The sequence below is a fragment of the Meles meles genome, chromosome 21, assembly GCF_922984935.1.
Source record: "Meles meles chromosome 21, mMelMel3.1 paternal haplotype, whole genome shotgun sequence".
NCBI classification, from domain to species: Eukaryota; Metazoa; Chordata; class Mammalia; order Carnivora; family Mustelidae; genus Meles; species Meles meles.
Window position 1 is genome coordinate 290,882 of NC_060086.1, and position 70,553 is coordinate 361,434.

Sequence of the window (70,553 nt, forward strand, 5' to 3'; positions counted from 1 at the left end):
CGGGCCAGCCCCGAAAGCCGGGCCCGGGCCCGGGCCTGCTTGCTCAGCCTTCCGTTGCCAGGGGCCTGAGCCTGGGGGCCTCCCCATGGGGAACTCTGAGTCCCGCGCAACGAGTCCCCCGACCGTCCCGGCGACAACGGCACCTTTCGCGGCTTCGTCCTAGCCGCGGAGCGAGAGACCAGTCCGTTTCCCCACAGAGGCCAGCCCCCTCCAGGGGCGCACCGGCCGCCCGCCACGGCGGAGGCGGACGCCCGGCCACGGCGCCTCCATGCACTCTGCTCGGGGAAAACTCCCCGGCGCCGCGGCTGCCGGCCGCGCCCCATCGTCGCGGCTCGTTTTCCGGGTGGCCGCGACATGCCCCGAGTGAGAAAGGGCCCTGCTCCACGCGGAACTGGGCGCTGACCAGGGCTGCCCAACGCCGGCCACTTCTCATGAGCGTTCTGCCCAAATCGATCCCGATTTGGGCAGAACGCTCGTGAGAATTGGCCGGAAAAGGCCCGGCGAACACACTTCGGGCACCACGGGGCCGCAGGGCGGCCCCCCCCGGGGCCCTGTCCGGGATCGCGTGTCGTCGCGTTCCGGCACCGCCAGGAGGAGCTCCGGGAGGCGTGCCGCGGGGAGGCCGACGCCTCCCGCTCCTCAGCCTCCGGGGGTCCCCTCCCTGGCGCCGGCACCTGGGGCCGGGCCAGCCCCGAAAGCCGGGCCCGGGCCCGGGCCTGCTTGCTCAGCCTTCCGTTGCCAGGGGCCTGAGCCTGGGGGCCTCCACATGGGCAACCCTGAGTCCCGCGCCACGAGTCCCCCGACCGTCCCGGCGACAACGGCACCTTTCGCGGCTTCGTCCTAGCCGCGGAGCGAGAGACCAGTCCGTTTCCCCACAGAGGCCAGCCCCCTCCAGGGGAGCCCCGGCCGCCCGCCACGGCAGAGGCGGGCGCCCGGCCACGGCGCCTCCATCCACTCTGCTCGGGGAAAACTCCCCGGCGCCGCGGCTGCCGGCCGCGCCCCATCGTCGCGGCTCGTTTTCCGGGTGGCCGCGACATGCCCCGAGCGAGAAAGGGCCCTGCTCCACGCGGAACTGGGCGCTGACCAGGGCTGCCCAACGCCGGCCAATTCTCACGAGCGTTCTGCCCAAATCGATCCCGATTTGGGCAGAACGCTCGTGAGAATTGGCCGGAAAAGGCCCGGCGAACACACTTCGGGCACCACGGGGCCGCAGGGCGGCCCCCCACGGGTCCCTGTCCGGGATCGCGTGTCGTCGCGTTCCGGCACCGCCAGGAGGAGCTCCGGGAGGCGTGCCGCGGGGAGGCCGACGCCTCCCGCTCCTCAGCCTCCGGGGGTCCCCTCCCTGGCGCCGGCACCTGGGGCCGGGCCAGCCCCGAAACCCGGGCCCGGGCCCGGGCCTGCTTGCTCAGCCTTCCGTTGCCAGGGGCCTGAGCCTGGGGGCCTCCACATGGGGAACCCTGAGTCCCGCGCCACGAGTCCTCCGACCGTCCCGGCGACAACGGCACCTTTCGCGGCTTCGTCCTAGCCGCGGAGCGAGAGAACAGTCCTTTTCCCCACAGAGGCTAGCCCCCTCCAGGGGCGCCCCGGCCGCACGCCACGGCGGAGGCGGACGCCCGGCCACGGCGCCTCCATCCACTCTGCTCGGGGAAAACTCCCCGGCGCCGCGGCTGCCGGCCGCGCCCCATCGTCGCGGCTCGTTTTCCGGGTGGCCGCGACATGCCCCGAGCGAGAAAGGGCCCTGCTCCACGCCGAACTGGGCGCTGACCAGGGCTGCCCAACGCCGGCCAATTCTCACGAGCGTTCTGCCCAAATCGATCCCGATTTGGGCAGAACGCTCGTGAGAATTGGCCGGAAAAGGCCCGGCGAACACACTTCGGGCACCACAGGGCCGCAGGGCGGCCCCCCCCGGGGCCCTGTCCGGGATCGCGTGTCGTCGCGTTCCGGCACCGCCAGGAGGAGCTCCGGGAGGCGTGCCGCGGGGAGGCCGACGCCTCCCGCTCCTCAGCCTCCGGGGGTCCCCTCCCTGGCGCCGGCAGCTGGGGCCGGGCCAGCCCCGAAAGCCGGGCCCGGGTCCGGGCCTGCTTGCTCAGCCTTCTGTTGCCAGGGGCCTGAGCCTGGGGGCCTCCCCATGGGGATCCCTGAGTCCCGCGCCACGAGTCCCCCGACCGTCCCGGCGACAACGGCACCTTTCGCGGCTTCGTCTTAGCCGCGGAGCGAGAGACCAGTCCGTTTCCCCACAGAGGCCAGCCCCCTCCAGGGGCGCCCCGGCCGTCCGCCCCGGCGGAGGCGGACGCCCGGCCACGGCGCCTCCATCCACTCTGCTCGGGGAAAACTCCCCGGCGCCGCGGCTGCCGGCCGCGCCCCATCGTCGCGGCTCGTTTTCCGGGTGGCCGCGTCATGCCCCGAGCGAGAAAGGGCCCTGCTCCACGCGGAACTGGGCGCTGAATAGGGCTGCCCAACGCCGGCCAATTCTCACGAGCGTTCTGCCCAAATCGATCCCGATTTGGGCAGAACGCTCGTGAGAATTGGCCGGAAAAGGCCCGACGAACACACTTCGGGCACCACAGGGCCGCAGGGTGGCCCCCCCCGGGGCCCTGTCCGGGATCGCGTGTCGTCGCGTTCCGGCACCGCCAGGAGGAGCTCCGGGAGGCGTGCCGCGGGGAGGCCGACGCCTCCCGCTCCTCAGCCTCCGGGGGTCCCCTCCCTGGCGCCGGCAGCTGGGGCCGGGCCAGCCCCGAAAGCCGGGCCCGGGCCCGGGCCTGCTTGCTCAGCCTTCCGTTGCCAGGGGCCTGAGCCTGGGGGCCTCCACATGGGCAACCCTGAGTCCCGCGCCACGAGTCCCCCGACCGTCCCGGCGACAACGGCACCTTTCGCGGCTTCGTCCTAGCCGCGGAGCGAGAGACCAGTCCGTTTCCCCACAGAGGCCAGCCCCCTCCAGGGGCGCACCGGCCGCCCGCCACGGCGGAGGCGGGCGCCCGGCCACGGCGCCTCCATCCACTCTGCTCGGGGAAAACTCCCCGGCGCCGCGGCTGCCGGCCGCGCCCCATCGTCGCGGCTCGTTTTCCGGGTGGCCGCGACATGCCCCGAGCGAGAAAGGGCCCTGCTCCACGCGGAACTGGGCGCTGACCAGGGCTGCCCAACGCCGGCCAATTCTCACGAGCGTTCTGCCCAAATCGATCCCGATTTGGGCAGAACGCTCGTGAGAATTGGCCGGAAAAGGCCCGGCGAACACACTTCGGGCACCACGGGGCCGCAGGGCGGCCCCCCACGGGTCCCTGTCCGGGATCGCGTGTCGTCGCGTTCCGGCACCGCCAGGAGGAGCTCCGGGAGGCGTGCCGCGGGGAGGCCGACGCCTCCCGCTCCTCAGCCTCCGGGGGTCCCCTCCCTGGCGCCGGCACCTGGGGCCGGGCCAGCCCCGAAACCCGGGCCCGGGCCCGGGCCTGCTTGCTCAGCCTTCCGTTGCCAGGGGCCTGAGCCTGGGGGCCTCCACATGGGGAACCCTGAGTCCCGCGCCACGAGTCCTCCGACCGTCCCGGCGACAACGGCACCTTTCGCGGCTTCGTCCTAGCCGCGGAGCGAGAGAACAGTCCTTTTCCCCACAGAGGCTAGCCCCCTCCAGGGGCGCCCCGGCCGCACGCCACGGCGGAGGCGGACGCCCGGCCACGGCGCCTCCATCCACTCTGCTCGGGGAAAACTCCCCGGCGCCGCGGCTGCCGGCCGCGCCCCATCGTCGCGGCTCGTTTTCCGGGTGGCCGCGACATGCCCCGAGCGAGAAAGGGCCCTGCTCCACGCCGAACTGGGCGCTGACCAGGGCTGCCCAACGCCGGCCAATTCTCACGAGCGTTCTGCCCAAATCGATCCCGATTTGGGCAGAACGCTCGTGAGAATTGGCCGGAAAAGGCCCGGCGAACACACTTCGGGCACCACAGGGCCGCAGGGCGGCCCCCCCCGGGGCCCTGTCCGGGATCGCGTGTCGTCGCGTTCCGGCACCGCCAGGAGGAGCTCCGGGAGGCGTGCCGCGGGGAGGCCGACGCCTCCCGCTCCTCAGCCTCCGGGGGTCCCCTCCCTGGCGCCGGCAGCTGGGGCCGGGCCAGCCCCGAAAGCCGGGCCCGGGTCCGGGCCTGCTTGCTCAGCCTTCTGTTGCCAGGGGCCTGAGCCTGGGGGCCTCCCCATGGGGATCCCTGAGTCCCGCGCCACGAGTCCCCCGACCGTCCCGGCGACAACGGCACCTTTCGCGGCTTCGTCTTAGCCGCGGAGCGAGAGACCAGTCCGTTTCCCCACAGAGGCCAGCCCCCTCCAGGGGCGCCCCGGCCGTCCGCCCCGGCGGAGGCGGACGCCCAGCCACGGCGCCTCCATCCACTCTGCTCGGGGAAAACTCCCCGGCGCCGCGGCTGCCGGCCGCGCCCCATCGTCGCGGCTCGTTTTCCGGGTGGCCGCGTCATGCCCCGAGCGAGAAAGGGCCCTGCTCCACGCGGAACTGGGCGCTGAATAGGGCTGCCCAACGCCGGCCAATTCTCACGAGCGTTCTGCCCAAATCGATCCCGATTTGGGCAGAACGCTCGTGAGAATTGGCCGGAAAAGGCCCGACGAACACACTTCGGGCACCACAGGGCCGCAGGGTGGCCCCCCCCGGGGCCCTGTCCGGGATCGCGTGTCGTCGCGTTCCGGCACCGCCAGGAGGAGCTCCGGGAGGCGTGCCGCGGGGAGGCCGACGCCTCCCGCTCCTCAGCCTCCGGGGGTCCCCTCCCTGGCGCCGGCAGCTGGGGCCGGGCCAGCCCCGAAAGCCGGGCCCGGGCCCGGGCCTGCTTGCTCAGCCTTCCGTTGCCAGGGGCCTGAGCCTGGGGGCCTCCCCATGGGGAACCCTGAGTCCCGCGCCACGAGTCCCCCGACCGTCCCGGCGACAACGGCCCTTTCGCGGCTTCGTCCTAGCCGCGGAGCGAGAGACCAGTCCGTTTCCCCACAGAGGCCAGCCCCCTCCAGGGGCGCACCGGCCGCCCGCCACGGCGGAGGCGGACGCCCGGCCACGGCGCCTCCATGCACTCTGCTCGGGGAAAACTCCCCGGCGCCGCGGCTGCCGGCCGCGCCCCATCGTCGCGGCTCGTTTTCCGGGTGGCCGCGACATGCCCCGAGCGAGAAAGGGCCCTGCTCCACGCGGAACTGGGCGCTGACCAGGGCTGCCCAACGCCGGCCACTTCTCACGAGCGTTCTGCCCAAATCGATCCCGATTTGGGCAGAACGCTCGTGAGAATTGGCCGGAAAAGGCCCGGCGAACACACTTCGGGCACCACGGGGCCGCAGGGCGGCCCCCCCCGGGGCCCTGTCCGGGATCGCGTGTCGTCGCGTTCCGGCACCGCCAGGAGGAGCTCCGGGAGGCGTGCCGCGGGGAGGCCGACGCCTCCCGCTCCTCAGCCTCCGGGGGTCCCCTCCCTGGCGCCGGCACCTGGGGCCGGGCCAGCCCCGAAAGCCGGGCCCGGGCCCGGGCCTGCTTGCTCAGCCTTCCGTTGCCAGGGGCCTGAGCCTGGGGGCCTCCACATGGGCAACCCTGAGTCCCGCGCCACGAGTCCCCCGACCGTCCTGGCGACAACGGCACCTTTCGCGGCTTCGTCCTAGCCGTGGAGCGAGAGACCAGTCCGTTTCCCCACAGAGGCCAGCCCCCTCCAGGGGCGCCCCGGCCGCCCGCCACGGCGGAGGCGGACGCCCGGCCACGGCGCCTCCATCCACTCTGCTCGGGGAAAACTCCCCGGCGCCGCGGCTGCCGGCCGCGCCCCATCGTCCCGGCTCGTTTTCCGGGTGGCCGCGACATGCCCCGAGCGAGAAAGGGCCCTGCTCCACGCGGAACTGGGCGCTGACCAGGGCTGCCCAACGCCGGCCAATTCTCACGAGCGTTATGCCCAAATCGATCCCGATTTGGGCAGAACGCTCGTGAGAATTGGCCGGAAAACGCCCGGCGAACACACTTCGGGCACCACAGGGCCGCAGGGCGGCCCCCCCGGGGCCCTGTCCGGGATCGCGTGTCGTCGCGTTCCGGCACCGCCAGGAGGAGCTCCGGGAGGCATGCCGCGGGAAGGCCGACGCCTCCCGCTCCTCAGCCTCCGGGGGTCCCCTCCCTGGCGCCGGCAGCTGGGGCCGGGCCAGCCCCGAAAGCCGGGCCCGGGCCCGGGCCTGCTTGCTCAGCCTTCTGTTGCCAGGGGCCTGAGCCTGGGGGCCTCCCCATGGGGAACCCTGAGTCCCGCGCCACGAGTCCCCCGACCGTCCCGGCGACAACGGCACCTTTCGCGGCTTCGTCCTAGCCGCGGAGCGAGAGACCAGTCCGTTTCCCCACAGAGGCCAGCCCCCTCCAGGGGCGCCCCGGCCGCCTGCCACGGCGGAGGCGGACGCCCGTCCACGGCGCCTCCATCCACTCTGCTCGGGGAAAACTCCCCGGCGCCGCGGCTGCCGGCCGCGCCCCATCGTCGCGGCTCGTTTTCCGGGTGGCCGCGACATGCCCCGAGCGAGAAAGGGCCCTGCTCCACGCGGAACTGGGCGCTGACCAGGGCTGCCCAACGCCGGCCAATTCTCACGAGCGTTCTGCCCTAATCGATCCCGATTTGGGCAGAACGCTCGTGAGAATTGGCCGGAAAACGCCCGGCGAACACACTTCGGGCACCACAGGGCCGCAGGGCGGCCCCCCCCGGGGCCCTGTCCGGGATCGCGTGTCGTCGCGTTCCGGCACCGCCAGGAGGAGCTCCGGGAGGCGTGCCGCGGGGAGGCCGAAGCCTCCCGCTCCTCAGCCTCCGGGGGTCCCCTCCCTGGCGCCGGCAGCTGGGGCCGGGCCAGCCCCGAAAGCCGGGCCCGGGCCCGGGCCTGTTTGCTCAGCCTTCCGTTGCCAGGGGCCTGAGCCTGGGGGCCTCCCCATGGGGAACTCTGAGTCCCGCGCCACGAGTCCCCCGACCGTCCCGGCGACAACGGCACCTTTCGCGGCTTCGTCCTAGCCGCGGAGCGAGAGACCAGTCCGTTTCCCCACAGAGGCCAGCCCCCTCCAGGGGCGCACCGGCCGCCCGCCACGGCGGAGGCGGACGCCCGGCCACGGCGCCTCCATGCACTCTGCTCGGGGAAAACTCCCCGGCGCCGCGGCTGCCGGCCGCGCCCCATCGTCGCGGCTCGTTTTCCGGGTGGCCGCGACATGCCCCGAGCGAGAAAGGGCCCTGCTCCACGCGGAACTGGGCGCTGACCAGGGCTGCCCAACGCCGGCCACTTCTCACGAGCGTTCTGCCCAAATCGATCCCGATTTGGGCAGAACGCTCGTGAGAATTGGCCGGAAAAGGCCCGGCGAACACACTTCGGGCACCACGGGGCCGCAGGGCGGCCCCCCCCGGGGCCCTGTCCGGGATCGCGTGTCGTCGCGTTCCGGCACCGCCAGGAGGAGCTCCGGGAGGCGTGCCGCGGGGAGGCCGACGCCTCCCGCTCCTCAGCCTCCGGGGGTCCCCTCCCTGGCGCCGGCACCTGGGGCCGGGCCAGCCCCGAAAGCCGGGCCCGGGCCCGGGCCTGCTTGCTCAGCCTTCCGTTGCCAGGGGCCTGAGCCTGGGGGCCTCCACATGGGCAACCCTGAGTCCCGCGCCACGAGTCCCCCGACCGTCCCGGCGACAACGGCACCTTTCGCGGCTTCGTCCTAGCCGCGGAGCGAGAGACCAGTCCGTTTCCCCACAGAGGCCAGCCCCCTCCAGGGGCGCCCCGGCCGCCCGCCACGGCAGAGGCGGGCGCCCGGCCACGGCGCCTCCATCCACTCTGCTCGGGGAAAACTCCCCGGCGCCGCGGCTGCCGGCCGCGCCCCATCGTCGCGGCTCGTTTTCCGGGTGGCCGCGACATGCCCCGAGCGAGAAAGGGCCCTGCTCCACGCGGAACTGGGCGCTGACCAGGGCTGCCCAACGCCGGCCAATTCTCACGAGCGTTCTGCCCAAATCGATCCCGATTTGGGCAGAACGCTCGTGAGAATTGGCCGGAAAAGGCCCGGCGAACACCCTTCGGGCACCACGGGGCCGCAGGGCGGCCCCCCACGGGTCCCTGTCCGGGATCGCGTGTCGTCGCGTTCCGGCACCGCCAGGAGGAGCTCCGGGAGGCGTGCCGCGGGGAGGCCGACGCCTCCCGCTCCTCAGCCTCCGGGGGTCCCCTCCCTGGCGCCGGCACCTGGGGCCGGGCCAGCCCCGAAACCCGGGCCCGGGCCCGGGCCTGCTTGCTCAGCCTTCCGTTGCCAGGGGCCTGAGCCTGGGGGCCTCCACATGGGGAACCCTGAGTCCCGCGCCACGAGTCCTCCAACCGTCCCGGCGACAACGGCACCTTTCGCGGCTTCGTCCTAGCCGCGGAGCGAGAGAACAGTCCTTTTCCCCACAGAGGCCAGCCCCCTCCAGGGGCGCCCCGGCCGCCCGCCACGGCGGAGGCGGACGCCCGGCCACGGCGCCTCCATCCACTCTGCTCGGGGAAAACTCCCCGGCGCCGCGGCTGCCGGCCGCGCCCCATCGTCGCGGCTCGTTTTCCGGGTGGCCGCGACATGCCCCGAGCGAGAAAGGGCCCTGCTCCACGCCGAACTGGGCGCTGACCAGGGCTGCCCAACGCCGGCCAATTCTCACGAGCGTTCTGCCCAAATCGATCCCGATTTGGGCAGAACGCTCGTGAGAATTGGCCGGAAAAGGCCCGGCGAACACACTTCGGGCACCACAGGGCCGCAGGGCGGCCCCCCCCGGGGCCCTGTCCGGGATCGCGTGTCGTCGCGTTCCGGCACCGCCAGGAGGAGCTCCGGGAGGCGTGCCGCGGGGAGGCCGACGCCTCCCGCTCCTCAGCCTCCGGGGGTCCCCTCCCTGGCGCCGGCAGCTGGGGCCGGGCCAGCCCCGAAAGCCGGGCCCGGGTCCGGGCCTGCTTGCTCAGCCTTCTGTTGCCAGGGGCCTGAGCCTGGGGGCCTCCCCATGGGGATCCCTGAGTCCCGCGCCACGAGTCCCCCGACCGTCCCGGCGACAACGGCACCTTTCGCGGCTTCGTCTTAGCCGCGGAGCGAGAGACCAGTCCGTTTCCCCACAGAGGCCAGCCCCCTCCAGGGGCGCCCCGGCCGTCCGCCCCGGCGGAGGCGGACGCCCGGCCACGGCGCCTCCATCCACTCTGCTCGGGGAAAACTCCCCGGCGCCGCGGCTGCCGGCCGCGCCCCATCGTCGCGGCTCGTTTTCCGGGTGGCCGCGTCATGCCCCGAGCGAGAAAGGGCCCTGCTCCACGCGGAACTGGGCGCTGAATAGGGCTGCCCAACGCCGGCCAATTCTCACGAGCGTTCTGCCCAAATCGATCCCGATTTGGGCAGAACGCTCGTGAGAATTGGCCGGAAAAGGCCCGACGAACACACTTCGGGCACCACAGGGCCGCAGGGTGGCCCCCCCCGAGGCCCTGTCCGGGATCGCGTGTCGTCGCGTTCCGGCACCGCCAGGAGGAGCTCCGGGAGGCGTGCCGCGGGGAGGCCGACGCCTCCCGCTCCTCAGCCTCCGGGGGTCCCCTCCCTGGCGCCGGCAGCTGGGGCCGGGCCAGCCCCGAAAGCCGGGCCCGGGCCCGGGCCTGCTTGCTCAGCCTTCCGTTGCCAGGGGCCTGAGCCTGGGGGCCTCCCCATGGGGAACCCTGAGTCCCGCGCCACGAGTCCCCCGACCGTCCCGGCGACAACGGCACCTTTCGCGGCTTCGTCCTAGCCGCGGAGCGAGAGACCAGTCCGTTTCCCCACAGAGGCCAGCCCCCTCCAGGGGCGCACCGGCCGCCCGCCACGGCGGAGGCGGACGCCCGGCCACGGCGCCTCCATGCACTCTGCTCGGGGAAAACTCCCCGGCGCCGCGGCTGCCGGCCGCGCCCCATCGTCGCGGCTCGTTTTCCGGGTGGCCGCGACATGCCCCGAGCGAGAAAGGGCCCTGCTCCACGCGGAACTGGGCGCTGACCAGGGCTGCCCAACGCCGGCCACTTCTCACGAGCGTTCTGCCCAAATCGATCCCGATTTGGGCAGAACGCTCGTGAGAATTGGCCGGAAAAGGCCCGGCGAACACACTTCGGGCACCACGGGGCCGCAGGGCGGCCCCCCCCGGGGCCCTGTCCGGGATCGCGTGTCGTCGCGTTCCGGCACCGCCAGGAGGAGCTCCGGGAGGCGTGCCGCGGGGAGGCCGACGCCTCCCGCTCCTCAGCCTCCGGGGGTCCCCTCCCTGGCGCCGGCACCTGGGGCCGGGCCAGCCCCGAAAGCCGGGCCCGGGCCCGGGCCTGCTTGCTCAGCCTTCCGTTGCCAGGGGCCTGAGCCTGGGGGCCTCCACATGGGCAACCCTGAGTCCCGCGCCACGAGTCCCCCGACCGTCCTGGCGACAACGGCACCTTTCGCGGCTTCGTCCTAGCCGCGGAGCGAGAGACCAGTCCGTTTCCCCACAGAGGCCAGCCCCCTCCAGGGGCGCCCCGGCCGCCCGCCACGGCGGAGGCGGACGCCCGGCCACGGCGCCTCCATCCACTCTGCTCGGGGAAAACTCCCCGGCGCCGCGGCTGCCGGCCGCGCCCCATCGTCCCGGCTCGTTTTCCGGGTGGCCGCGACATGCCCCGAGCGAGATAGGGCCCTGCTCCACGTGGAACTGGGCGCTGACCAGGGCTGCCCAACGCCGGGAATTCTCACGAGCGTTCTGCCCAAATCGATCCCGATTTGGGCAGAACGCTCGTGAGAATTGGCCGGAAAAGGCCGGGCGAACACACTTCGGGCACCACAGGGCCGCAGGGCGGCCCCCCCCGGGGCCCTGTCCGGGATCGCGTGTCGTCGCGTTCCGGCACCGCCAGGAGGAGCTCCGGGAGGCGTGCCGCGGGGAGGCCGACGCCTCCCGCTCCTCAGCCTCCGGGGGTCCCCTCCCTGGCGCCGGCAGCTGGGGCCGGGCCAGCCCCAAAAGCCGGGCCCGGGCCCGGGCCTGCTTGCTCAGCCTTCCGTTGCCAGGGGCCTGAGCCTGGGGGCCTTCCCATGGGGAAACCTGAGTCCCGCGCCACGAGTCCCCCGACCGTCCCGGCGACAACGGCACCTTTCGCGGCTTCGTCCTAGCCGCGGAGTGAGAGACCAGTCCGTTTCCCCACAGAGGCCAGGCCCCTCCAGGGGCACCCCGGCCGCCCGCCACGGCGGAGGCGGACGCCCTGCCACGGCGCCTCCATCCACTCTGCTCGGGGAAAACTCCCCGGCGCCGCGGCTGCCGGCCGCGCCCCATCGTCGCGGCTCGTTTTCCGGGTGGCCGCGACATGCCCCGAGCGAGAAAGGGCCCTGCTCCACGCGGAACTGGGCGCTGACCAGGGCTGCCCAACGCCGGCCAATTCTCACGAGCGTTCTGCCCAAATCGATCCCGATTTGGGCAGAACGCTCGTGAGAATTGGCCGGAAAACGCCCGGCGAACACACTTCGGGCACCACAGGGCCGCAGGGCGGCCCCCCCCGGGGCCCTGTCCGGGATCGCGTGTCGTCGCGTTCCGGCACCGCCAGGAGGAGCTCCGGGAGGCGTGCCGCGGGGAGGCCGACGCTTCCCGCTCCTCAGCCTCCGGGGGTCCCCTCCCTGGCGCCGGGAGCTGGGGCCGGGCCAGCCCCGAAAGCCGGGCCCGGGCCCGGGCCTGCTTGCTCAGCCTTCCGTTGCCAGGGGCCTGAGCCTGGGGGCCTCCCCATGGGGATCCCTGAGTCCCGCGCCACGAGTCCCCCGACCGTCCTGGCGACAACGGCACCTTTCGCGGCTTCGTCCTAGCCGCGGAGCGAGAGACCAGTCCGTTTCCCCACAGAGGCCAGCCCCCTCCAGGGGCGCCCCGGCCGCCCGCCACGGCAGAGGCGGACGCCCGGCCACGGCGCCTCCATCCACTCTGCTCCGGGAAAACTCCCCGGCGCCGCGGCTTCCGGCCGCTCCCCATCGTCGCGGCTCGTTTTCCGGGTGGCCGCGACATGCCCCGAGCGAGAAAGGGCCCTGCTCCACGCGGAACTGGGCGCTGACCAGGGCTGCCCAACGCCGGCCAATTCTCACGAGCGTTCTGCCCAAATCGATACCGATTTGGGCAGAACGCTCGTGAGAATTGGCCGGAAAAGGCCCGGCGAACACACTTCGGGCACCACAGGGCCGCAGGGCGGCCCCCCCCGGGGCCCTGTCCGGGATCGCGTGTCGTCGCGTTCCGGCACCGCCAGGAGGAGCTCCGGGAGGCGTGCCGCGGGGAGGCCGACGCCTCCCGCTCCTCAGCCTCCGGGGGTCCCCTCCCTGGCGCCGGCAGCTGGGGCCGGGCCAGCCCCAAAAGCCGGGCCCGGGCCCGGGCCTGCTTGCTCAGCCTTCCGTTGCCAGGGGCCTGAGCCTGGGGGCCTTCCCATGGGGAAACTAGAGTCCCGCGCCACGAGTCCCCCGACCGTCCCGGCGACAACGGCACCTTTCGCGGCTTCGTCCTAGCCGCGGAGTGAGAGACCAGTCCGTTTCCCCACAGAGGCCAGCCCCCTCCAGGGGCACCCCGGCCGCCCGCCACGGCGGAGGCGGACGCCCGGCCACGGCGCCTCCATCCACTCTGCTCGGGGAAAACTCCCCGGCACCGCGGCTGCCGGCCGCGCCCCATCGTCGCGGCTCGTTTTCCGGGTGGCCGCGACATGCCCCGAGCGAGAAAGGGCCCTGCTCCACGCGGAACTGGGCGCTGACCAGGGCTGCCCAACGCCGGCCAATTCTCACGAGCGTTCTGCCCAAATCGATCCCGATTTGGGCAGAACGCTCGTGAGAATTGGCCGGAAAAGGCCCGGCGAACACACTTCGGGCACCACAGGGCCGCAGGGCGGCCCCCCCCGGGGCCCTGTCCGGGATCGCGTGTCGTCGCGTTCCGGCACCGCCAGGAGGAGCTCCGGGAGGCGTGCCGCGGGGAGGCCGACGCCTCCCGCTCCTCAGCCTCCGGGGGTCCCCTCCCTGGCGCCGGCAGCTGGGGCCGGGCCAGCCCCGAAAGCCGGGCCCGGGCCCGGGCCTGCTTGCTCAGCCTTCCGTTGCCAGGGGCCTGAGCCTGGGGGCCTCCCCATGGGGAACCCTGAGTCCCGCGCCACGAGTCCCCCGACCGTCCCGGCGACAACGGCACCTTTCGTGGCTTCGTCTTAACCGCGGAGCGAGAGACCAGTCCGTTTCCCCACAGAGGCCAGCCCCCTCCAGGGGCGCCCCGGCCGTCCGCCCCGGCGGAGGCGGACGCCCGGCCACGGCGCCTCCATCCACTCTGCTCGGGGAAAACTCCCCGGCGCCGCGGCTGCCGGCCGCGCCCCATCGTCGCGGCTCGTTTTCCGGGTGGCCGCGTCATGCCCCGAGCGAGAAAGGGCCCTGCTCCACGCGGAACTGGGCGCTGAATAGGGCTGCCCAACGCCGGCCAATTCTCACGAGCGTTCTGCCCAAATCGATCCCGATTTGGGCAGAACGCTCGTGAGAATTGGCCGGAAAAGGCCCGACGAACACACTTCGGGCACCACAGGGCCGCAGGGTGGCCCCCCCCGGGGCCCTGTCCGGGATCGCGTGTCGTCGCGTTCCGGCACCGCCAGGAGGAGCTCCGGGAGGCGTGCCGCGGGGAGGCCGACGCCTCCCGCTCCTCAGCCTCCGGGGGTCCCCTCCCTGGCGCCGGCAGCTGGGGCCGGGCCAGCCCCGAAAGCCGGGCCCGGGCCCGGGCCTGCTTGCTCAGCCTTCCGTTGCCAGGGGCCTGAGCCTGGGGGCCTCCCCATGGGGAACCCTGAGTCCCGCGCCACGAGTCCCCCGACCGTCCCGGCGACAACGGCACCTTTCGCGGCTTCGTCCTAGCCGCGGACTGAGAGACCAATCCGTTTCCCCAAAGAGGCCAGCCCCCTCCAGGGACGCCCCGGCCGCCCGCCACGGCGGAGGCGGACGCCCGGCCACGGCGCCTCCATCCACTCTGCTCGGGGAAAACTCCCCGGCGCCGCGGCTGCCGGCCGCGCACCATTGTCGCGGCTCGTTTTCCGGGTGGCCGCGCCATGCCCCGAGCGAGAAAGGGCCCTGCTCCACGCGGAACTGGGCGCTGACCAGGGCTGCCCAACGCCGGCCAATTCTCACGAGCGTTCTGCCCAAATCGATCCCGATTTGGGCAGAATGCTCGTGAGAATTGGCCGGAAAAGGCCCGGCGAACACACTTCGGGCACCACAGGGCCGAAGGGCCGCCCCCCCGGGGCCCTGTCCGGGATCGCGTGTCGTCGCGTTCCGGCACCGCCAGGAGGAGCTCCGGGAGGCGGGCCCCGGGGAGGCCGACGCCTCCCGCTCCTCAGCCTCCGGGGGTCCCCTCCCTGGCGCCGGCAGCTGGGGCCGGGCCAGCCCCGAAAGCCGGGCCCGGGCCCGGGCCTGCTTGCTCAGCCTTCCGTTGCCAGGGGCCTGAGCCTGGGGGCCTCCCCATGGGGAACCCTGAGTCCCGCGCCACGAGTCCCCCGACCGTCATGGCGACAACGGCACCTTTCGCGGCTTCGTCCTAGCCGCGGAGTGAGAGACCAGTCCGTTTCCCCACAGAGGCCAGCCCCCTCCAGGGGCGCCCCGGCCGCCCGCCACGGCAGAGGCGGACGCCCTGCCACGGCGACTCCATCCACTCTGCTCGGGGAAAACTCCCCGGCGCCGCGGCTACGGGCCGCGCCCCATCGTCGCGGCTCGTTTTCCGGGTGGCCGCGACATGCCCCGAGCGAGAAAGGGCCCTGCTCCACGCGGAACTGGGCGCTGACCAGGGCTGCCCAACGCCGGCCAATTCTCACGAGCGTTCTGCCCAAATCGATCCCGATTTGGGCAGAACGCTCGTGAGAATTGGCCGGAAAACGCCCGGCGAACACACTTCGGGCACCACAGGGCCGCAGGGCGGCCCCCCCCAGGGCCCTGTCCGGGATCGCGTGTCATCGCGTTCCGGCACCGCCAGGAGGAGCTCCGGGAGGCGTGCCGCGGGGAGGCCGACGCCCCCCGCTCCTCAGCCTCCGGGGGTCCCCTCCCTGGCGCCGGCAGCTGGGGGCGGGCCAGCCCCGAAAGCCGGGCCCGGGCCCGGGCCTGCTTGCTCAGCCTTCCGTTGCCAGGGTCCTGAGCCTGGGGGCCTCCCCATGCGGAACACTGAGTCCCGCGCCAAGAGTCCCACGACCGTCCTGGCGACAACGGCACCTTTCGCGGCTTCGTCCTAGCCGCGGAGTGAGAGACCAGTCCGTTTCCCCACAGAGGCCAGCCCCCTCCAGGGGCGCCCCGGCCGCCCGCCACGGCAGAGGCGGACGCCCTGCCACGGCGCCTCCATCCACTCTGCTCGGGGAAAACTCCCCGGCGCCGCAGCTGCCGGCCGCGCCCCATCGTCGCGGCTCGTTTTCCGGGTGGCCGCGACATGCCCCGAGCGAGAAAGGGCCCTGCTCCACGCGGAACTGGGCGCTGACCAGGGCTGCGCAACGCCGGCCAATTCTCACGAGCGTTCTGCCCAAATCGATCCCGATTTGGGCAGAACGCTCGTGAGAATTGGCCGGAAAACGCCCGGCGAACACACTTCGGGCACCACAGGGCCGCAGGGCCGCGCCCCCCGGGGCCCTGTCCGGGATCGCGTGTCGTCGCGTTCCGGCACCGCCAGGAGGAGCTCCGGGAGGCGTGCCGCGGGGAGGCCGACGCCTCCCGCTCCTCAGCCTCCGGGGGTCCCCTCCCTGGCGCCGGCAGCTGGGGCCGGGCCAGCCCCGAAAGCCGGGCCCGGGCCCGGGCCTGCTTGCTCAGCCTTCCGTTGCCAGGGGCCTGAGCCTGGGGGCCTCCCCATGGGGAACCCTGAGTCCCGCGCCACGAGTCCCCCGACCGTCCCGGCGACAACGGCACCTTTCGCGGCTTCGTCCTAGCCGCGGAGCGAAAGACCAGTCCGTTTCCCCACAGAGGCCAGCCCCCTCCAGGGGCGCCCCGGCCGCCCGCCACGGCGGAGGCGGGCGCCCGGCCACGGCGCCTCCATCCACTCTGCTCGGGGAAAACTCCCCGGCGCCGCGGCTGCCGGCCGCGCCCCATCGTCGCGGCTCGTTTTCCGGGTGGCCGCGACATGCCCCGAGCGAGAAGTGGCCCTGCTCCACGCGGAACTGGGCGCTGACCAGGGCTGCCCAACGCCGGCCAATTCTCACAAGCGTTCTGCCCAAATCGATCCCGATTTGGGCAGAACGCTCGTGAGAATTGGCCGGAAAACGCCCGGCGAACACACTTCGGGCACCACAGGGCCGAGGGCCGCGCCCCCCGGGGCCCTGTCCGGGATCGCGTGTGGTCGCGTTCCGGCACCGCCAGGAGGAGCTCCGGGAGGCCTGCCGCGGGGAGGCCGACGCCCCCGCTCCTCAGCCTCAGGGGGTCCACTCCCTGGCGCCGGCAGCTGGGGCCGGGCCAGCCCCGAAAGCCGGGCCCGGGCCCGGGCCTGCTTGCTCAGCCTTCCGTTGCCAGGGGCCTGAGCCTGGGGGCCTCCCCATGGGGAACCCTGAGTCCCGCGCCACGAGTCCCCCGACCGTCCCGGCGACAACGGCACCTTTCGCGGCTTCGTCCTAGCCGCGGAGTGAGAGACCAGTCCGTTTCCCCACAGAGGCCAGCCCCCTCCAGGGGCGCCCCGGCCGTCCGCCACGGCGGAGGCGGACGCCCGGCCACGGCGCCTCCATCCACTCTGCTCGGGGAAAACTCCCCGGCGCCGCGGCTGCCGGCCGCGCCCCATCGTCGCGGCTCGTTTTCCGGGTGGCCGCGACATGCCCCGAGCGAGAAAGGGCCCTGCTCCACGCGGAACTGGGCGCTGACAAGGGCTGCCCAACGCCGGCCAATTCTCACGAGCGTTCTGCCCAAATCGATCCCGAATTGTGCAGAACGCTCGTGAGAATTGGCCGGAAAAGGCCCGGCGAACACACTTCGGGCACCACAGGGCCGCAGGGCGGCCCCCCCCGGGGCCCTGTCCGGGATCGCGTGTCGTCGCGTTCATGCACCGCCAGGAGGAGCTCCGGGAGGCGTGCCGCGGGGAGGCCTACGCCTCCCGCTCCTCAGCCTCCGTGGGTCCCCTCCCTGGCGCCGGCAACTAGGGCCGGGCCAGCCCCGAAAGCCGGGCCCGGGCCCGGGCCTGCTTGCTCAGCCTTCCGTTGCCAGGGGCCTGAGCCTGGGGGCCTCCCCATGGGGAACCCTGAGTCCCGCGCCACGAGTCCCCCGACCGTCCCGGCGACAACGGCACCTTTCGCGGCTTCGTCCTAGCCGCGGAGTGAGAGACCAGTCCGTTCACCCACAGAGGCCAGCCCCCTCCACGGGCGCCCCGGCCGCCCGCCAGGGCGGAGGCGGACGCCCGGCCGAGGCGCCACCATCCACTCCTCTCGGGGAAAACTCCCCAGGGCGGGGGCCGCCGGAAGCGCCCCATCGTCGCGGCTCGTTTTCCGGGTGGCCGCGCCATGCCCCGAGCGAGAAAGGGCCCTGCTCCACGCGGCACTGGGCGCTGACCAGGGCTGCCCAACGCCGGCCAATTCTCACGAGCGTTCGGCCCAAATCGATCCCGATTTGGGCAGAACGCTCGTGAGAATTGGCCGGAAAACGCCCGGCGAACACACTTCGGGCACCAGAGGGCCGCAGGGGGGCCACCCCGGGGCCCTGTCCGGGATCGCGTGTCGTCGCGTTCCGGCACCGCCAGGAGGAGTTCCGGGAGGCGGGCCCCGGGGAGGCCGACGCCTCCCGCTCCTCAGCCTCCGGGGGTCCCCTCCCTGGCGCCGGCCCCTGGGGCCGGGCCAGCCCCGAAAGCCGGGCCCAGGCCCGGGCCTGCTTGCTCAGCCTTCCGTTGCCAGGGGCCTGAGCCTGGGGGCCTCCGCATGGGGAACCCTGAGTCCCGCGCCACGAGTCCCCCCGACCGTCCCGGCGACAACGGCACCTTTCGCGGCGTCCTCCCAGCCGTGGAGTGAGAGATCACTCCGTTCCCCCACAGAGGCCAGCCCCCTCCACGGGCTCCCCGGCCGCCCGCCACGGCGGAGGCGGACGCCCGGCCACGGCGCCTCCATCCACTCTGCTCGGGGAAAACTCCCCGGCGCCGGGGCCGCCGGCCGCGCCCCATCGTCGCGGCTCGTTTTCCGGGTGGCCGCGCCATGCCCCAAGCGAGAAAAGGCCCTGCTCCACGCGGCACTGGGCGCTGACCGGGGCTGCCCAACGCCGGCCAATTCTCACGAGCGTTCTACCCAAAACGATCCCGATTTGGGAAGAACGCTCGTGAGAATTGGCCGGAAAACGCCCGGCGAACACAGTTCGGGCACCACAGGGACGCAGGGCCGCCCCTCCGGGGCCCTGTCCGGGATCGAGTGTCGTCGCGTTCCGGCACCGCCAGGAGGAGCTCCGGGAGGCGGGCCCCGGGGAGGCCGACGCCTCCCGCTCCTCAGCCTCCGGGGGTCCCCTCCCTGGCGCCGGCCCCTGGGGCCGGGCCAGCCCCGAAAGCCGGGCCCGGGCCCGGGACTGCTTGCTCAGCCTTCCGTTGCCAGGGGTCTGAGCCTGGGGGCCTCCGCATGGGGAACGCTGAGTCCCGCGCCACGAGTCCCCCCGACCGTCCCGGCGACAACGGCACCTTTCGCGGCTTCGTCCCAGCCGTGGAGTGAGAGATCACTCCGTTCCCCCACAGAGGCCAGCCCCCTCCACGGGCGCCCCGGCCACCCGCCACGGCGGAGGCGGACGCCCGGCCGAGGCGCCACCATCCACTCCCCTCATGGAAAACTCCCCGGGGCCGGGGCCGCCGGCCGCGCCCCATCGTCGCGGCTCGTTTTCCGGGTGGCCGCGCCATGCCCCGAGCGAGAAAGGGCCCTGCTCCACGCGGCACTGGGCGCTGACCAGGGCTGCCCAACGCCGGCCAATTCTCACAAGCGTTCTGCCCAAATCGATCCCGATTTGGGCAGAACGCTCATGAGAATTGGCCGGAAAACGCCCGGCGAACACACTTCGGGCACCACAGGGCCGAAGGGCCGCCCCCCGGTGCCCTGTCCGGGATCGTGGGTCGTCGCGTTCCGGCACCGCCGGGAGGAGCTCCGGGAGGCGGGCCCCGGGGCGGCCGACGCCTCCCGCTCCTCAGCCTCCGGGGGTCCCCTCCCTGGCGCCGGCAGCTGGGGCCGGGCCAGCCCCGAAAGCCGGGCCTCTTGCTCAGCGTTCCGTTGCCAGGGGCCTGAGCCTGGGGGCCTCCGCATGGGGTACCCTGAGTCCCACGACACGAGTCCCCCCGACCGTCCCGGCGACAACGGCACCTTTCGCGGCTTCGTCCCAGCCGTGGAGTGAGAGATCACTCCGTTCCCCCACAGAGACCAGCCCCCTCCACGGGCGCCCCGGCCGCCCGCCACGGCGGAGGGGGACTCCCGGCCATGGCGCCTCCATCAACACTGCTCGGGGAAAACTCCCCGGCGCCGGGGCACCAGCCGCGCCCCATCGTCGCGGCTCGTTTTCCGGGTGGCCGCGCCATGCCCCGAGCGAGAAAGGGCACTGCTCCACGCGGCACTGGGCGCTGACCAGGGCTGCCCAACGCCGGTCAATTCTCACGAGCGTTCTGCCCAAATCGATCCCGATTTGGGCAGAACGCTCGTGAGAATTGGCCGGAAAACGCCCGGCGAACACACTTCGGGCACCACAGGGCCGCAGGGCCGCCCCCCCGTGGCCCTGTCCGGGATCACGTGTCGTCGCGTTCCGGCACCGCCAGGAGGAGCTCCGGGAGGCGGGCCCCTGGGAGGCCATCGCCTCCCGCTCCTCAACCTCCGGGGGTTCCCTCCCTGGCGCCGGCCGCCGGGGCCGGGCCAGTCCCCAAAGCCGGGCCCGGGCCCGGGCCTGCTAGCTCAGACTTCCGTTGCCAGGGTCCTGAGCCTGGGGGTCTCCGCATGGGGAAACCTGAGTCCCGCGCCACGAGTCACCCCGACCGTCCCGGCGACAACGGCACCTTTCGCGGCTTCGTCCCAGCCGTGGAGTGAGAGATCACTCCGTTCCCCCTCAGAAGCCAGCCCCCTCCACGGGCGCCCCGGCCGCCCGCCACGGCGGAGGCGGACGCCCAGCCGAGGCGCCACCATCCACTCCTCTCGGGGAAAACTCCCCGGGGCCGGGGTCGCCGGCCGCGACCCATCGTCGCGGCTCGTTTTCCGGGTGGCCGCGCCATGCCCGAGCGAGAAAGGGCCCTGCTCCACGCGGCACAGGGCGCTGACCAGGGCTGCCCAACGCCGGTCAATTCTCACGAGCTTTCTGCCCAAATCGATTCCGATTTGGGCAGAAAGCTCGTGAGAATTGGCCGGAAAACGCCCGGCGAACACACTTCGGGCACCACAGGGCCTCAGGGCCGCCCCCCCGGGGCCCTGTCCGGGATCACGTGTCGTCGCGTTCCGGCACCGCCAGGAGGAGCTCCGGGAGGCGGGCCCCGGGGAGGCCATCGCCTCCCGCTCCTCAGACTCCGGGGGTCCCCTCCCTGGCGCCGACCGCCGGGGCCGGGCCAGCCCCGAAAGCCGGGCCCGGGCCCGGGCTTGCTTGCTCAGCCTTCCGTTGCCAGGGGCCTGAGCCTGGGGGCCTCCCCATGGTGAACCCTGAGTCCCGCGCCACGAGTCCCCCCGACCGTCCCGGCGACAACGGCACCTTTCGCGGCTTCGTCCCAGCCGTGGAGTGAGAGATCACTCCGTTCCCCCACAGAGGCCAGCCCCCTCCACGAGCGCCCCGGCCGCCCGCCACGGCGCAGGCGGACGCCCGGCCACGGCGCCTCCATCCACTCTGCTCGGGGAAAACTCCCCGGCGCCGGGGCCGCCGGCCGCGCCCCATCGTCGCGGCTCGTTTTCCGGTTGGCCGCGCCATGCCCCGAGCGAGAAAGGGCCCTGCTCCACGCGGCCCTGGGCGCTGACCAGGGCTGCCCAACGCCGGCCAATTCTCACGAGCGTTCTGCCCAAATCGATCCCGATTTGGGCAGAACGCTCGTGAGAATTGGCCGGAAAACGCCCGGCGAACACGCTTCGGGCACCACAGGGCCGCAGGGCCGCTCCCCCGGGGCCCTGTCCGGGATCGCGTGTCGTCCCGTTCCGGCACCGCCAGGAGGAGCTCCGGGAGGCGGGCCGCGCGGAGGCCGACGCCTCCCGCTCCTCAGCCTCCGGGGGTCCCCTCCCTGGCGCCGGCCGCTGGGGCCGGGCCAGCCCCGAAAGCCGGGCCCGGGCCTGGGCCTGCTTGCTCAGCCTTCCGTTGCCAGGGGCCTGAGCCTGGGGGCCTCCGCATGGGGAATCCTGAGTCCCGCGCCACGAGTCCCCCGACCGTCCCGGCGACGACGGCACCTTTCGAGGCTTCGTCCCAGCCGTGGAGTGAGAGATCACTCCGTTCCCCCACAAGGCCAGCCCCCTCCACGGGCGCCCCGGCCGCCCGCCACGGCGGAGGCGGACGCCCGGCCACGGCGCCTCCATCCACTCTGCTCGGGGAAAACTCCCCGGCGCCGGGGCCGCCGGCCGCGCCCCATCGTCGCGGCTCGTTTTCCGGGTGGCCGCGCCATGCCCCGAGCGAGAAAGGGCCCTGCTCCACGCGAAAGTGGGCGCTGACCAGGGCTGCCAAACGCCGGCCAATTCTCACGAACGTTCTGCCCAAATCGATCCCGATTTGGGCAGAACGCTCGTGAGAATTGGCCGGAAAACGCCCGGCGAACACACTTCGGGCACCACAGCGCGCAGGGCCGCCCCCCCGGGGCCCTGCCGGGATAGCGGGTCGTCGCGTTCCGGCACCGCCAGGAGGAGCTCCGGGAGGCGGGCCCCGGGGAGGCCGACGCCTCCCGCCCCTCAGCCTCTGGGGGTCCCCTCCCTGGCGCCGGCCGCCGGGGCCGGGCCAGCCCCGGAAGCCGGGGCCGGGCCCGGGCCTGCTTGCTCAAACTTCCGTTGCCAGGGGCCTGAGCCTGGGGGCCTCCGCATGGGGAACCCTGAGTCCCGCGCCACGAGTCCCCCCGACCGTCCCGGCGACAACGGCACCTTTCGCGGCTTCGTCCCAGCCGTGGAGTGAGAGATCACTCCGTTCCCCCCCAGAGGCCAGCCCCCTCCACGGGCGCCCCGGCCGCCCGCCACGGCGGAGTGGGAAGCCCGGCCACGGCGCCTCCATCCACTCTGCTCGGTAAAAACTCCCCGGCGCCGGGGCCGCCGGCCGCGCCCCATCTTTGCGGCACGTTTTCCGGGTGGCCGCGACATGCCCCGAGTGAGAAAGGGCCCTGCTCCACGCGGCACTGGGCGCTGACCAGGGCTGCCCAACGCCGGCCAATTCTCACGAGCGTTCTGCCCAAATCGGGATCGATTTGGGCAGAACGCTCGTGAGAATTGGCCGGAAAACGCCCGGCGAACACACTTCGGGCACCAGAGGGCCGCAGGGCCGCCCCCCCAAGGCCCTGTCCGGGATCGCGTGTCGTCTCGTTCCGGCACCGCCAGGAGGAGCTCCGGGAGGCGGGCCCCGGGGAGGCCGACGCCTCCCGCTCCTCAGCTTCCGGGGGTCCCCTCCCTGGCGCCGGCCGCCGGGGCCGGGCCAGCCCCGAAAACCGGGCCCGGGCCCGGGCCTGCTTGCTCAGCCTTCCGTTGCCAGGGGCCTGAGCCTGGGGGCCTCCGCATGGGGAACCCTGAGTCCCGCGCCACGAGTCCCCCCGACCGTCCCGGCGACAACGGCACCGTTCGCGGCTTCGTCCCAGCCGTGGAGTGAGAGATCACTCCGTTCCCCCACAGAGGCCAGCCCCCTCCACGGGCGCCCGACCGCCCGCCACGGCGGAGGCGGACGCCCGGCCACGGCGCCTCCATCCACTCCGCTCGGGGAAAACTCCCCGGCGCCGGGGCCGCCGGCCGCGCCCCATCGTCGCGGCTCGTTTTCCGGCTGGCCGCGCCATGCCCCGAGCGAGAAAGGGCCCTACTCCACGCGGCCCTGGGCGCTGACCAGGGCTGCCCAACGCCGGCCAATTCTCACGAGCGTTCTGCCCAAATCGATCCCGATTTGGGCAGAACGCTCGTGAGAATTGGCCGGAAAACGCCCGGCGAACACACTTCGGGCACCAGAGGGCCGCAGGGCCGCCCCCCGGGGGCCCTGTCCGGGATCGCGTTTCATCGCGTTCCGGCACCGCCAGGAGGAGCTCCGGGAGGCGGGCCGCGGGGAGGCCGACGCCTCCCGCTCCTCAGCCTCCGGGGGTCCACTCCCTGCGCCGGCCGCTGGGGCCGGGCCAGCCCCGAAAGCCGGGCCCGGGCCCGGGCCTGCTTGCCCAGCCTTCCGTTGCCAGGGGCCTGAGCCTGGGGACCCCGCATGGGGAACCCTCAGTCCCGCGCCACGAGTCCCCCCGACCGTCCCGGCGACAACGGCACCTTTCGCGGCTTCGTCCCAGCCGTGGAGTTAGAGATCACTCCGTTCCCCCACAGAGGCCAGCCCCCTCCACGGGCGCCCCGGCCGCCCGCCACGGCGGAGGCGGACGCCCGGCCACGGCGCCTCCATCCACTCTGCTCGGGGAAAACTCCCCGGCGCCGGGGCCGCCGGCCGCGCCCCATCGTCGCGACTCGATTTCCGGGTTGCCGCGCCATGCCCCGAGCGAGAAAGGGCCCTGCTCCACGCGGCACATGGCGCTGACCAGGGCTGCCCAACGCCGGCCAATTCTCACGAGCGTTCTGCCCAAATCGATCCCGATTTCGGCAGAACGATCGTGAGAATTGGCTGGAAAACGCCCGGCGAACACACTTCGGGCACCAGAGGGCCGCATGGCCGCCCCCCCGGGGCCCTGTCCGGGATCGCGAGTCGTCGCGTTCCGGCACCGCCAGGAGGAGCTCCGGGAGGCGTGCCGCGGGGAGGCCGACACCTCCCGCTCCTCAGCCTCCGGGGGTCCCCTCCCTGGCGCCGGCCGCTGGGGCCGGGCCAGCCCCGAAACCCGGGCCCGGGCCCGGGCCTGTTTGCTCAGCCTTCCGTTGCCAGGGGCCTGAGCCTGGGGGCCTCCGCATGGGGAAACCTGAGTCCCGCGCCACGAGTCCCCCCGACCGTCCCGGCGACGACGGCACCTTTCGCGGCTTCGTCCCAGCCGTGGAGTGAGAGATCACTCCGTTCCCCCACAGAGGCCAGCCCCCTCCACGGGCGCCCCGGCCGCCCGCCACGGCGGAGGCGGACGCCCAGCCGCGGCGCCTCCATCCACTCTGCTCGGGGAAAACTCCCCGGCGCCGGGGCCGCCGGCCACGCCCCATCGTCGCGGCTCGTTTTCCGGGTGTCCGCGACATGCCCCGAGCGAGAAAGGGCCCTGTTCCACGCGGCCCTGGGCGCTGACAAGGGCTGCCCAACGCCGGCCAATTCTCACGAGCATTCTGCCCAAATCGATCCCAATTTGGGCAGAACGCTCGTGAGAATTGGCCGGAAAACGCCCGGCGAACACACTTCGGGCACCAGAGGGCCGCAGGGCCGCCCCCCCGGGGCCCTGTCCGGGATCGCGTGTCGTCGCGTTCCGGCACCGCCAGGAGGAGCTCCGGGAGGCGGGCCCCGGTGAGGCCGACGCCTCCCGCTCCTCAGCCTCCGGGGGTCCCCTCCCTGGCGCCGGCCGCTGGGGCCGGGCCAGCCCCGAAAGCCGGGCCCGGGCCCGGGCCTGCTTGCTCAGCCTTCCGTTGCCAGGGGCCTGAGCCTGGGGGCCTCCGCATGGGGAACCCTGAGTCCCGCGCCACGAGTCCACCGACCATCCCGGCGACGACGGCACCTTTCGCGGCTTCGTCCCAGCCGTGGAGTGAGAGATCACTCCGTTCCCCCACAGAGGCCAGCCCCCTCCACGGGCGCCCCGGCCGCCCGCCACGGCGGAGGCGGACGCCCGGCCACGGCGCCTCCATCCACTCTGCTCGGGGAAAACTCCCAGGCGCCGGGGCCGCCGGCCGCGCCCCATCGTCGCGGCTCGTTTTCCGGGTGGCCGCGACATGCCCCGAGCGAGAAAGGGCCCTGCTCCATGCGAAAGTGGGCGCTGACCAGGGCTGCCCAATGCTGGCCAATTCTCACGAACGTTCGGCCCAAATCGATCCCGATTTGCGCAGAACGCTCGTGAGAATTGGCCGGAAAAGGCCCGGCAAGCACACTTCGGGCACCAGAGGTCCGCCGGGCCCCCCCCCCGGGGCCCTGTCCGGGATCGCGTTTCATCGCGTTCCGGCACCGCCAGGAGAAGCTCCGGGAGGCGGGCCCCGGGGAGGCCGACGCCTCCCGCTCCTCAGCCTCCGGGGGTCCACTCCCGGCGCCGGCCGCTGGGGCCGGGCCAGCCCCGAAAGCCGGGCCCGGGCCCGGGCCTGCTTGCCCAGCCTTCCGTTGCCAGGGGCCTGATACTTGGGGCCCCACATGGGGAACCCTCAGTCCCGCGCCACGAGTCCCCCCGACCGTCCAGGCGACAACGGCACCTTTCGCGGCTTCGTCCCAGCCGTGGAGTGAGAGATCACTCCGTTCCCCCACAGAGGCCAGCCCCCTCCACGGGTGCCCCGGCCGCCCGCCACGGCGGAGGCGGACGCCCGGCCACGGCGCCTCCATCCACTCTGCTCGGGGAAAACTCCCCGGCGCCAGGGCCGCCGGCCGCGCCCCATCGTCGCGGCTAGATTTCCGGGTTGCTGCGCCATGCCCCGAGCGAGAAAGGGCCCTGCTCCACGCGGCACATGGCGCTGACCAGGGCTGCCCAACGCCGGCCAATTCTCACGAGCGTTCTGCCCAAATCGATCCCGATTTCGGCAGAACGCTCGTGAGAATTGGCTGGAAAACGCCCGGCGAACACACTTCGGGCACCAGAGGGCCGCAGGGCCGCCCCCCCGGGGCCCTGTCCGGGATCGCGTGTCGTCGCGTTCCGGCACCGCCAGGAGGAGCTCCGGGAGGCGGGCCCCGGGGAGGCCGACGCCTCCCGCTCCTCAGCCTCCGGGGGTCCCCTCCCTGGCGCCGGCCGCTGGGGCCGGGCCAGCCCCGAAAGCCGGGCCCGGGCCCGGGCCTGCTTTCTCAGCCTTCCGTTGCCAGGGGCCTGAGCCTGGGGGCCTCCGCATGGGGAACACTGAGTCCCGCGCCACGAGTCCCCCTGACCGTCCCGGCGACGACGGCACCTTTCGCGGCTTCGTCCCAGCCGTGGAGTGAGAGATCACTCCGTTCCCCCACAGAGGCCAGCCCCCTCCACGGGCGCCCGGCCGCCCGCCACGGCGGAGGCCGACACCCGGCCTCGGCGCCTCCATCCACTCTGCTCGGGGAAAACTCCCCGGCGCCGGGGCCGCCGGCCGCGCCCCATCGTCGCGGCTCGTTTTCCGGCTGGCCGCGCCATGCCCCGAGCGAGAAAGGGCCCTGCTCCACGCGGCCCTGGGCGCTGACCAGGGCTGCCCAACGCCGGCCAATTCTCACGAGCGTTCTGCCCAAATCGATCCCGATTTGGGCAGAACGCTCGTGAGAATTGGCCGGAAAACGCCCGGCGAACACACTTCGGGCACCAGAGGGCCGCAGGGCCGCCCCCCCGGGGCCCTGTCCGGGATCGCGTGTCGTCGCGTTCTGGCACCGCCAGGAGAAGCTCCGGGAGGCGGGCCCCGGGGAGGCCGACGCCTCCCGCTCCTCAGGCTCCGGGGGTCCACTCCCTGCGGCGGCCGCTGGGGCCGGGCCAGCCCCGAACGCCGGGCCCGGGCCCGGGCCTGCTTGCTCAAACTTCCGTTGCCAGGGGCCTGAGCCTGGGGGCCTCCGCATGGGGAACCCTGAGTCCCGCGCCACGAGTCCCCCCGACCGTCCCGGCGACAACGGCACCTTTCGCGGCTTCGTCCCAGCCGTGGAGTGAGAGATCACTCCGTTCCCCCACAGAGGCCAGCCCCCTCCACGGGCGCCCGGCCGCCCGCCACGGCGGAGGCCGACACCCGGCCTCGGCGCCTCCATCCACTCTGCTCGGGGAAAACTCCCCGGCGCCGGGGCCGCCGGCCGCGCCCCATCGTCGCGGCTCGTTTTCCGGCTGGCCGCGCCATGCCCCGAGCGAGAAAGGGCCCTGCTCCACGCGGCCCTGGGCGCTGACCAGGGCTGCCCAACGCCGGCCAATTCTCACGAGCGTTCTGCCCAAATCGATCCCGATTTTGGGTAGAACGCTCGTGAGAATTGGCCGGAAAACGCCCGGCGAACACACTTCGGGCACCAGAGGGCCGCAGGGCCGCCCCCCCGGGGCCCTGTCCGGGATCGCGTGTCGTCGCGTTCTGGCACCGCCAGGAGAAGCTCCGGGAGGCGGGCCCCGGGGAGGCCGACGCCTCCCGCTCCTCAGGCTCCGGGGGTCCACTCCCTGCGGCGGCCGCTGGGGCCGGGCCAGCCCCGAAAGCCGGGCCCGGGCCCGGGCCTGCTTGCTCAAACTTCCGTTGCCAGGGGCCTGAGCCTGGGGGCCTCCGCATGGGGAACTCTGAGTCCCGCGCCACGAGTCCCCCCGACCGTCCCGGCGACAACGGCACCTTTCGCGGCTTCGTCCCAGCCGTGGAGTGAGAGATCACTCCGTTCCCCCACAGAGGCAAGCCCCCTCCATGGGCGCCCGGCCGCCCGCCACGGCGGAGGCCGACACCCGGCCTCGGCGCCTCCATCCACTCTGCTCGGGGAAAACTCCCCGGCGCCGGGGCCGCCGGCCGCGCCCCATCGTCGCGGCTCGTTTTCCGGCTGGCCGCGCCATGACCCGAGCGAGAAAGGGCCCTGCTCCACGCGGCCCTGGACGCTGACCAGGGCTGCCCAACGCCGGCCAATTCTCACGAGCGTTCTGCCCAAATCGATCCCGATTTGGGCAGAACGCTCGTGAGAATTGGCCGGAAAACGCCCGGCGAACACACTTCGGGCACCAGAGGGCCGCAGGGCCGCCCCCCCGGGGCCCTGTCCGGGATCGCGTGTCGTCGCGTTCCGGCACCGCCAGGAGAAGCTCCGGGAGGCGGTCCCCGGGGAGGCCGACGCCTCCCGCTCCTCAGGCTCCGGGGGTCCACTCCCTGCGCCGGCCGCTGGGGCCGGTCCAGCCCCGAAAGCCGGGCCCGGGCCCGGGCCTGCTTGCCCAGCCTTCCGTTGCCAGGGGCCTGAGCCTGGGGGCCCCGCATGGGGAACACTGAGTCCCGCGCCTCCAGTCCCCCCGACCGTCCCGGCGACAACGGCACCTTTCGCGGCTTCGTCCCAGCAGTGGAGTGAGAGATCACTCCGTTCCCCCACAGAGGCCAGCCCCCTCCACGGGCGCCCCGGCCGCCCGCCACGGCGGAGGCGGACGCCCGGCCACGGCGCCTCCATCCACTCTGCTCGGGGAAAACTCCCCGGCGCCGGGGCCGCCGGCCGCGCCCCATCGTCGCGGCTCGTTTTCCGGGTGGCCGCGCCATGCCCCGAGCGAGGAAGGGCCCTGCTCCACGCGGCACTGGGCGCTGACAAGGGCTGCCCAACGCCGGCCAATTCTCACGAACGTTCTGCCCAAATCGATCCCGATTTGGGCACAACGCTCGTGAGAATTGGCCGGAAAACGCCCGGCGAACACACTTCGGGCACCACAGGGCCGCGGGCCGCCCCCCCGGGGCCCTGTCCGGGATCGCGTGTTGTCGCGGTCCGGCACCGCCAGGAGGAGCTCCGGGAAGCGGGCCCCGGGGAGGCCGACGCCTCCCGCTCCTCAGCCTCCGGGGGTCCCCTCCCTGGCGCCGGCCGCTGGGGCCGGGCCAGCCCCAAAAGCCGGGCCTGGGCCCGGGCCTGCTTGCTCAGCCTTCCGTTGCCAGGGTCCTGAGCCTGGGGGCCTCCGCATGGGGAACCCTGAGTCCCGCGCCACGAGTCCCCCCGACCGTCCCGGCGACGACGGCACCTTTCGCGGCTTCGTCCCAGCCGTGGAGTGAGAGATCACTCCGTTCCCCCACAGAGGCCAGCCCCCTCCACGGGCGCCCGGCCGCCCGCCACGGCGGAGGCCGACACCCGGCCTCGGCGCCTCCATCCACTCTGCTCGGGGAAAACTCCCCGGCGCCGGGGCCGCCGGCCGCGCCCCATCGTCGCGGCTCGTTTTCCGGCTGGCCGCGCCATGCCCCGAGCGAGAAAGGGCCCTGCTCCACGCGGCCCTGGGCGCTGACCAGGGCTGCCCAACGCCGGCCAATTCTCACGAGCGTTCTGCCCAAATCGATCCCGATTTGGGTAGAACGCTCGTGAGAATTGGCCGGAAAACGCCCAGCGAACACACTTCGGGCACCAGAGGGCCGCAGGGCCGCCCCCCCGGGGCCCTGTCCGGGATCGCGTGTCGTCGCGTTCCGGCACCGCCAGGAGAAGCTCCGGGAGGCGGGCCCCGGGGAGGCCGACGCCTCCCGCTCCTCAGGCTCTGGGGGTCCACTCCCTGCGCCGGCCGCTGGGGCCGGGCCAGCCCCGAAAGCCGGGCCCGGGCCCGGGCCTGCTTGCCCAGCCTTCCGTTGCCAGGGGCCTGAGCCTGGGGGCCCCGCATGGGGAACACTGAGTCCCGCGCCTCCAGTCCCACCGACCGTCCCGGCGACAACGGCACCTTTCGCGGCTTCGTCCCAGCAGTGGAGTGAGAGATCACTCCGTTCCCCCACAGAGGCCAGCCCCCTCCACGGGCGCCCCGGCCGCCCTCCACGGCGGAGGCGGACGCCCGGCCACGGCGCCTCCATCCACTCTGCTCGGGGAAAACTCCCCGGCGCCGGGGCCGCGGGCCCCGCCCCATCGTCGCGGCTCGTTTTCCGGGTGGCCGCGCCATGCCCCGAGCGAGGAAGGGCCCTGCTCCACGCGGCACTGGGCGCTGACAAGGGCTGCCCAACGCCGGCCAATTCTCACGAACGTTCTGCCCAAATCGATCCCGATTTGGGCAGAACGCTCGTGAGAATTGGCCGGAAAACGCCCGGCGAAAACACTTCGGGCACCACAGGGCCGCGGGCCGCCCCCCCGGGGCCCTGTCCGGGATCGCGTGTCGTCGCGTTCCGGCACCGCCAGGAGGAGCTCCGGGAGGCGGGCCCCGGGGAGGCCGACGCCTCCCGCTCCTCAGCCTCCGGGGGTCCCCTCCCTGGCGCCGGCCGCCGGGTCCGGGCCATCCCCGAACGCCGGGCCCGGGCCCGGGCCTGCTTGCTCAGCCTTCCGTTGCCAGGGGCCTGAGCCTGGGGGCCTCCGCATGGGGAACCCTGAGTCCCGCGCCACGAGTCCCCCCGACCGTCCCGGCGACAACGGCACCTTTCGAGGCTTCGTCCCAGCCGTGGTGTGAGAGATCACTCCGTTCCCCCACAGAGGCCAGCCCCCTCCACGGGCGCCCGGGCCACCCGCCACGGCGGAGGCGGACGCCCGGCCACGGCGCCTCCATCCACTCTGCTCTGGAAAACTCCCCGGCGCCGGGGCCGCCGGCCGAGCCCCATCGTCACGGCTCGTTTTCCGGGTCGCCGCGCCATGCCCCGAGCGAGAAAGGGCCCTGCTCCACGCGGCACTGGGCGCTGACCAGGGCTGCCCAACGCCGGCCAATTCTCACGAGCGTTCTGCCCAAATCGATCCCGAATTGGGCAGAACGCTCGTGAGCATTGGCCGGAAAACGCCAGGCTAACACACTTCGGGCACCAGAGGGCCGCAGGGACGCCCCCCCGGGGCCCTCTCCGGGATAGCGTGTCGTCGCGTTCCGTCACCACCAGGAGGATCTCCGGGAGGCGGGCCCCGGGGAGGCTGAGGCCTCCCGCTCCTCAGCCTCCGGGGGTCCATGCCTGGCGCCGGCCTCTGGGGCCAGGCCAGCCCCGAAAGCCGGGCCCGGGCCCGGGCCTGCTTGCTCAGCCTTCTGTTGCCAGGGGCCTGAGCCTGGGGGCCTCCGCATGGGGAACCCTGAGTCCCGCGCCACGAGTTCCCCCGACCGTCACGGCGACAACGGCACTTTTTGCGGCTTCGTCCCAGCCGTGGAGTGAGAGATCACTCCGTTCCCCCACAGAAGCCAGCGCCCTCCACGGGCGCCCCGGCCGCCCGCCACGGCGGAGGCGGACGCCCGGCCACGGCGCCTCCATCCACTCTGCTCGGTGTAAACTCCCCGGAGCTGGGGCCGCCGGCCCCGCCCCATCGTCGCGGCTCGTTTTCCGGGTGGCCGCGCCATGCCCCGAGAGAGAAAGGGCCCTGTTCCACGTGGCACGGGGCGCTGACCAGGGCTGCCCAACGCCGGCCAATTCTCACGAGCGTTCTGCCCAAATCGATCCTGATTTTGGCAGAACGCTCGTGAGAATTGGCCGGAAAACGCCTGGCGAACACACTTTGGGCACCACAGGGCCGCAGGGCCTCCCCCCCGGGGCCCTGTCCGGGATCGCGTGTCATCGCGTTCCGGCAACGCCAGGAGGAGCCCCGGGAGGCGGGCCACGGTGAGGCCGACGCCTCCCGCTCCTCAGCCTCCGGGGGTCCCCTCCCTGGCGCCGGCCGATGGGGCCGGGCCAGCCCCGAAATCCGGGCCCGGGCCCGGGCCTGCTTGCTCAGCCTTCCGTTGCCAGGGGCCTGAGCCTGTGGGCCTCCGCATGGAGAAACCTGAGTCCCGCGCCACGAGTCCCACTGACCGTCCCAGCGACAACGGCACCTTTCGCGGCTTCGTCCCAGCCGTGGAGTGAGAGATCACTCCGTTCTCCCACAGAGGCCAGCCCCCTCCACGGGAGCCCGGGCCACCCGCCACGGCGGAGGCGGACGCCCGGCCACGGCGCCTCCATCCACTCTGCCTGGGGAAAACTCCCCGGCGCCGCTTCTGCCGGCCGCGCCCCATCGTCGCGGCTCGTTTTCCGGGTGGCCGCGACATGCCCCAAGCGAGAAAGGGCCCTGCTCCACGCGGAACTGGGCGCTGACCAGGGCTGCCCAACGCCGGCCAATTCTCACGAGCGTTCTGCCCAAATCGATCCCGATTTGGGCAGAACGCTCGTAAGAATTGGCCGGAAAAAGCCCGGCGAACACACTTCGGGCACCAGAGGGCCACAGGGCCGCCCCCACGGGGCCCTGTCCGGGATCGCGTGTCGTCGGGTTCCGGCACCGCCAGGAGGAGCTCCGGGAGGCGGGCCCCAGGGAGGCCGACGCCTCCCGCTCCTCAGCCTCCGGGTGTCCCCTCCCTGGCGCCGCCGCTGGGGCCGGGCCAGCCCCGAAAGCCGGGCCCGGGCCCGGGCCTGCTTGCTCAGCCTTCCGTTGCCAGGGGTATGTGCCTGTGTGCCTCCGCATGGGGAACCCTGATTCCCGCGCCACGAGTCCCCCCTACCGTTCCGGCGACAACGGCACCTTTCGCGGCTTCATCCCAGCCGTGGAGTGAGAGATCAGTCCGTTCCCACACAGAGGCCAGCCCCCTCCACGGGCGCCCCGGCCGCCCGCCACGGCGGAGTCGGGCGCCCGGCCATGGCACCTCCATCCACTCTGCTCGGGGAAAACTCCCCGGCGCCGGGACCGCCGGCCGCGCCCCATCGTCACGGCTCGTTTTCCGGGTGGCTGCGACATGCCCCGAGCGAGAAAGGGCCCTGCTCCATGCGGAACTGGGCGCTGACCAGGGCTGCCCAACGCCGGCCAATTCTCACGAGCGTTCTGCCCAAATCGATCCCGATTTGGGCAGAACGCTCGTGAGAATTGGCCGGAAAACGCCTGGCGAACACACTTCGGGCACCACAGGGGCGCATGGCCGCCCCCCCGGGGCCCTGTCCGGGATCGCGTGTCGTCGCGTTCCGGCACCGCCAGGAGGAGCTCTGGGAGGCGGGCCCCGGGGAGCCCGACGCCTCCCGCTCCTCAGCCTCCGGGGGTCCCCTTCCTGGTGCCACTAGCTGGGGCCGGGCCAGCCCCGAAAGCCGGGCCCGGGCCCGGGCCTGCTTGCTCAGCCTTCCGTTGCCAGGGGCCTGAGCCTGGGGGCCTCCCCATGGGGAACCCTGAGTCCCGCGCCACGAGTCCCCAGAACGTCCCGGCGACAACGGCACCTATCGCGGCTTCGTCCCAGCCGTGGAGTGAGAGATCACTCCGTTCCCCCACAGAGGCCAGCCCCCTCCACGGGCGCCCCGGCCGCCCGCCACGGCGGAGGCGGACGCCCGGCCACGGCGCCTCCATCCACTCTGCTCGGGGAAAACTCCCCGGCGCCGGGGCCGCCGGCGGCGCCCCATCGTCGCGGCTCGTTTTCCGGGTGGCCGCGACATGCCCCGAGCGAGAAAGGGCCCTGCTCCACGCGGAACTGGGCGCTGACCAGGGCGGCCCAACGCCGGCCAATTCTCACGAGCGTTCTGTCCAAATCGATCCCGATTTGGGCAGAACGCTCGTGAGAATTGGCCGGAAAACGCACGGCGAACACACTACGGGCACCAGAGGGGCGCAGGGCCGCCCCCCCGTGGCCCTGTCCGGGGTCGCGGGTCGTCGCGTTCCGGCACCGCCAGGAGGAGCTCCGGGAGGCAGGCCCCGGGGAGGCCAACACCTCCTGTTCCTCAGCTTCCGGGGGTTCGCCTCCCTGGCGCCGGCAGCTGGGGCCGGGCCAGCCCCGAAAGCCGGACCCGGGCCCGGGCCTGCTTCCTCAGCCTTCCGTTGCCAGGGGCCTGAGCCTGGGGGCCTCCGCACGGGGAACCCTGAGTCCCACGCCACGAGTCCCCTCGACCGTCCCGGCGACAACGGCACCTTTCGCGGCTTCGTCCCAGCCGTGGAGTGAGAGATCACTCCGTTCCCCTACAGAGGCCTGCCCCCTCCACGGGCGCCCCGGCCGCAAGCCACGGCGGAGGCGGACGCCCGGCCACGGCGCCTACATCCACTCTTCTCGGGGAAAACTCCCCGGCGCCGGGGCCGCTGGCCACGCCCCATCGTCGCGGCTCGTTTTCCGGGTGGCCACGCCATGCCCCGAGCGAGAAAGGGCCCTGCTCCACGCGGAACTGGGCGCTGTCCAGGGCTGCCCAACGCCGGCCAATTCTCACGAGCGTTCTGCCCAAATCGATCCCGATTTGGGTAGAACGCTCCTGAGAATTGGCCGGAAAACGCCCGGCGAACACACTTCGGGCACAACAGGGCCGCAGGGCCGCCCCTCCGGGGCCCTGTCCGGGATCGCGTGTCGTCGCGTTCTGGCACCGCCAGGAGGAGCTCTGGGAGGCGGGCCCCGGGGAGGCCGACGCCTCCCGCTCCTCAGCCTCCGGGGTTCCCCTCCCTGGCGCCGGCAGCTAGGGTCGGGCCAGCCCCGAAAGGCGGGCCCGGGCCCGGGCCTGCTTGCTCAGCCTTCCGTTGCCAGGGGCCTGAGCCTGGGGGCCTCCCCATGGGGAACCCTGAGTCCCGCGCCACGAGTCCCCCGACCGTCCCGGCGACAACGGCACCTTTCACAGCTTCGTCCTATCCGCGGAGTGAGAGACCAGTCCGTTTCCCCAAGAGGCCAGCCCCCTCCAGGGGCGCTCCGGCTGCCCGCCACGGCGCAGGCGGACGCCCGGCCACGGCGCCTCCATCCACTCTGCTCGGGGAAAACTCCCCGGCGCCGCGGCTGCCGGCCGCGCCCCATCGTCACGGCTCGTTTTCCGGGTGGCTGCGACATGCCCCGAGCGAGAAAGGGCCCTGCTCCACGCGGAACTGGGCGCTGACCAGGGCTGCCCAACGCTGGCCAATTCTCATGAGCGTTCTGCCCAAATCGATCCCGATTTGGGCAGAACTCTCGTGAGAATTGGCCGGAAAACGCCCGGCGAACACACTTCGGGCACCACAGGGCCGCAGGGCGGCCCCCCCGGGGCCCTCTCCGAGATCCCGTGTCGTCGCGTTCCGGCACCGCCGGGAGGAGCTCCGGGAGGCGTGCCCCGGGGAGGCCGACGCCTCCCGCTCCTCAGCCTCCGGGGGTCCCCTCCCTGGCGCCGGCAGCTGGGGCCGGGCCAGCCCCGAAAGCCGGGCCCGGGCCCGGGCCTGCTTGCTCAGCCTTCCGTTGCCAGGGGCCTGAGCCTGGGGGCCTCTCCACGGGGAACCCTGCGTCCCGCGCCACGATTCCCCCGACCGTCCCGGCGACAACGGCACCTTTCGCAGCTTTGTCCCGCCGTGGAGTGAGAGATCCATCCGTTCCCCCACGGAAGCCAGGCCCCTCGATGGGCGCCCCGGACGTCCGCCACGGCGGAGGCGGACGCAAGGCCACGGCGCCTCCATCAACTCTGCTCGGGGAAACCACCCCGGCGCCGGGGCCACCGGCAGCGCCCCATCGTCACGGCTCGTTTTCCTTGTGCCCGCGACATGCCCCGAGCCAGAACGGGCCCTGTTCCACGCGGAACTGGGCGCTGACCAGGGCTGCCCAACGCCGGCCAATTCTCACGAGCGTTCTGCCCAAATCGATCCCGATTTGGGCAGAACGCTCGTGAGAATTGGCCGGCAAACGCCCGCGAACACACTTCGGGCACCACAGGGCCGCAGGACCGCCCTCCTGTGCCTTGCCCGGGATCCAGTGTTCACCTTCCAGCACCACCAGGAGTTCCGGAAGGCAGGCACCAGGGAAGCCAACGCCTCCCACTCTTCAGCCTCCAGGGGTCCCTTCCCTGCAGCCGGCAGCAGGGGTCGGTCCCAGCCCGAAACCTTGGCTCGGGCCAAGACCTGCTTCCTCAGCCTTCCCTTGCCAGGGGACTGAGCCTGGGGGACTCCTCAAGGGGAACCCTGAGTCCTGAGCCACGAGTCGCCGACCGTCCCGGCGACAACGCCACCTTTCGCGGCGTCGTCCCATCCCTGGAGTGAGAGATCAATCCGTTCCCCCACAGAGGCCAGCCCCCTCCACGGGCGCCCCGGCCTCCCGCTACTGCGGATGCTGACGCCCGGCCACAGCGCCTCCATCAACTCTGCTCGGGGAGACCTTCCCGGCGCCGGGGCCGCCGGCCGCGCCCCATCGTCACGGCTCATTTTTCGGCCGCCCCGGCCGCCCGCCACGGAGGAGGCGGACGCCCGGCCACGGCGCCTCCATCAACTCTGCTCGATGAAACCACCCCGGCGCCGGCGCCGTCGGCCGAGCCCCATCATCACGGCTCGTTTTCCGGGTGGCCGCGACATGCCCCGAGCGAGAAAGTGCCCTGCTCCACGCGGAACTGGGCGCTTACCAGGGCTGCCCAACGCCGGCCAATTCTCACGTGCGTTCTGCCAGCATCACCTTGATCCCAAAACCAGACAAGCATCCCACCAAAAAAGAGAACTACAGACCAATATCCTTGATGAACACAGATGCAAAAATTCTCACCAAAATTCTAGCCAATAGGATTCAACAGTACATTAAAAGGATTATTCGCCACAACCAAGTGGGATTTATTCCAGGGCTGCAAGTTTGGTTCAACATCCACAAATCAATCAATGTGATAGAACACATTAATAAAAGAAAGAACAAGAACCATATGATACTCTCAATAGATGCTGAAAAAGCATTTGACAAAGTACAGCATCCCTTCCTGATCAAAACTCTTCAAAGTGTAGGGATAGAGGGCACATACCTTAAAATTATCAAAGCCATCTATGAAAAACCCACCACCATTCTCATTCTCAATGGAGAAAAACTAAAAGCTTTTCCGCTAAGGTCAGGAACATGGCAGGGATGTCCACTATCACCACTGCTATTCAACATACTACTAGAAGTCCTAGCCTCAGCAATCAGACAACAAAAAGGAATTAAAGGCATCCAAATCGGCAAAGAAGAAGTCAAACTATCACTCTTCGCAGATGATATGATACTATATGTGGAAAACCCAAAGGACTCCACTCCAAAACTGCTAGAACGTGTACAGGAATTCAGTAATGTGTCAGGATATAAAATCAATGCACAAAAATCATTTACATTGCTGTACCCCAACAAGACAGAAAAAGAGAAATTAAAGGAGTCAATCCCATTTACAATTGCACCCAAAACTATAAGATACCTAGGAATAAACCTAACCAAAGAGGCTAAGAATCTATATGCAGAATTCTCTAAAGTACTCATGAAAGAAATTGAGGAAGACACCAAGAAATGGGAAAAAGTTCCATGCTCCTGGATTGGAAGAATAAATATTGTGAAAATGTCTATGCTACCTAAAGCAATCTACACATTTAATGCAATCCCTATCAAAATTCCATCCATTTTTTTCAAAGAAATGGAGCAAATAATCCTAAAATTTATATGGAACCAGAAAAGACCTCGAATAGCCAAAGGAATATTGAAAAACAAAGCCAAAGTTGGTGGCATCACAATTCCGGACGTCAAGCTCTATTACAAAGCTGTCATCATCAAGACAGCATGGTACTGGCACAAAAACAGACACATACATCAATGGAACAGAATAGAGAGCCCAGAAATAGACCCTCAACTCTATGGTCAACTCATCTTCGACAAAGCAGGAAAGAACGTCCAATGGAAAAAAGACAGCCTCTTCAATAAATGGTGCTGGGGAAATTGGACAGCCACATGCAGAAAAATGAAATTGGACCCCTTTCTTACACCACACACGAAAATAGACACCAAATGGATGAAGGGCCTCAATGTGAGAAAGGAATCCATCAAAATCCTTGAGGAGAACACAGGCAGCAACCTCTTTGACCTCAGCCGCAGCAACATATTCCTAGGAACATCGGCAAAGGCAAGGGAAGCAAAGGGCAAAGATGAACTATTGGGATTTCGTCAAGATCTAAAGCTTTTGCACAGCAAAGGAAACAGTTGCCAAAACCAAAAGACAACTGACAGAATGGGAGAAGATATTTGCAAATGACATATCAGATAAAGGGCTAGTATCCAAAATCTGTAAGGAACTTAGCAAACTCAACACCCAAAGAACAAACAATCGAATCAAGAAATGCGCAGAGGACATGAACAGACATTTCTGCAAAGAAGACATCCAGATGGCCAACAGACACATGAAAAAGTGCTCCACTTCCCTCGGCATCAGGGAAATACAAAGCAAAACCACAATGAGTTATCACCTCACACCAGTCAGGATGGCTAAAATTAACAAGTCAGGAAATGACAGATGCTGGCGAGGATGCGGAGAAAGGGGAACCCTCCTTCACTGTTGGTGGGAATGCAAGCTGGTGCAACCCCTCTGGAAAACAACATGGAGGTTCCTCAAAATGTTGAAAATAGAACTATCCTATGACCCAGCAATTACACTACTGGGTATTTACCCTAAAGATACAAATGCAGTGGTCCGAAGGGGCACGTGTACCCGAATTTTTATAGCAGCAACGTCTACAATAGCCAAACTATGGAAAGAACCTAGATGTCCATCAACAGAAGAATGGGTAAAGAAGATATGGTATATATACACAATGGAATACTATGCAGCCATCCAAAGAAATGAAATCTTGCCATTTGCAACGACGTGGATGGAACTAGAGGGTATCATGCTTAGTGAAATAAGTCAATTGGAGAAATACAACTATCGTATGATCTCCCTGATATGAGGACATGGAGATGCAACATGGGGGGTTAGGCGGATAGGAGAAGAATAAATGAAACAAGATGGGATTGGGAGGGAGACAAGCCATAAATGACTCTTAATCTCACAAAACAAACTGGGGTTTTCTGGGGGGAGGTGGGGTTGGGAGAAGGGGAGGGGGTTATGGACATTGGGGAGGGCTATCGTGAGTGCTGTGAAGTATGTAAACCTGGCGATTCACAGACCTGTACCCCTCGGGATAAAAATACATTATATGTTTATTAAAAAAAAATTGGAAGGGGAGGCGAACCATAAGAGACTATGGACTCTGAAAAACAACCTGAGGGTTTTGAAGGGGTGGGGGTGGGAGGTTTGGGGAACCAGGTAGTGAGTAATAGGGAGGGCACATATTGCATGGAGCACTGGGTATTGTGCAAAAACAATGAATACTGTTATGCTGAAAAAAAATAAATTTATTTTAAAAAAATTGAAAAATCCAGAGTACACCAGCTATCTCTACACCTTAAAGAGCTGGAGAAGCAACAACAAATAAAACCAACTCCACACATAAGAAGGGAAATAATCAAGATGAGAGCAGAGATCAATGAGGTAGAAACCAAAGACACAGTAGAACATATCAATAAAACTAGAACCTGGTTTTTTGAAAGAATCAATAAGATCAATAAACAATTGGCCACACCAATCCAAAAGAAACGAGAGAAAGCCAATATTAATAAAATTATGGATGAAAAGGGAGAGATCACAACTAACACTGGGAAGTAGAAACAATCATCAGAAGTTATTATCAACAGTTATATGCCAATAAGCTAAGCAAACTAGATGAAATGGGTGCATTCTTGGAAAACTATAAACTCCCAAAATTGAACCAGGAAGAAGTTGACAACCTGAATAGATGGATATCTAGTAACAAGATCGAAGTTGTCATCAAAAACCTCCCAAAAAACAAGAGCCCAGGATCTGACGAATTCCCTGGGGAATTCTATCAAACTTTCAAAGAAGAAATAACACCTATTCTCCAGAAACTGTTTCAAAAAATTGAAGCAGGAAGAAAACTTCCAGACTCATTTTATGAAGCCGGCATTACCCTGGTCTCCAAACCAGGCAAAGACCCTACCGAAAAGGAGAATTTCAGACCAATATCACTGATGAATATGGATGCAAAGATTCTCAACAAGATCCTAGCAAACAAAATCCAAAAGTACATTAGAAAGATTATCCACCATGACCAGGTGGGATTCATCCCTGGGTTGCAAGGATGGTTCAACATTCGCAAATCAATCGATGTGATAGAACAAATCAATAAGAGAAGAGAGAAGAACCACATGGTCCTCTCAATGGATGCAGAAAAAGCATTTGACAAATCCAGCATCCGTTCTTGATGAAAACGCTTCAAAGTATAGGGATAGAGGGAACATTCCTGAACTTCATAAAATCTCTCTATGAAAGACCCACAGCAAAAATCGTCCTCACTGGGAAAAAGCTTGTAGCTTTCCTGTTGAGATCAGGAACACAACAAGGATGCCCATTGTCACCACTCTTGTTCAACATAGTATTAGAAGTCCTAGCAATGGCAATCAGACAACAAAGACAAATAAAATGTATCGAAATTGGCAAGGAAGAAGTCAAACTCTCTCTTTTCACACATGACATGATTCTTTGTTTGGAAAACCCCAAATATTCCACCACCAAACTGCTAGAACTCATACAGCAATTCAGTAACGTGGCAGGATACAAAGTCAATGTACAGAAATCAGTGGCTTGGGGCGCCTGGGTGGCTCAGTGGGTTAAAGCCTCTGCCTTCAGCTCAGGTCATGATCTCGGGGTCCTGGGATCGAGCCCCGCATCGGGCTCTCTGCTCAGTGGAGAGCCTGTTTCCCCTCTCTCTCTCTGCCTGCCTCTCTGCCTACTTATGACCTCTGTCAAATAAACAAATAACATATTAAAAAAAAGATTTAAAAAAAAAAAGAAATCAGTGGCTTTCTTATACAGTAACAATGAAAATACAGAAAGGGAAATTAGAAAATCGATTCCATTTACTATAGCACAAAGAACCATCAGATACCTGGGAATAAACCTAACCAAAGAAGTAAAGCATCTGTTCTCGCAGAACTACAGAACACTCATGAAAGAAATTGAAGAAGACACAAAAAGATGGAAGACAATTCCATGCTCTTGGATCAGAGAATAACATTGTTAAAATGTCGATACTGTTTAGGGCAATCTATACTTTTAATGTCATTCTGATCAATATTCCTACCGTATTTTTCAAAGAGCTGGAGCAAATAATCCAAAAATTGTATGGAATCAGAAGAGACCCCGAATTGCTAAGGAAATGTTGAAAAACAAGCAAACAAACAAACAAAAAAACCTGGCAGCATCACATTACCTGATTTCAAGCTTTACTACAAAGCTGTGATCACCAAGAGAGCGTGGTACTGGCATAAAAACAGACACATAGACCAGTGGAACAGACTGGAGAGCCCAGATATGGACCCTCAACCCTATGGTCAAATAATCTTCGACAAAACAGGAAAAAATATACAGTGGAAAAAAGACAGTCTCTTCAATAAATGGTGCTGGGAAAACAGGACAGCTATATGTAGAATAATGAAACTCAACCATTCTCTTACACTTGAAATGGATAAAAGACCTCATCATGAGACAGGAATCCATCAGAATCCTAGAGAACATAGGCAGTAACCTCTTCGATATCAGCCACAGCAACTTCTTTCAAGATATGTCTCCAAAGGCCAAGGAAACAAAAGCGAAAATGAACTTTTGGGACTTCATCAAGATCAAAAGCTTCTGCACAGCAAAGGAAACAGTCCACTAAACAAAAAGGCAACCCACGGAATGGGAGAAGATATTTGTAAATGACAGTACAGACAAAAGGTTGAGATCCAGGATCTAAAAAGAACTTCTCAAACTCAACACACACAAAACAGATAATCATATCCAAAAATGGGCAGAAGATATGAACAGACCCTTCTCCAACGAAGACATACAAATGGCTATCAGACACATGAAAAAATGTTCATCATCACTAGCCATCAGGGAGATTCAAATTAAGACCACATTGAGATACCACCTGACACCAGTTAGAATGGCCAAAATTAGCAAGACAGGAAACAACGTGTGTTGGAGAGGATGTGGAGAAAGGGGAACCCTCTTACACTGTTGGTGGGAATGCAAGTTAGTGCAGCCACTTTGGAGAACAGTGTGGAGATTCCTCAAGAAATTAAGAATAGAGCTTCCCTATGACCCTGCAATTGCATTGCTGGGTATTTACCCCAAAGATACAGATGTAGTGAAAAGAAGGGCCATCTGTACCCCAATGTTTATAGCAGCAAAAGCCTCGGTCGCCAAACTGTGGAAAGAACCAAGATGCCCTTCAACGGACGAATGGATAAGGAAGATGTGGTCCATATCCAAGATGGAGTATTATGCCTCCATCAGAAAGGATGAATACCCAACTTTTGTAGCAATATGGACGGGACTGGAAGAGATTATGCTGAGTGAAATACGTCAAGCAGAGAGAGTCAATTATCATATGGTTTCACTTATTTGTGGAGCATAACAAAGAACAAGGAGGACATGGGGAGATGGAGAGGAGAAGGAAGTTGTGGGAAATGGGAAGGGGGGGTGAACCATGAGAGACTATGGACTCTGAAAAAGAACCTGAGGGTCTTGAATGGGTGGGGAGTGGGAGGTTGGGAGAACAAGGTGGTGGGTATTAGGGAGGGCACGTGTTGCATGGAGCACTGGGTGTGGTGCAAAAATAAGGAATACTGTTACGCTGAAAAGAAATAATATAGATAGATAGATTAGATAGATATTGAAAGTGAAAAAAAAAAAAGGAATGTGCTGAACCTACAGAGCAGAAGAAACCAGAATGCCTCCCTGATGCCACCCCCAATACCGGCACCCCTGAGGAGCAGGAACGAGGAGTCTCACGGTCCTGCAGACTCACGCCCTCAACTCAGGCATCGGGATTGGTCACCACTGTGCCGGCAGATCCGGGCCGCCATGCCCCTGTGACCTTAACCTAACCCTCGGTTGGGTGTTCAGGCTTCAGTCCCCAGAGGACTGGCTCCCTAGCCCTCCAGACTGGGGACCCCATATTCCCAACGTAGGACTCTGGCTGCCACCCATGATGAAACTTGACCACATGGACCTTTGCAGAACGCTCCTTGCCGGAGAAACCTCCATGACCCCTAAAGCCAACCACATCTTCTGAGCACCCCCACACCACAATTCCTTAGCCTTACAGTCCACCAGAACAATGCCCTCAGCCCAGCCCTCCAGAGAGCCTGAGTCCGTGCTGGCACATCAGGCCTGCCATTCTCCCAGGACCAAACCCTAAGCCTAGGTTGGGTGTTCAGGTTCTAGAACCCTGACACCCAATTCCACCCATGGGTGGGAGCATCAAACTGATGGCATGACTCAGCTTCTCAACCAGTAGGAGATTCCATTTGGTGCTCTCCAACACCCTCAGATCCCTAGGAACCGGCCATGCTGCCCTGAGGCCATTCCCGCCATCTTTGCGCCTCCAGGCCAAAAACCCAGGGCCTGAGAAGCCTCCGGAGCCCTGCCCTCAACTTAGCCCTTGAGTGAGCCAATATCTGTGCTGGCAGATCCCACATGCCTTCTCCCTAAGACAAAACCTTAACGCTAAGCCTAACTCTAATACTAACTCTAGCCCAGGTTGTGTGTTCAGGCATCCCTCCTCCATAGCCTGGTCCCCCAAACGGCCAGATGGGGGACCCCTGAGCTGCACCCCATAATTGCACCTGATCCCAGGAGGAAACCCTGCCCTTTAGAAATGTGTTGAACCTGCAGAGCGGGAGAAACCTGCATGCCTCCCAGAGGCCACTGCCACTTCTGGCACACCCAAGGACCAGGAACCAGGACTCTCACAGTGCTACAGACTCGCGCCCTCAACTCACGCATTGGGAAGCAACACCACAGCGCCATCAGATCGGGGCTGCCTTGCCCTTACAACCCTACCCTAACCCTAGGTTGGGAGTCAGGCTTCTGTCCCCTGAGGACTGGACCCCTAGCCCTCCAGACTGGGGACCCTGGATTCCCAATGCAGGACTCTGGCTGCCACCCACGATGAAACTGGACCATATGGCCCTGTGCAGTATGCTCCTGGCCACAGAAACCTCCATGCCCCCTTAAGCCAGCCACGCCTTCCAAGAAATGCAACACCACAAACCCAGAGCCTGACAGGCCACCAGAGCAATGCCCTCAACTCAGCCCTCCAGAGAGCCTGAGCTGCACTGGCAGGCCTGCCATTCTCCCAGGACGAAACCCTAACACTAGGTTGGGTGTTCAGGCATTGGACCCAGAGGCCTGACACCCAATTCCTCCCATGGGTTGAGCATCAGACTGTCGGCAGGACTCAGTTCTCAGCCAGGAGGAGACCTTTTCATTTGGTGTTCTCTCACACCCTCAGAGCAGTAGCAACCAGCCATTCTCCCTTGAGGCCATTCCCACCAGCTTTGCTCCTCCAGGCCAAGAACCCAGGGCCTGAGGAGCCTCCTGAGTCCTGCCCTCAACTCAGCCCTTGGGTGAGCCTGTATCTGTGCTAGCAGATCCGACATGCCCTGTCCCTAAGCCTAACACTAACCATAATACTAAACCTAGCCCAGGTTGTGTGTTCAGGCGACCATACTCTGACTCCTGGTCCCCAAGGCCCCAGATGGGGGACCCGTGAGCGATACCCCATCATTGAACCTGACACCAGGAGGAAACCATGCTGTTTAGAATTGTGCTGAACCCACAGAGCGGGATAAATTTGAATGTCTCCCTGAGGCCACCCCACTTCCCGCGCCCCCAAGGACCAAGAACCAGGAGTCTCATGGTCCTGCAGACACACGCTCTGAACTCAGGCATTGGGATGGGTCACCACAGCGCCAGCAGATTGGGGCTGCAATGCCCCTACAACCTAACCCTCTCAGCAGGACTCACCCCCTCAGCCAGAAGGTGACCTTTCATTTCGTGCTATCTAATGCCCTGAGAATTGTAGAAACTGGCATGCTCCCCTGAGGCGATTTCCAACATCGTTGCCCGTACAGCCCAAAACCCCAGTGCCCGAGGAGCCTCCTGAGTCCCGCCCTCAACTCAGCCCTTGGGCGAGCTGATATCTGTGCTTGCATATCCGACATGCCTTGTCCCTAAGACATAACCCTAACCCTAAACCTAATACTAACCCTAGCCCAGGTTCGTGCTCAAGCATCATCCTCCCACAACTGGTCGGTCCTCAAAACCCCAGATAGGGGACCCCTGAGTTGCACCCCATAATTCCACATGATCCCAGCATGAACCGTGCCGTTTAGAATCGGGCTGAAGCCACAGAGCAGGAGAAGCCTGCAAGTCTCCCTGAGGCCAAAGCACTTCTGGACCCTCCCAAGGACCGGGAACCAGGAGTCTCAAGGTCCTGCAGACATAGCCTCAACTCAGGCATCAGGATGGGTCACCACAGCACCGGCAGATCGGGGTTACCATGCCCCAAAGACTTAACCATAATGCTAGGATGGGTGTTTATGCTTCGATCCACAGAGGCCTGGCTCCCTAGCCGTCCAGACTGGGGACCCTGTACTTGCAATGCTGGACTCTGGCTGCCACCCACAAGGAAAATGGCCCACATGGCCCTGTGCAGTACGCTCCTGGCCGGAGAAACCTCCATGCCCCCTAAAGACACCCACACCTTCCGAGGACCCACACACCACCGCCCGGTGCCTGATGGGCCACCAGAGAAATACCCTCAACTCAACCCTCTGGAGAGCCTGAGTCCGCACTGGCACCTCAGGCCTGCCATGCTCCCAGGACCAAACCCTAATACCCTAGCTCAGGTGGTCAGGCTCTGGACCCCAGAGGCCTGATACCCAATTCCATCCCAGTGGATAGGATCATCAGACTGATGGCAGGACTCAGCCTCTCAGCCAGGAGAATAAATGAAATAAACCATTTCATTTAGTGCTATCTAACACTCTCAGAGCCCTAGAAACCAGCATGCTCCCCTGAGGCCACTCCCACCATCTTTACCTTCTAGGAAAAAAACCCAGGGCCTAAGGAGCCTCCTGAGTCCCGCCTTCAACTCAGCCCTTGGGTGAGCCCATATAAGTGTTACCAGATCCAACATGCCTTGTCCCTAAGACATAACCCTAACCCTAAACTTTTTATTTTTTTTTAAGATTTTATTCATTTCTTTGACAGAGACAGATCAGAAGAAGGCAGAGAGAGGACGAAGCACGCTCCCCGCTGAGCAGAGAGCCTGATGCGGGGCTGGATCCCAGGACCCTGAGATCATGACCTGAGCTGAAGGCAGACGCTTTAACCAACTGAGCCACCCAGGCGCCCCACCCTAACACTAATCTTAACACTAACCCTAACCACAAAACCTAACCCTATGCCCTAAACCTAACATAACAACCTCGGAGCAGTAGAAACCATCATGCTCCCCAGAGGCGATTCCCACCTTCTTTGCCCCTCCAATCCAAAAATCCAGGGCCTGAGGAGACTCCTGAGTCCCGCCCTCAACACAGCCCTTGGGTGATTCCATATCTGTGCTGGCAGATCTGACATGCCTTGTCCCTAAGACATAGGCCTATCCCTAAGCCTAACCCTAAACCTTACCTCTAACCCTATCCCCTAACTCCTAACCCTAACCCTAACCCTAACCCCTAACAACAAACCCTAACCCTCTCCCCAACCTCTATCCCTAACCCTAACCCTCCAGACTGGGGATTCCAAAGTCACAACACAGGACTCTGCCTGCCCTCCAGAAAGAAAGGTGCATGAGCACCTAAACACACCCGCCATTGGAAATGCCCCAGACATAATGCCAGATTCTGCCACAATGCCAGATGCATGTCATCCACTCAGCCCTGAGGGAGCCCGCCTCAACACAGCATATCAACAGCATATCAGAGCTGCCATGCCCCTAGGCCTTAACCCTAATCCTAGGTTGGGTGTACAGGCTTCCGTACCCAGAGGCCTAGCCCCCAAACCTGCCAGATTGTGGATGCATGAGACTCACTCTGGCAGTCTGGAGGCTGCCTATGCTGTTACAGTGCCATTTGGAGCTACTCAGACCTCAGAGCAAAAGATAACTTCATGCCCCCCAAGGCAAGCCCCAGCATCTGAGCCCCTCCTGAACACAAACCCAGATTCACACTAGCCACCTATCACCGACCCTCAACTCAGGCCACCGGGGAGTCCGCCTCAGCACTGGCAGATTGGGCCTGTCACGCCCCAAGACCTTAACCTTACTTTGAGTTTCCAGGCTTCCATCCCAAGAGGCCTAGCCTCCAGGCCCCCTGGATTAAGGACCCCTGAGTGACATTGCAGGACTCCAACAGCCACGCAGGATGAAACCTTGCAGTTTGGAGCTGCTGAATACTCAGAGGGTGAGAAACCTTCAAGCCCCCGTAAAGCTATCCGCACAATTTGCGGCACCCCAGGCCAGAAAGCTGTTTTCTATGAAGCTACCGGACATATGCCCTCAACTCAGCCCTGAGGGGAGCCCATCTCAGCGCCGGCAGATTGGGCCTGCCATGACCCTAGACCCTAACCCTAACCCTAGGTGGGGTATACAGCCTTCCGTGCCCAGAGGCCTGTACCCCAAGCCCATCAGACTGAGGATGACTGAGACTCCCGCCAGCACTCCTCCAGCCTCCTAGGGCAAAATGGTGCCATTTGGAACTGTGCAGGAACCTCAGAGCAGGAGAAAGCCGCCTGCCCCCCAAGGACACCACTAGCTTCTTTGCCCCCACAAACACAAACACAGACCTCAATTCCTGCCTGATTCCCACCCTCCATTCAGCCTATCCAGGAGACCACCTCAATTGCAGCAGATCGGGCCTGCCAAGTCCCTAAGCCTTAACCCTAACCCTAGTTTGGATTTTCAGGCTTCCATCCCAAGAGGCCTGGCCCCCACGCCCCCCAAATTAAGGACTTCTGAGCATCACCACAGGACACAGCCTGTCACACAAGTGGAAACCTTGTGGTTTGGAGCTGCAATGAACCCTCAGATGGGGAGAAACTTTCATGCCACCCTAAAGCCACCCCAACAATCAACAGCCACTCTGGCCATAGAGCTGGATTCCGTCCCGCCACCAAATGCATACCCTCAACTGAGCCCATAGGGGATCCCGCCTCAGCACTGGCAGATCAGGCCTGCCATTGCCCCTAGGCCCTAACCCTAACACAAGTTTGGGTGTTCAGTCTTCCATTCTGAGGGTCCAGGCAACAAAATCCCCTGGATTAAGGAATCTTGACATACACCTCAGGACTCCGTTTGCCACACAGTAGGAACCTGTGCCTTGGAGTTGTGCTGAACCCTCAGAGAGGGAGAAACTTGCCCCTCTAAAGGCACTCCCATCATCTGCACCCGTCCCCCCGGCCATAAACCAGATTCTGCTGAGCTGCCGGATGCATGCCATAAATTCAGACCCTAGGGCGTCCCACCTCAACATAAGCAGATCGGGCCACCATGCCCCTAGGCCCTTACCAGAACCCCTCTTTAGGTTTTCAGGCTTCCATCCCAGGGGGCCTGGCTCCCATGTCCCCCCAGATTAAGGTCTACTGAGCGCCACCACGGGACTCCACCTGGCACTCGTGAGGAAAACTTGTGGTTTAGAGCTGCACTGAACACTCAGACGGGGAGAAACCTGCAAACCCCCGTAATGCCACCCCACCATGAGTCACCCCCATGGCCATAAAACCAGATTCTCCTGCGATGCCAGATCTATGCCCTCAACTCGACCCTTAGGGGAGCCCGCATCAGTACCGGCACATCGGACCCGCCATGCCCTTCGGCCCTAACCATAAACCTAGGTGGGGTGTACAGGCTTTCATGAACAGAGGCCTGTCCCCCAAGCCCGCCAGATTGGGCACCTCCGAGACTCATGCCAGTAGAGATTAAGGATTCCTCGTGACACCCCAGGACTGCTTCTGCCACACGGGAGGAAACCATGCCATTTGGAGCTCTGCAGAACCCTCAGGGTAGGAGAAACCTGCATGCAACCCTGAGGTCACGCCCAGCTTCTGTGGCATCCCTGGACACAAACTCTGAGTCTGACATGCCACCTGATACTCACCCTGAAGTCAGCCCACCAGGGAGCCCACCTCAGCAGTAGCAGATTGAGCATGCCACGCCCCTACGCCCTTACCGTAGCTCTAGTTTCTGATTTCGGGCTTCCATCCCAAGAGGCCTGGCCCCCAAACTCCCCAGATTCAGGACCCGTCTGTAACAAGCCAGAAACCTGAATGCCATGCAGGGGGAAGCCATGACATTTGAAGCTCCAAAGTTTCCTCAGAGAGGGAGAAACCAGCATGCCCCTCTAAAGCCACCCCCACGATCAGCCGTCCCTCTGGCCACAAACCCTGACTCTTCTGCATTGCAGGATGCATTTCCTCAACTCAGTTCTGAGGGTATTCCACTTCTGTGTCGGCTGATCAGGCCTGTCCTGCCCAGCCCATTACCCTTAACCCTATGTTGCATTTTCAGGCTTCCTTCCCCAGGGGCCTATCCAGCAAGCCCTCTAGATTGGTAAACTTGGAGCCACACTGTAGGAGTCTCCCTGCCACCCAGCAGGAAACTTGTCCCTTTGGAGCTGTGCAGAACCCTCAGAGCCAGAGAAACCTGCATGACCCCATTAGGACTCCCCCACATTCTGCAGCCCCCTGGCCACAAACCCAGAGCCTGATTCACCACCTGACCCCCATTCTCAACTCAGCTCCTTGGGGAACTCACCTCAACACCAGCAGTTCGGGCCTGCCACGCCACTAGCTCAGCTCTGCTCATGGACACCACCAGCTCTAGGCAGACCTAGAACTCCCCTGTCTGCGGCAAAGCTCTGGGATTCCCCCCTCCTTCTTCCCAATTTACACTGGCCCAGGCATTCATGAGAAAGGGGAAGGCTACCTCTTGAATGCTTAATACCTCCTTTCCTCTTCAGCCCTATTTCTCTCCACTTACCTTTGCACCTGGGCAAACTGAAAGTAACATATCAATGGAACATGTACATGCTCTGAGATCTAAATCTTTCATGGCAACTTTCTGAGGGCTCCTTATGCAAGAGGAAACTAGTGTATCCTGCCACAGAGTGTTTCATAATGAACAGCTACAGAACAGGAGAGCAAAAGTCATTCCAGTTTTACCTCAGTCTTCATGAAGTAGAATATGGTCTTCTTTTCTTTATTGACTTCAATTCCAATTCGTTTCCATGCAGTGTTCATTCCTCTCCTTCAGGGGTAGGATTTTGTGATTCCTCACCTGCATAGAACACCCAGAGCTCATCACAACAAGTACTCTCCCTAATAGCTGTCACCCACTCAACCCTTCGCCGCACACCCCTGCCCCCTAGCAACCCTCGATTTTGCTCTAGGTTAGAGTCTGTTTCCTCATTGGCCTTTCTCTCCTCACTATGTTCATCTGTTTTCTTTCTGAAATTCCATAGAGGTCAAGATATAGGCTATTGGTCTTTTCTTACTGATTTTACTTAGCTAAATCCACTGTAGATCCATCCACATCCTTGCAGATGGTAAGATTTCATCCTTTTTGAACCTGGATCCTATTCCATTAAGAAGATGTGGGAGAATGAATACGCACACACACACACACACACACACACACACATATGATATATACGAGTGATATATATATATCACTCATCAGTGAATGGACATTTGGTCTCCCTCCATTGTTTTACAATGGTTGATAATGCTGCTGTAAATATCACGGTGCTTATACCCCACTGAATGTGCATTTTTGTGCCCTTTAGGGAAATAACTAGGAGGGCAATTGCTGGATCCTACTGTTGTTCAGTTCTTAGCTTTTGGAGGACACACTGTATTCTTTCCAAGAGTGGCTGCAACAACACGCATGCCCACCAACAATGTAGGAGGGTTCCGGTTTTGTTTTTATATTTTTTTAGATTTTATTTATTTATTTGACAGAGGTCACAAGTAGGCAGAGAGGCAGGCAGAGAGAGAGGACGAAGCAGACTCCCCGCTGAGCAGAGAGCCCAATGCGGGGCTCCATCTCAGGACCCTGAGACCATGACCTGAGCCGAAGGCAGTGGCTTAACCCACTGAGCCACACAGGTGCCCCCGAGGGTTCCACTTTAAGCAGAACATTCCCTGCCAGCAATTTCCTAAGGAGGAAATGTAAAACCTGTGGGAAAAACTGACTCACTGAGCATCAGGAAAGCAGCCACAGAAATTCAGCCCAGGGTTCCTGACACCAAGTCCCTGGAAGCCACCAGAATGCCTTTATCCAGGGAAATTCCCAAAGACTCTCCTTCTGACTTCACTACCCATGAAACTGCAGAGAAAATACAGCATGTCCAACCATATATAGCCGTTTGAGTGAACCTAGGAAGACAAGCATCCCTTTTAAATTGTCCAAGAAAGACTCCTTGGAATCATTTTGAATTTTCCCTCTGCCCTCATTGGAACTCTTTGGATTCAAAGACGAATCCATTAGGATACATCACCTTGGACAAAGAAGAAGCCATCATCCAAGTCTCTATCTGACCACAAACAGCCACCTCACTCTAGATGCCAGCCGTTCCACCAGAGCCTAGGCCCAGTGGAGTAAACACTGTTCGATGAAGGAATACTTTCTATGTTCAAAAGGCACACCAAGTCAATCTCACCTTTCCTTTCGAATCCAAGGGATTTCCTAGGAAAGAGATGTTCCAAATACCTTTGTAAGCCAGAAATAAACAGAGAAAATGAGATCCCTGCCAGGTGCTCCCTGCAGAGAAGCTCAGGAGCTCTGGCACCCGCACGAGATTGCTTACAGCTGGTTCAGGGTGCCATTTGTGAGCTCCACTGGAGACAAGAGAAAAGCCCAGGAAATTTGGGGTGAAAGGGAATTTTTACCTGCCATCCTGGCATGGATGTGACATTGTGGCCCACGGGCCTGCTGTTTTCTCTGAACACTGACGTCCTGGGACAAGCTGCATGACTGACTCAGACGCTGACTTCCAAACTTCAGGTCTCATGGAGCCAGAGTGAAGAAGGGTTGTCAGGTGCAGATAAGCAGGCGTCTCCCACCTAAAGCCTGCACACCTGCTCTGATTCCTGGGAGAAGGAGAGACACAGGCTTGTTTCTTAACTGGTCATTCACTTCCCTCTCAAGCTGGCCAATGCCCTTGTCCTTTTTGGAGAAACAAACATACTTTTCCAAACAGACACTCAGCTCCTCGGTTACAAATGCACCATGAGTCGGGTTTGATTCCCCTGGCTCCAGAGCCCAACTGGGAGGACCCTCCTGAACGATCCTGACAGCACATTACCAGCAAACCTGGGGAAAGAGGGCACAATGCTGAGTGGGGGACAGGCTCCATCAATTCTTACCACCACCCTTGAGCCTGGAGAAACAGAGACTATACAGCTCACCACTCCGTCCTGTAAAAACAAGCTGTAGTGCCTCATGTTTCAGGGTCTCTCACCAGGCACCTCCGCCCTGCCTTCAGAGCCAGCAGGCTGCAGGGACTTCTCTTCAGGTGTGTTTCCCATGGCAGCTCGCCGCTGCCTCCAGTGGTGGCAAGCAGCATCGCCATGCCTTCCAGGGTATCTCACACCACGGCTCACCACTCCCTCCAGTGGCGTGAACTGGCACTGCCGGGCCTTCCATAGACTCATTTTTTTTTTATTTGTTTATTTACAGCATAACAGTGTTCATTGTTTTGGCATCACACCCAGTGCTCCATGCAGTACGTGCCCTCCCTATTACCCACAACCTGATTCCTCAAACTCCCACCCCACCCTGCCCCTCCAAAACCCTCTGGTTGTTTTTCAGAGTCCATAGTCTCTCATAGTTCATCTCCCCTTCCAGTTTCTCTCAACTCCCTCTCCTCTCCATCTCCCTATGTCCTCCGTGTTATTTGCTATGTTCCACAAATAAGTGAGACCATATGATACATGACTCTCTCTCTGCTTGACTTATTTCGCTTAGCATAATTTCTTCCAGTCCCGTCCATGTTGCTACAAAAGTTGGGTATTCATCCTTTCTGATGGAGGCATAATACTCCATTGTGTATATGTACCACATCTTCCTTATCCATTCATCCGTTGAAGGGCATCTTGGTTCTTTCCACAGTTTGGTGAGCATAACCATTGCTACAATAAACATTGGGGTACAGATGGCCCTTCTTTTCACTACATCTCTATCTTTGGGGTAAATACCCATCAGTGCAATTGCAGGGTCAAAGGGAAGCTCTATTCTTAATTTCTTGAGGCATCTCCACACTGTTCTCCAAAGTGGCTGCACTAACTTGCATTCCCACCAACAGTGTAAGAGGGTTCCCCTTTCTCCACATCCTCTCCAACACACGTTGTTTCCTGTCTTGCTAATTTTGGCCATTCTAACTGGTGTCAGGTGGTATCTCAATGTGGTTTTTTTTTTAAAGATTTTATTTATTTATTTGACAGGCAGAGATCACAAGCAGGCAGAGAGAGAGAGAGAGAAGTAGGCTCCCCGCCGAGCAGAGAGCCCAATGTGGGGCTGTATCCCAGGATCCTGGGATCACGACCCGAGCTGAAGGCAGAGGCTTTAACCCACTGAGCCACCCAGGTGCCCCTCAATGTGGTTTTAATTTGAATCTCCCTGATGGCTAGTGATGATGAACATTTTTTCATGCGTCTGATAGCCATTTGTATGTCTTCGTTGGAGAAGGGTCTGTTCATATCTTCTGCCCATTTTTGGATATGATTATCTGTTTTGTGTGTGTTGAGTTTGAGAAGTTCTTTATAGATCCTGGATCTCAACCTTTTGTCTGTACTGTCATTTGCAAATATCTTCTCCCATTCCGTGGGTTGCCTTTTTGTTTGGTGGACTGTTTCCTTTGCTGTGCAGAAGCTTTTGATCTTGATGAAGTGCCAAAAGTTCATTTTCGCTTTTGTTTCCTTGGCCTTTGGAGACATATCTTGAAAGAAGTTGCTGTGGCTGCTATCGAAGAGGTTACTGCCTATGTTCTCCTCTAGGATTCTGATGGATTCCTGTCTCATGATGAGGTCTTTTATCCATTTCGAGTGTAAGAGAATGGTTGAGTTTCATTATTCTACATATAGCTGTCCAGTTTTCCCAGCACCATTGATTGAAGAGACTGTCTTTTTTTCCATTGAATATTTTTTCCTGTTTTGTCGAAGATTATTTCACCGTGGAGTTGAGGGTCCATATCTGGGCTCTCCACTCTGTTCCACTGGTCTATGTGTCTGTTTTTATGCCAGGACCACGCTGTCTTGGTGATCACAGCTTTGTATTAAAGCTTGAAATCGGGTAACGTGATGCCGCCAGTTTTGTTTTTGTTTTTCAACATTTCCTTAGCAATTCGGGATCTCTTCTGATTCCATACAAAATTTAGGATTATTTGCTCCAGCTCTTTGAAAAACACCGGTGGAATTTTGATCGGAATGGCATTAAAAGTATAGATTGCTCTAGGCAGTATAAACATTTAACAATGTTTATTCTTCCAATCCAAGAGCATGGAATTGTCTTCCATCTTTTTGGGTCTTCTTCAATTTCTGTCATGAGTGTTCTGTAGTTCCTCAAGTACAAGTCCTTTACCTCTTTGGTTAGGTTTATTCCCAGGTATCTTATGGTTCTTGATGCTATAGTAAATGGAATCGATTCTCTAATTTCCCTTTCTGTATTTTCATTGTTAGTGTATAAGAAAGCCACTGATTTCTGTACATTGACTTTGTATCCTGCCACGTTACTGAATTGCTGTATGAGTTCTAGTAGTTTGGGGGTGGACTCTTTGGGGTTTTCCATATAAAAAATCATGTCATCTGCGAAGAGAGAGAGTTTGACTTCTTCCTTGCCAATTTGGATACCTTTTATTTCTCTTTGTTGTTTGATTGCCGTTGCTAGGACTTCTAATACTATGTTGAACAAGAGTGGTGAGAGTGGGCATCCAAGCCCATTACAATAACGTCAGACCTTTTCACAGAGACCTGGCAAGCCAGGAAGGGCTGGCAAAATATATTCAGAGTACTAAATGAGAAGAACATGCAACCAAGAATACTCTATCCAGCAAGACTGACATTTAAAATGGATGGAGAGATAAAGAGTTTCCAAGACCGGCAAGGCTTAAAAGACTATGCAACCACCAAGCCGACACTGCAGGAAATATTAAGGGGGGTCCTATAAAAGAGAAAAAATCCCAAGAATATCATTGAACAGAAATATAGAAACAATCTACAGACAGAAAGACTTCAAAGGCAACATGACATGAATCAAAACCTATCTCTCAATAATCACTCTCAATGTGAATGGCCTAAATGCGCCCATAAAACGACACAGGGTTGCAGATTGGATAAAACGACAGGACCCATCCATATGTTGTCTACAAGAGACCCATTTTGAACCTAAGGATACACCCAGACTGAAAGTGAACGGATGGAGAAGCATCTTTCATGCCAATGGGCCTCAAAAGAAGGCCGGGGTAGCGATTCTCATATCAGATAAATTAGATTTTAAACTAAAGACTGTAGTCAGAGATACAGAAGGACACTCCATAATTCTTAAAGGGACTATCCGCCAAGATGATCTAACAATTGTGAATATCTATGCCCCCAATATGGGAGCACCCAATTCCATAACAAAACTATTAATCAAGATAAAAAGTCATATTGATATGAATACAATAATAGTAGGAGATCTTCATACGCCTCTCTCAGAAATAGACAGATCATCGAAGCAGAAAATTAAAAAAGAAATAAGAGCATTGAATGAAACATTGGACCAGATGGACCTCATAGACATATACAGAACATTCCACCCTAAAACAACAAAATACTCATTCTTCTCAAGTGCACATGGAACCTTCTCCAGAATAGACCACATACTGCGTCACAAGGATTGAGGATGCCTGATACTCATGCTGGGAATCTGCCTGCCACGCAGGGCACCGCTGTGCTGTTTGGAGCTGCGCTGAACCCTCAGAGCTGGAGAAACTTCCATGCACCCCTCAAGTCACCCCCAGGTTATGCGAACGTCTGGACACACACCTAGAGGCTAAGGCCCCGTCTGACACCGGAGCTCAACTCAGCGCACCAGGGCACCTGCCTCAGCACTGGCATATCAGGTCTACCATGGCCCTAGGCCTTAACCCTATCCCTAATTTCGGTTTTCAGGTATCATCCCCAAGAGTCCTGATCCCAAGACCCCAAGATTAAAGAATCCTGAGTGACACCCCAGGACTCTGTCCACCATGCAGGAGGAAACCATGCTGTTTGGAGCTGTGTCGAATCCTCAGAGCGGGAGAAACCTGCATGGTTCACCTGAGGCTATCCCCCACCCTCTGCGCACTATTGGGCCACAAATGCGGAGGCTGGCACTCAGCCTGCCTACCACCCAGGAGGAAACCGTGCCATTTGAAACTGAGTAGAACACTCAGAGTGGGAGAAACTGCATGCCTCCCTGAGCACAACCCCCTCCTTCAGCGGTCCGCTGGCCACAAACCTGGACCCTCTCATGCCACCGGACCTCTGCCCTCAATTCAGCCCCCTGGGATCCCATCTCAGTGCCAGCAAATTGGGCCTGCCATGCCCCTGACCCTAACCTTAACCCTAGGTTGCATTTTCAGTCTTCATCCCCAGAGGCTGGTCCCCCAATTCCTCCATATTTGGACCCCTGAGCCACAACCCAGTACTCTGTCTGCCACCCAGGAGGAAACCGTTCTGTTTGGAGCTGCACAGAACCATCGGAACGGGAGAAATCTTCATGCTCCCTGAAGCCACCTCCACCTTCGGCCACCCCCCAGGCACAAACCCAGGTCGTAATGCACCACCTGACCATGGCCCCCAACTCAGTACCCCAGACATCTAGCCTCAGCACCAGCAGATCAGGCCAGCCATGCCCCTGTGCTCTTTTCCAAGCCCTAGGTTGTGTTTTCAGTCTTCTGTCCTCTGATAATTGACACCAAAGCTCCGCTGATGGGTTACACCTGAACTATACCAGAATATTTCTTGGCCCCCTGAGGCTATCCCACTTTCAGCACCCCCCGTTCACACCTGGATCTTAACACTCACACTGACCCACATCCTCAACTCTGCTCCCCAGGTCACTCCTCTCAGGGTGGCCTATTGAGACTGACATGACCCTCAGACCTAACCAAAACTTAGTACATTTTCTGTCTTGTGTCCCAAGCATACAGGTACCAAAGCCCCACATATGTGGGACCCCTGAGAAATGCCAGAGGACTCTGTCTTCAACCCAGAAGGAAACAGTAGAATTGGAACTCTGCCAAGGACTGAGAGCAGGAGAAATCTGCCTTTCCCCCCATGGCCACCAACCCGGAGCCTGACTCAGACTGACCCATGTTCTCTACTCAGTCCCCATGAGAGCTCTGCACAGCACCAGCAAGTCAGGCCTGTCATGTTGCTGGGACCTAGCCCTAACCCCAGGTTGGGGTTTCATGCTCTGTCCCCAGAGGACTGGAGCCCAAGTCCCATGGATGGGGACCCCTGAGCAATATTTGAGATCTCTGCCTGCCACCCAGAAGGAAACCATACCATTTGGAACTCTGCAAAGGATTCTGAGCAGGAGAAATCTGCCACGCACCACTGAGTTCACCCAGAGTCAGCAGCTGGACACAAACCTGAACCTGACACTTACTCTATCCCTCCCTCTGTACTCAGCCCTCTGGATAGCTTGCCAGACCACCATCAGATTGGGCCTGCCATGCTCCTAACCCCTAACTGAAGCTTAGTTTGTGTTCTGAGCATTCAATTCCTAGGGGCCTGGCTCCCTACCCCACGGACTGGGGTCACCTTAGCCATACCACAGGACTCATCCTAACACACAGGAGGAAATCGTGCCATGTAGACCTCTAGAAAGTATTCAAAGCAGGATAAAATGCCTGTCCATCTGAGCCTATACCAGCAAACCCCCAATTTCAGTGGCCTCTAGGTCACAAACCCTGTGCCTGACCAGAACCAGAACACTCATCCTTCATTCCAGCCTCTAGGAACCACACACACTGTCAGCTGTTTGGGCCTGCAATGTCCTTTGGCCCTAACTCTATCCTTAGCTTGGGTTCTCATGTATCCGTCCCTTAAGGGTGGGCTCCAAAGCCCTAGGATTTGGGGATGCCTGAGCAATACCACAGGACTCAGCCTCACACCCAGATGGAAATGTTTCCATAATGGACTCCAGTAAGTATATAGGTCAGTATAGATATGAAGGCCCATCTGTTTCCATCCCAGTGAATTCCCACATTCAAGGGCTCATGGATTGAAACCCTGAGCCGGACACTCACCCTGACCCATGTCCTCAACTCAGCCCTCCAGGACGCTCACCAAACGGTTGGCAATTCAGACCTTCCATTTTCCTAGGTCCTAACCCTAACCCTATTTGGAGTTCTGAGAGGTCCATCTGTAGAGGCGTGGATCCCAAGCCCCGGGTATTGGGAACACTTCAGCAAAACCAGAGGATCAGCCCGCCACACAAAAAGAAACTCCTTTTTTTTACTCCAGACTGGATTCAGAGCATGAGACATCTGAATGCAAACCTGAGACAATGTCAGTGAACCTACACTTCCATCCACCCTCTGAAGACAATCCCTGAGCTTGATACACACCCTAAATCTCCATTGTATCTCAGACCTTGTGAAGATCTCCACAGTTCTGGCTGATTGTATCTTCTAGGCTTCTGGGCCTTAATCCAACGGAAGGTCTAGACATGGGCGAAAATATGAACAGATATTTCTCCAATGATGACACGCATGTGACCAACAGATATATACATAAATGTTCTCTATCACATGGCTTCTGGGAAAGGCAAATCTAAACCACACTGAGGTGTCCTATCACACCAGGCAGAATGTCTAAAGTTAACAGGACATGAAACCACAAATATTGGTGAGGATGCAGAGAATGGAGAACCCTCCTACACTCCTGGTTGGAATGCAGACTGTTATATCCACTCTGGAAAACAGTACGGGGTTTCCTCAAGAAGTTAAAATAAAGTTACCCTAAAACACAGCAATTGCACTACAGGGCTTTTACCACAAAAATAGAGATGTAGGGGAAAGAACTGGCACCTGCACCCCAGTGTTCATTGCAACAATATCCACTCTAGATAAACTTTGGGAAGAACCCAGATATCTATGGACAGAGGAATGGATAAAGAAGATGTGGTTCATATATTCAATGGAATATTCCTCAGCCATCAGAAAGGATGAATACTTACCATCACATCAACCTGGATGGGTCTGGAAGATATTATGCTGAGTAAAATATGTCCGTGAAAGAAACACAATTATCATAGGGTTTCACTCCTATGTGAAATATCAGAAACAGGGCAGAGAACCGTAGGCAAAGGAAGGGGAAACAGAATGGGAAGTCATCAGAGATGGGGAAAAAACCATGATAGACTCTTAACTATAGCAACCAACTGAGGGTTGCTGGATGGGGGGTGGGGGGGTAACTGGGGTGATGGGCATTAAGGAGGGCACGTGATACAATACACATCTGATATATTATTTAACACTACATCTGAAAATAATGATGTATGATAAGTTGGCTCATTGAATTCAAATAAAAAATGAAAGAACTCAAATAAACTACCCTAACAATTTGTATGGAATCACAAAAGATACTGAACAACCAGCACAATGTTATGAAGAAAAACAAAGCTGGAGGCGTCACAATTCCATATTCCATATTATACTACAAAGCTGCATTCATCCTCACAGTATGGGACTGGCAAAAAAAAAAAAATGCACACAGTGACCAAGGAAATGGAATAGAAGCTCAGACATCAACCCACAATCACGTGCCCAATTAATCTGCAAAACAGGCAAAAGTATTAAAAGGGAAGAGGACAGTCTCTACAACAAATGGTGTTGGGAAGACTGAACAGCTATGCAAAAAACAATGAAGTTAGACTGCTTTCTTACACCATATGGACAAATAAACTCAAAACAGTTTCAAGACCTCAATGTGAGACCTTAAATCATAAAAGTCCTACAAGAGGGCACAAACAGTAACTTCTCTGACATGAACCATACATTTAATAGACACGCCTCCTAAGGCAAAGGAAACAAAAGCAAAAATAAACTACTAGAGTTCCATCAATATAAAAACTTACCGCACAGCAGAACAGCAATGAAAATGTAATAAATAGAATACAACGTACTTAATAGGAGAAGATGTTTGCAAATATCATGTGCAATAAAGGGGTAGTGTCCAAAATATGTAGAACTGATACAACGCAACAACCAAAAAACAAAAAATCCAATTAAAAAATAGACAGAAGACATGAACAGACATTGCTCCAAAGAAGACATACAGATGGCCAACAGTCACGTGAGAAGATGTTCACATCAGCCATCAACAGGAAAATTCAAATGAAAAGGTTCATGAGATATTACCTCATATTATCAGAATGGCTAACAGCACCAGCACAAGAAAACAAATGTTGGGAGGATGTGGGTAATAGGGAACCCTCTTGCACTGTGGTGGGAATGCTAGCTGCTGCAGTCCTTGTGGAAAACATTATCACTGTTCCTCAAAACGTTAAATATTAGAACTACCTTATAATCCAGCAATCACACTACCGGGTGATTACCCGACGAATATGAGAACAGTAACTCAAAAGGATACATGTGCCCCTATGTTTCTTGCAACATTAATTACAATATTACAATATGGAACAATCCAAGTATTTCTTGAAAACTTGATAAATGAGATGATAAATACACACACACACACACACACACAGTGGGAAATTACTCAGCCATAAAAAATGAAATCTTGCCATTTGCAGACACATGGATGGAGCTAGAGAATACTATCCTAAGTGAAATCAGTCAGTCAGAGAAAGACAAAGGCCTTTGGATGTCACTCTTCCATGGAATTTAGGAAACAAACATACATAAATAAAGGAGAAAGAAGATACAAAACAAAAACCGACTCTGTGGTTACCAGAGTGGAAGTGGATGGAGGGATGAGTGATATAGATGACGGGGTCTAAGAGTACAATTTTCTTTTTTTTTTATTTGTTTATTTTCAGCATAACAGTGTTCACTGTTTTTGCACCACACCCAGTGCTCCATGCAGTACGTGCCCTCCCTATTACCACAACCTTGTTCCTCAACCTCCCAACCCCCTCCCTTCCAAAACACTCAGGTTGTTTTTCAGAGTCTATAGTCTCTCATGGTTCATCTCCCCTTCCAGTTTCCCTCAACTCCCTCTCCTCTCCATCTCCCCATGTCCTCCGTGTTCTTTGTTATGCTCCACAAATAAGGGAGACCATATGATATTTGACTTTCTCTGCTTGACTTATTTCACTCAGGATAATCTCTTCGAGTCCCCTCCATGTTGCTACAAAAGTTGGGTATTCATCCTTTCTGGTGGAGGCATAATACTCCATTGTGTATATGTACCACATCTTCCTTATCCATTCATCCGTTGAAGGGCATCTTGGTTCTTTCCACAATTTGGCGACCATGGCCATTGCTGCAATAAACATTGGGGAACAGATGGCTCTTCTTTTCACTCCATCTGTATCTTTGGGGTAAATACCCATCAGTGTAATTGCAGGGTCATAGGGAAGCTCTATTTTTAATTTCTTGAGTCATCTGCACACTGTTCTCCAAAGTGGCTGCACTAAATTGGAGTCTGACCAACAGTGTAACAGGGTTCCCCTTTCTCGACATCCTCTCCAACACATGTTATTACCTGTCTTCCTAATTTTGGACATTCTATCTGGTGTCATGTGGTATCTCAATGTAGTTTAAATTAGAATCTACCTGATGGCAAGGCAGACGCCTCCGTCTCCACAGATTCTGGGGGTCCCTCCTTGTCGGTGGCAGCTGGGGCCGGGCCTACAACGAAATCCGGGCCCGGAACCAGGCCTGCTTGTTCAGCCTTCCATTGTCAGGGACCTGTACCTCAGGGCCTCACCCCGGGGATCCTGAGTACCGTGCCACAAGTCCGCTGCCGTCCCAGCGCCAACGGTGCATTTCTCGGCAGCGTCCCTGCCGTGGAGTGAGAGATCAATCCGTTCCCCCACAGAGGCCAGCCCCCTCCACGGGCACCCCGGCCGCCCGCCACGGCGGAGGCGGACGCCCGGCCACGGCGCCTTCATCAACTCTGCTCGGGGAAAACTCCCAGGTGCGGGGGGCGCCGGCCGCGCCCCAACGTCACGGTTCGTTTTCCGGGTGGCCGCGACATGCCCCGAGCGAGAAAGGGCCCTGCTCCACGCGGAACTGGGCGCTGACCAGGGCTGCCCAACGCCGGCCAATTCTCACGAGCGATCTGCCCAATTCGATTTGGGCAGAACGCTCGTGAGAATTGGCCGGAAAACGCCCGGCGAACACACTTCGGGCACCACAGGGCTGCAGGGACGCCCCCCCGGGGCCCTGTCCGGGATCGCGTGTCATCGCGTTCCGACACCGCCAGGTGGAGCTCCGGGAGGCAGGCTCCGGGGAGGCCGACGCCTCCCGCTTCTCAGCCTCCGGGGGTCCCCTCCCTGGCGCCGGTAGCTGGGGCCGGGCCAGCCCCGAAACCCGGGCCCGGGTGCAGGCCTGCTTGCTCAGCCTTCCGTTGCCAAGGGCCTGAGCCTGGGGGCATCCCCATGGGGAAACCTGCGTCCTGCGCCACGAGTCCCCCGACCGTCCCGGCGACAACGGTATCTTTCGCGGCTTCGTCCCAGCCGTGGATTGAGAGATCAATCCGTTCCCCCACGGAGGCCAGCCCCCCCAACAGGCGCCCCGGCCGCCCAAAAGGCAGAGGCGGACGCCCGGCCACGGCGCCTCCATCAACTCTGCTCGGGGAAAACTCCCCGGCGCCGCGGCTGCCAGCCGCGCCCCATCGCCGCGGCTCGTTTTCCAGGTGGCCGCGACATGCCCCGAGCGAGAAAGGGCCCTGCTCCACGCGGAACTGGGCGCTGACCAGGGCTGCCCAACGCCGGACAATTCTCACGAGCGTTCTGCCCAAATCGATCCCGATTTGGGCACTACGCTCGTGAGAATTGGCCGGAAAACGCCCGGCGAACACACTTCGGGCACCACAGGGCCGCAGGGCCGCCCCCCCGGGGCCATGTCCGGGATTGCGGGTCGTCGCGTTCCGGCACCGCCGGGAGGAGCTCCGGGAGGCGGGCCCCGGGGAGGCCGACGCCTCCCGCTCCTCAGCCTCCGGGGGTCCCCTCCCTGGCGCCGGCAGCTAAGGCCGGGCCAGCCCCGAAAGCCGGGCCCGGGCCCGGGCCTGCTTGCTCAGCCTTCCGTTGCCAGGGGCCTGAGCCTGGGGGCCTCCCCATGGGGAACCCTGAGTCCCGCGCCACGAGTCCCCCGACCGTCCCGGCGACAACGGCACCTTTCGCGGCTTCGTCCTAGCCGCGGAGTCAGAGACCAGTCCGTTTCCCCACAGAGGCCAGCCCCCTCCAGGGGCGCCCCGGCCGCCCGCCACGGCGGAGGCGGACGCCCGGCCAAGGCGCCTCCATGCACTCTGCTCGGGGAAAACTCCCCGGCACCGCGGCAGCCGGCCGCGCCCCATCGTCGCGGCTCGTTTTCCGGGTGGCCGCGACATGCCCCGAGCGAGAAAGGGCCCTGCTCCACGCGGAACTGGGTGCTGACCAGGGCTGCCCAACGCCGGCCAATTCTCACGAGCGTTCTGCCCAAATCGATCCCGATTTGGGCAGAACGCTCGTGAGAATTGGCCGGAAAACGCCCGGCGAACACACTTCGAGCACCACAGAGCCGCAGGGCCGCCCCCCGGTGCCCTGTCCGGGATCGTGGGTCGTCGCGTTCCGGCACCGCCGGGAGGAGCTCCGGGAGGCGGGCCCCGGGGCGGCCGACGCCTCCCGCTCCTCAGCCTCCGGGGGTCCCCTCCCTGGCGCCGGCAGCTGGGGCCGGGCCGGCCCCGAAAGCCGGGCCCGGGCCCGGGCCTGCTTGCTCAGCCTTCCGTTGCCAGGGGCCTGAGCCTGGGGGCCTCCCCATGGGGAACCCTGAGTCTTGCGCCACGAGTCCCCCGACCGTCCCGGCGACAACGGCACCTTTCGCGGCTTCGTCCTAGCCGCGGAGTCAGAGGCCAGTCCGTTTCCCCACAGAGGCCAGCCCCCTCCAGGGGCGCCCCGGCCGCCCGCTACGGCGGAGGCGGACGCCCGGCCACGGCGCCTGCATGCACTCTGCTCGGGGAAAACTCCCCGGCACCGTGGCTGCCGGCCGCGCCCCATCGTCGCAGCTCGTTTTCCGGGTGGCCGCGACATGCCCCGAGCGAGAAAGGGCCCTGCTCCACGCGGAACTGGGCGTTGACCAGAGCTGCCCAACGCCGGCCAATTCTCACGAGCGTTCTGCCCAAATCGATCCCGATTTGGGCAGAACGCTCGTGAGAATTGGCCGGAAAACGCCCGGCGAACACACTTCGGGCACCACAGGGCCGAAGGGCCGCCCCCCGGTGCCCTGTCCGGGATCGTGGGTCGTCGCGTTCCGGCACCGCCGGGAGGAGCTCCGGGAGGCGGGCCCCGGGGCGGCCGACGCCTCCCGCTCCTCAGCCTCCGGGGGTCCCCTCCCTGGCGCCGGCAGCTGGGGCCGGGCCGGCCCCGAAAGCCGGGCCCGGGCCCGGGCCTGCTTGCTCAGCCTTCCGTTGCCAGGGGCCTGAGCCTGGGGGCCTCCCCATGGGGAACCCTGAGTCCCGCGCCACGAGTCCCCCGACTGTCCCGGCGACAACGGCACCTTTCGCGGCTTCGTCCTAGCCGCGGAGTCAGAGACCAGTCCGTTTCCCCACAGAGGCCAGCCCCCTCCAGGGGCGCCCCGGCCGCCCGCTACGGCGGAGGCGGACGCCCGGCCACGGCGCCTGCATGCACTCTGCTCGGGGAAAACTCCCCGGCGCCGTGGCTGCCGGCCACGCCCCATCGTCGCGGCTCGTTTTCCGGGTGGCCGCGACATGCCCCGAGCGAGAAAGGGCCCTGCTCCACGCGGAACTGGGCGCTGACCAGGGCTGCCCAACGCCGGCCAATTCTCACGAGCGTTCTGCCCAAATCGATCCCGAATTGGGCAGAACGCTCGTGAGAATTGGCCGGAAAACGCCCGGCGAACACACTTCGGGAACCACAGGGCCGCAGGGCCGCCCCCCCGGGGCCCAGTCCGGGATCGCGGGTCATCGCGTTCCGGCACCACCAGGAGGAGCTCCGGGAGGCGGGCCCCGTGGCGGCCGACGCCTCCCGATCCTCAGCCTCCGGGGGTCCCCTCCCTGGCGCCGGCAGCTGGGGCCGGGCCAGCCCCGAAACCCGGGCCTGGGCCCGGGCCTGCTTGCTCAGCCTTCCGTTGCCAGGGGCCTGAGCCTGGGGGCCTCCCCATGGGGAACCCTGAGTCCCGCGCCACGAGTCCCCCGACCGTCCCGGCGACAACGGCACCCTTCGCGGCTTCGTCCTAGCCGCGGTGTCAGAGACCAGTCCGTTTCCCCACAGAGGCCAGCCCCCTCCAGGGGCGCCCCGGCCGCCCGCTACGGCGGAGGCGGACGCCCGGCCACGGCGCCTTCATGCACTCTGCTCGGGGAATACTCCCCGGCGCCGTGGCTGCCGGCCGCGCCCCATCGTCGCGGCTCGTTTTCCGGGTGGCCGCGACATGCCCTGAGCGAGAAAGGGCCCTGCTCTACGCGGAACTGGGCGCTGACCAGGGCTGCCCAACGCCGGCCAATTCTCACGAGCGTTCTGCCCAAATCGATCCCGATTTGGGCAGAAAGCTCGTGAGAATTGGCCGGAAAACGCCCGGCGAACACACTTCGGGCACCACAGGGCCGCAGGGCGGCCCCCCCGGGCCCCTGTCCGGGATCGCGTGTCGGCGCGTTCCGGCACCGCCGGGAGGAGCTCCGGGAGGCGGGACCCGGGGCGGCCGACGCCTCCCACTCCTCAGCCTCTGGGGGTCCCCTCTCTGGCGCCGGCAGCTGGGGCCGGGCCAGCCCCGAAAGCCGGGCCCGGGCCCGGGCCTGCTTGCTCAGCCTTCCGTTGCCAGGGGCCTGAGCCTGGGGGCCTCCCCATGGGGAACCCTGAGTCCCGCGCCACGAGTCCCCCGACCGTCCCGGCGACAACGGCACCTTTCGCGGCTTCGTCCTAGCCGCGGAGTCAGAGACCAGTCCGTTTCCCCACAGAGGCCAGCCCCCTCCAGGGGCGCCCCGGCCGCCCGCCACGGCGGAGGCGGACGCCCGGCCACGGCGCCTCCATCCACTCTGCTCGGGGAAAACTCCCCGGCGCCGCGGCTGCCGGCCGCGCCCCATCGTCACGGCTCGTTTTCCGGGTGGCCGCGATATGCCCCGAGCGAGAAAGGGCCCTGCTCCACGCCGAACTGGGCGCTGACCAGGGCTGCCCAACGCCGGCCAATTCTCACGAGCGTTCTGCCCAAATCGATCCCGATTGGGCAGAACGCTCGTGAGAATTGGCCGGAAAACGCCCGGCGAACACACTTCGGGCACCACACGGCCGCAGGGCGGCCCCCCCGGGACCCTGTCCTGGATCGCCGGTCGTCGCGTTCCGGCACCGCCGGGAGGAGCTCCGGAAGGCGGGCCCCGGGGAGGCCGGCGCCTCCCGCTCCTCAGCCTCCGGGGTTCCCCTCCCAGGCGCCGGCAGCTGGGGCCGGGCCAGCCCCGAAAGCCAGGCCCGGGCCCGGGCCTGCTTGCTCAGCCTTCCGTTGCCAGGGGCCTGAGCCTGGGGGCCTCCCCATGGGGAACCCTGAGTCCCGCGCCACGAGTCCCCCGACCGTCCCGGCGACAACGGCACCTTTCGCGGCTTCGTCCTAGCCGCGGAGTCAGAGACCAGTCCGTTTCCCCACAGAGGCCAGCCCCCGCCAGTGGCGCCCCGGCCGCCCGCCACGGCGGAGGCGGACGCCCGGCCACGGCGCCTCCATGCACTCTGCTCGGGGAAAACTCCCCGGCGCCGCGGCTGCCGGCCGCGCCCCATCGTCGCGGCTCGTTTTTCAGGTGGCCGCGACATGCCCCGAGCGAGATAGGGCCCTGCTCCACGCGGAACTGGGCGCTGACCAGGGCTGCACAACGCCGGCCAATTCTGACGAGCGTTCTGTCCAAATCGATCCCGATTTGGGCAGAACGCTCGTGAGAATTGGCCGGAAAATGCCCGGCGAACACACTTCGGGCACCACAGGGCCGCAGGGCGGCCCCCCCTGGGCGCTGTCCGGGATCGCGGGTCGTCGCGTTCCGGCACCGCCGGGAGGAGCTCCGGGAGGCGGGCCCCGGGGAGGCCGACGCCTCGCGCTCCTCAGCCTCCGGGGGTCCCCTCCCTGGCGCCGGCCGCCGGGGCCGGGCCAGCCCCGAAAGCCGGGCCCGGGCCCGGGCCTGCTTGCTCAGCCTTCCGTTGCAAGGGGCCTGAGCCTGGGGGCCTCCGCATGGGGAACCCTGAGTCCCGGGCCACGAGTCCCCCCGACCGTCCCGGCGACAACGGCACCTTTCGCGGCTTCGTCCCAGCCGTGGAGTGAGAGATCACTCCGTACCCCCACAGAGGCCAGCCCCCTCAACGGGCGCCCCGGCAGCCCGCCACGGCGGCGGCGGACGCCCGGCCACGGCGCCTCCATCCACTCTGCTCGGGGAAAACTCCCCGGCGCCGGGGCCGCCGGCCGCGCCCCATCGTCGCGGCTCGTTTTCCGGGTGGCCGCGCCATGCCCCGAGCGAGAAAGGGCCCTGCTCCACGCGGCACTGGGCGCTGACAAGGGCTGCCCAACGCCGGGCAATTCTCACGAAGGTTCTGCCCAAATCGATCCCGATTTGGGCAGTACGCTCGTGAGAATTGGCCGGAAAACGCCCGGCGAACACACTTCGCGCACCAGAGGGCCGCAGGGCCGCCCCCCCGGGGCCCTGTCCGGGATCGCGTGTCGTCGCGTTCCGGCACCGCCAGGAGGAGCTCCGGGAGGCGGGCCCCGGGGAGGCCGACGCCTCCCGCTCCTCAGCCTCCGGGGGTCCCCTCCGTGGCGCCGGCCGCCGGGGCCGGGCCAGCCCCGAAAGCCGGGCCCGGGGCCGGGCCTGCTTGCTCAGCCTTCCGTTGCCAGGGGCCTGAGCCTGGGGGCCTCCCCATGGGGAACCCTGAGTCCCGCGCCACGAGTCCCCCCGACCGTCCCGGCGACAACGGCACCTTTCGCGGCTTCGTCCCAGCCGTGGAGTGAGAGATCACTCCGTTCCCCCACAGAGGCCAGCCCCCTCCACGGGCGCCCCGGCCGCCCGCCACGGCGGCGGCGGACGCCCGGCCACGGCGCCTCCATCCACTCTGCTCGGGGAAAACTCCCCGGCGCCGGGGCCGCCGGCCGCGCCCCATCGTCGCGGCTTGTTTTCCGCGTGGCCGCGCCATGCCCCGAGCGAGAAAGGGCCCTGCTCCACGCGGCACTGGGCGCTGACCAGGGCTGCCCAACGCCGGCCAATTCTCACGAGCGTTCTGCCCAAATCGATCCCGATTTGGGCAGAACGCTCGTGAGAATTGGCCGGAAAACGCCCGGCGAACACACTTCGGGCACCAGAGGCCCGCAGGGCCGCCCCCCCGGGGCCCTGTCCGGGATCGCGTGTCGTCGCGTTCCGGCAGCGCCAGGAGGAGCTCCGGCAGGTGGGCCCCGGGGAGGCCGACGCCTCCCGCTCCTCAGCCTCCGGGGGTCCCCTCCCTGGCGACGGCCGCCGGGGCCGGGCCAGCCCCGAAAGCCGGGCCCGGGCCCGGGCCTGCTTGCTCAGCCTTCCGTTGCCAGGGGCCTGAGCCTGGGGGCCTCCGCATGGGGAACCCTGAGTCCCGCGCCACGTGTCCCCCCGACCGTCCCGGCGACAACGGCACCTTTCGCGGCTTCGTCCCAGCCGTGGAGTGAGAGATCACTCCGTTCCCCCACAGAGGCCAGCCCCCTCCACGGGCGCCCCGGCCGCCCGCCACGGCGGCGGCGGACGCCCGGCCACGGCGCCCCCATCCACTCTGCTCGGGGAAAACTCCCCGGCGCCGGGGCCGCCGGCCGCGCCCCATCGTCGCGGCTCGTTTTCCGGGTGGCCGCGCCATGCCCCGAGCGAGAAAGGGCCCTGTTCCACGCGGCACTGGGCGCTGACCAGGGCTGCCCAACGCCGGCCAATTCTCACGAGCCTTCTGGCCAAATCGATCCCGATTTGGGCAGAACGCTCGAGAGAATTGGCCGGAAAACGCCCGGCGAACACACTTCGGGCACCAGAGGGCCACAGGGCCGCCCACACGGGGCCCTGTCCGGGATCGCGTGTCGTCGGGTTCCGGCACCGCCAGGAGGAACTCCGGGAGGCGGGCCACGGGGAGGCCGAAGCCTCCCGCTCCACAGCCTCCGGGGGTCCCCTCCCTGGCGCCGGCCGCTGGGGCCGGGCCAGCCCCGAAAGCCGGGCCCGGGCCCGGGCCTGCTTGCTCAGCCTTCCGTTGCCAGGGGCCTGAGCCTGGGGGCCTCCGCATGGGGAACACTGAGTGCCGCGCCAAGAGTCCCCCCAACCGTCCCGGCGACAACGGCACCTTTCGCGGCTTCGTCCCAGCCGTGGAGTGAGAGATCACTCCGTTCCCCCACAGAGGCCAGCCCCCTCCACGGGCGCCCGGGCCACCCGCCACGGCGGAGGCGGACGCCTGGCCACGGCGCCTCCATCCACTCTGCTCGGGGAAAACTACCCACCGCCGCGGCTGACGGCCGCGCCCCATCGTCGCGGCTCGTTTTCCGGGTGGCCGCGACATGCCCCGAGCGAGAAAGGGCACTGCTCCACACAGCCCTGGGCGCTGACCAGGGCTGCCCAACGCCGGCCAATTCTCACGAGCGTTCTGCCCAAATCGATCCCGATTTGGGCAGAACGCTCGTGAGAATTGGCCGGAAAACGCCCGGCGAACACATTTCGTGCACCAGAGGGCCGCAGGGCCGCCCCACCGGGGCCTGTCCGGGATCGCGTGTCGTCGCGTTCCGGCACCGCCGGGAGGAACTCCGGGAGGCGGGCCCCGGGGAGGCCGACGCCTCCCACTCCTCAGCCTCAGGGGGTCCCCTCCCTGGCGCCAGCCCTGGGGCCGGGCCAGCCCCGAAAGCCGTGCCCGGGCCCGGGCCTGCTTGCTCAGCCTTCCGTTGCCAGGGGCCTGAGCCTGGGGTCCTCCGCATGGGGAACCCTGAGTCCCGCGCCACGAGTCCCCCCGACCGTCCCGGCGACATCGGTACCTTTCGCGGCTTCGTCCCAGCCTTGGAGTTAGAGATCAGTCCGTTCCCCCACAAAGGCCAGCCCCCTCCACTGGCGCCCCGGCCGCCTGCCACGGCGGCGGCGGGCGCCCGGCCACGGCGCCTCCATCCACTCTGCTCGGGGAAAACTCCCCGGTGCCGCGGCTGCCGGCCGTGCCCAATCGTCACGGCTCGTTTTCCGGGTGGCCGCGACGTGCCCCACGCGAGAAAGCGTCCCGCTCCACGCGGCACTGGGCGCTGACCAAGGCTGCCCAACGCCGGCCAATTCTCACGAGCGTTCTGCCGAAATCGATCCGGATTTGGGCAGAACGCTCGTGAGAATTGGCCGGAAAATGCCTGGCGAACACACTTCGGGCACCACAGGGGCGCAGGGCCGCCCCCCCGGGGCCCTGTCCAGGATCGCGGGTCGTCGCGTTCCGGCACCGCCAGGAGGAGCTCCGGGAGGCAGGCCCCGGGGATGTCGACGCCTCCCGCTCCTAATTCTCCGGGGGTTCCCTCCCCGGCGCCGGCAGGTGGGACCGGGCCAGCCCCGAAAGTCGGGCCCGGGCCCGGGCCTGCTTGCTCAGCCTTCCGTTGCCAGGGGCCTGAGCCTGGGGGCCTCCGCATGGGGAACGCTGAGTCCCGCGCCACGAGTCCCCCCGACCGTCGCGGCGACAACGGCACCTTTCGCGGCTTCGTCCCAGCCGTGGAGTGAGAGATCAGTCCGTTCCCCCACTGAGGCCAGCCCCTTGCACGGGCACCCGGCCGCCCGCCACGGCGGAGGCGGGCGCCCGGCCACGACGCCTCCATCCACTCTGCTCGGGGAAAACTCCCCGGCGCCGGGGCCGCCGGCCGCGCCCCATCGTCGCGGCTCGCATTCCGGGTGGCCGCGACATGACCCGAGCGAGAAAGGGCCCTGCTCCACGCGGAACTGGGCGCTGACCAGGGCTGCCCAACGCCGGCCAATTCTCACGAGCGTTCTGCCCAAATCGATCCCTATTTGGGCAGAATGCTCGTGAGAATTGGCCGGAAAACGCACGGCGAACACACTTCGGGCACCACAGGGGCGCAGGGCCACCCCCCCGGGGCCCTGTCCGGGGTCGCGGGTCGTCGCGTTCCGGCGCCGCCAGGAGGAGTTCCGGGAAGCAGGCCATGGGGAGGCCGACGCCTCCCGCTCCTCAGCCTCCGGGGGTCCCCTCCCCGTCGCCGGCA